At 41.0% G+C, this 69,900-nt stretch overlaps 7 protein-coding genes and 2 long non-coding RNA genes across 17 annotated transcripts in view; 2 read left to right on the top strand and 7 right to left on the bottom strand.

Moving 5' to 3' along the window:
- LOC148332758 (high affinity choline transporter 1-like) overlaps positions 1–10,805 on the bottom strand; it is a 19,689-nt gene extending 8,884 nt beyond the window's left edge. Inside the window, exons 1-4 of one of the 5 annotated variants that reach the window (XM_088303354.1) lie at positions 10,647–10,805; positions 6,265–6,425; positions 1,016–1,214; positions 820–933 (exon numbers count right to left, since the gene is read on the bottom strand). In XM_088303354.1, the coding sequence (XP_088159480.1) occupies positions 820–933; positions 1,016–1,199 (298 nt within the window). In that variant the 5' untranslated portion in view covers positions 1,200–1,214; positions 6,265–6,425; positions 10,647–10,805. Of the gene's footprint in view, positions 1–819; positions 934–1,015; positions 1,215–4,232; positions 4,314–6,264; positions 6,562–9,176; positions 9,281–10,646 lie in introns of those variants that run through there. The other 4 variants (XM_088303356.1, XM_088303355.1, XM_088303357.1 and 1 more) reach the window with 4 other exon arrangements.
- A 3,344-nt stretch (positions 10,806–14,149) lies between these two features.
- LOC148332757 (multidrug and toxin extrusion protein 1-like) lies at positions 14,150–16,650 on the bottom strand. Its single transcript, XM_088303412.1, has 7 exons — positions 16,629–16,650; positions 16,345–16,526; positions 15,682–15,790; positions 15,478–15,553; positions 14,571–14,640; positions 14,356–14,488; positions 14,150–14,268 (listed from the first exon to the last, which is right to left on the bottom strand). The coding sequence occupies exons 1-7, from the start codon at positions 16,648–16,650 to the stop codon at positions 14,150–14,152; spliced, it is 711 nt and encodes a 236-aa protein (XP_088159538.1).
- A 924-nt stretch (positions 16,651–17,574) lies between these two features.
- Positions 17,575–25,919, bottom strand: LOC148332756 (multidrug and toxin extrusion protein 1-like). Its single transcript, XM_088303132.1, has 16 exons — positions 25,672–25,919; positions 25,028–25,129; positions 24,809–24,877; positions 24,433–24,581; positions 23,530–23,572; positions 23,393–23,437; positions 23,222–23,319; positions 22,843–22,940; positions 22,235–22,416; positions 21,437–21,545; positions 20,745–20,820; positions 20,180–20,249; positions 19,968–20,100; positions 19,800–19,894; positions 19,658–19,718; positions 17,575–18,344 (listed from the first exon to the last, which is right to left on the bottom strand). The coding sequence occupies exons 1-16, from the start codon at positions 25,813–25,815 to the stop codon at positions 18,118–18,120; spliced, it is 1,701 nt and encodes a 566-aa protein (XP_088159258.1). The 5' UTR covers positions 25,816–25,919; the 3' UTR covers positions 17,575–18,117.
- LOC148332755 (RIB43A-like with coiled-coils protein 2) lies at positions 25,088–30,634 on the top strand. Its single transcript, XM_088303133.1, has 2 exons — positions 25,088–25,221; positions 29,509–30,634. The coding sequence occupies exon 2, from the start codon at positions 29,605–29,607 to the stop codon at positions 30,607–30,609; it is 1,005 nt and encodes a 334-aa protein (XP_088159259.1). The 5' UTR covers positions 25,088–25,221; positions 29,509–29,604; the 3' UTR covers positions 30,610–30,634.
- A 1,520-nt stretch (positions 30,635–32,154) lies between these two features.
- On the bottom strand, positions 32,155–38,010 carry LOC148332754 (coiled-coil domain-containing protein 40-like). The gene is given in 19 exon segments (XM_088303410.1): positions 32,155–32,466; positions 32,918–33,076; positions 33,145–33,333; positions 33,503–33,617; positions 33,699–33,790; positions 33,871–34,040; positions 34,171–34,384; positions 34,812–35,057; positions 35,137–35,319; positions 35,395–35,638; positions 35,836–35,957; positions 36,119–36,241; positions 36,329–36,486; positions 36,658–36,877; positions 37,009–37,092; positions 37,318–37,439; positions 37,639–37,722; positions 37,821–37,934; positions 37,989–38,010. Coding segments are annotated over 19 exon segments (2,925 nt in total). The 3' UTR covers positions 32,155–32,202.
- A 620-nt stretch (positions 38,011–38,630) lies between these two features.
- LOC148332753 (testis-expressed protein 2-like) lies at positions 38,631–54,762 on the bottom strand. 3 transcript variants are annotated; one of them, XM_088302852.1, is made up of 13 exons: positions 54,607–54,762; positions 53,999–54,090; positions 47,579–49,092; positions 47,288–47,488; positions 46,813–47,119; positions 46,481–46,704; positions 45,079–45,243; positions 43,279–43,378; positions 41,967–42,084; positions 41,320–41,433; positions 40,852–41,067; positions 40,602–40,722; positions 38,631–40,322 (listed from the first exon to the last, which is right to left on the bottom strand). In XM_088302852.1, the coding sequence occupies exons 3-13, from the start codon at positions 49,070–49,072 to the stop codon at positions 40,179–40,181; spliced, it is 3,204 nt and encodes a 1,067-aa protein (XP_088158978.1). In that variant the 5' UTR covers positions 49,073–49,092; positions 53,999–54,090; positions 54,607–54,762; the 3' UTR covers positions 38,631–40,178. The 3 variants fall into 3 exon arrangements, with proteins under 3 accessions (XP_088158978.1, XP_088158980.1, XP_088158979.1); XM_088302854.1 differs by having other exon boundaries at positions 41,320–41,427; XM_088302853.1 differs by lacking the exon at positions 54,607–54,762 and adding an exon at positions 54,259–54,417.
- A 976-nt stretch (positions 54,763–55,738) lies between these two features.
- LOC148332752 (myeloid-associated differentiation marker homolog) lies at positions 55,739–56,813 on the bottom strand. The gene has a single exon (XM_088303619.1). The coding sequence runs from the start codon at positions 56,633–56,635 to the stop codon at positions 55,739–55,741; it is 897 nt and encodes a 298-aa protein (XP_088159745.1). The 5' UTR covers positions 56,636–56,813.
- Positions 56,814–63,279: 6,466 nt separating this feature from the next.
- On the top strand, positions 63,280–66,485 carry LOC148332751 (uncharacterized). 3 transcript variants are annotated; one of them, XR_015844768.1, is made up of 4 exons: positions 63,282–64,352; positions 64,538–64,717; positions 64,844–64,946; positions 65,054–66,485. It is a non-coding gene; the product is annotated as an uncharacterized LOC148332751 (long non-coding RNA). The 3 variants fall into 3 exon arrangements; XR_015844767.1 differs by having other exon boundaries at positions 64,535–64,717; XR_015844766.1 differs by having other exon boundaries at positions 63,280–64,717.
- Positions 65,901–66,952, bottom strand: LOC148332750 (uncharacterized). Its single transcript, XR_015844769.1, has 2 exons — positions 66,594–66,952; positions 65,901–66,119 (listed from the first exon to the last, which is right to left on the bottom strand). It is a non-coding gene; the product is annotated as an uncharacterized LOC148332750 (long non-coding RNA).
- Positions 66,953–69,900: the final 2,948 nt, after the last annotated feature.

Below are 69,900 nucleotides of genomic sequence, written 5' to 3'. Positions count from 1 at the left end.
TCCCCGGAAAGCAGAAAACGGCACAGAGGCGGTTCGGAGGGAATGACGACGGGATATTTGGAGAGAAAGGAAAGCAAGTGTTGTCTCTTGATAGTAAAATCAGCTGAATACGGTGAGTCCACGTCGCCAAAAGCGGCCACGTTATATTTGCTGAATTCTCAAAACTTGTCAGACGATGTCGGCCATTGTGACATTGGCGCAGCGTGCTGGTCACGTCACCTGTTGCAAATGTTTACGTGTACGAGGAGCGCACGGCGATTAGAGGTCGCTTTGGTTCAAGTCGTCGCTTTGCACCTGTTGCCTCATATTACCATCCTAAACTGATTTCTCCTCGTCCTATTTTTAACCCGAGCGACACTTTTATCGTTTTGTGCTGTCGGAGAGCTGATGGTGGGGATATTGAGCATGTAAATGTATAAATATATTTTTTTTCCAAACATTGTATGCAGTCATTTGTGTTGATTTGTCATGAATTGTTTTTTATCATACTGCTACATGTCATGAAATGATGTTGACAAATGCAGAGGAGACCAACTTGACGTTTAGAGCCCCCCCCCCCTAAAAAAACCTTCCAGATCAAGTGGCATTTACGTAGGGGGAGTGCAACGGTTGCATAATGTACATCAGGGCACGCTCCTGCCAGCATCTAATTTTACTGTCATTTCCTGCCGCTTGCCGGTGTCACTTTCAAACCGTTTACACTTGTGTCATCTATCGTTTGGCCTAGCTAGAAAATCAGAAGACATTTGTTTAAAAACAGTGGAGGAAACCGTGTTTTCAATTCGTGGCTTCAGGATTTGTAAAAGGAATAGCACTCACCCAAGAAGAATGTAACAATATAAGGCACCGGCATGAGAGCCCACACTGCTCCTAATGTGGGATTGTATGTGGCCTCAGCAATACCCAAGATAAAACCTCCTCCTACCCATGTGGCTGCAAAGACAGTTTATTTTTTTAAAAAATATCATTCAGTTGTTCTTGTTTTCTTCCCGCAGATAAACTAGCAACATTTTACCTGTAAGAGTGAAGACGCCCACGAGCAAGTTGATGTTCCGTCCAGCAAGTAGAGTGATCTCCATTCCATCTCCGGAGCACTTTTTCTCCTCCTTCCTGGAACGCAAGGAAGCCCAGATGCCTGTTGCCAGGATCAGCACGTAGAAAAGTGCCATCACCACCAGACCAGGCACGTTCAAAGCCATGGTTAGCTATCGTCTCTGTTGAACAGGAAAGGTCGTATCAATAAAAAAATGCATGTATGTTCAACTCAAAGAACATGTCATTATTTTCAAAATATTATCTTGACAGGAGTATGGGGTAAGGTGAAGTCAGTCATGTCAAGTTGGAGATAAAATACTAAAAAAAAACAAAATTGTACATATTGGGCAAGCAAGGGGAAATATTTGAGGCAAAAGTGGTCATGAAAGGTCCATGGCCATTCTTACAAAATTGTTGTCCAACTATTTTGTGGTGGTAGGCCGGCCCAAGTTTTGACCCCCAAAACAGGAAGTGGACACAATTCAAAGGACATCAGTACATGAGATGAGTCTATGTACATTTCTTTTATGGTCATGTTCTGCATTCCATTTCAACCATATACGAAACCGTCATAGAGTGCCAAACTAACTCAGTGATCTATCAGAATTATCAGAGGGGAGAAGTGCCTTGGAATCAAAAGATATAGTCCCTGCCCAGTTAAAAAAAAATAGCAAAGATAAAATCCATGCATTGTAAGCCCAGACTCAAATTACAGCTGTCAAAAGAATGTATGGACATTCACTTGCAAATGGGGGGAGGAAATGTTTGTCAAGGGAAGGGGTTGAAAAATACAAGCCAAGAAGAGTATGGACGGTGTGTGTTTATGTGAAGGCATGGAAGGAATGGATGAGGGACTGGGATAGTTGCCAAAGTCAACAAATGCTTGAAAAACTCACTCAGATGACTTGTGTGATCTATAAGTGTATACGTGTACGCAGTATAGCGCACAGCTTTTATCATCGCACACATTGCAGAGTTGAAAACTGGCGTCGGGCACAAACATCCAAATTTGTTTAATTGCGTAATATTTCACAAATTGATATTCTTTGCCAGTACCCACGCAGGTGAGCCATTTTTACGAATTATTTTCCAATCTAAAGTGTTGATAATGCCAATGGCCGTTTTTCAAAACGGAGAACGACCTCAGAATAGATGACGGAAGGTTTTTCCTTAGAACACTTTTTTTTTTAACACTCTTGCTGCCTTCCATCCCGACTATGACGTATTTCCGTGTTATCGGCACTCAATGCATTTTGGGATATTTTCCTAGCGAAGTCTTCACAAGTATCCTACCGATGCATCATTGGTTTAAGCAAGCTCAGAACATCAACATCCGGGTACTTTTCTATGAGGTGGGCTTTTTGTACGATTTCGTTTCTTGTTTATGCGCCACCGGTTCTTCGAACATTCGCTTCGCCCAACAAGATCTTACTGGCGACCGGCATCATAAATTTGTGTCAAGTGCCAGAATTGATAGCGAGATCGGGTCTACTAAGTGTGGATCTCTCCAATGCAAGATCTCATGGTAGAGAGAAGAGATCTTGCAATGGAGAGATTACAACTCACTTGAAATTGCTCTACGTACACACACTAACACGTCTTGCCATCTGCATCATATGAGACGTATTCAATAACATGAGCTCCTACTTAGGAGTAAATATTAAATCAATTGGAAAGTAACCTTTGTAGAGCCAAGACACATTTTACATAGGAAAAACCATTCACAGATTTCACCCAAGCATGAATTTTGAAAAAATGATCGTGTCTCTATTTTGTCACAAATATAAAAAAGAAATACAGCTGACACACCATAATCAATCATTAATTGCCGTCTTTAAGTTAGATTTATCCATTTATACAAGTTGAGGCATTTGAACGGAAGAATAAACAAACCTGACAAGACGCAACATTGTTTTGCTAGAGTGTCTTATTTTACAAACGTGGTAAATGTGTGAAGGTTGTCACAAGTTGAATCTCATTCACGACCAGCCGAGTAAATAAAATGGATCGTTGACATCTTTGGCCGTCAATGGCAGTAGGTGAGATAATATTGAAAATGATGTTGGCACGCGTGCTTATCCAAATTCAAACAAGTGCACATTTAGTGGTTTGCACATGGTTGTTTATTTTCGAGAGGCCCCTCCTTGTATGTATGCAAGATATTTCGCATTGGAGTGAGACTGAGATTCCATCATGAGGATTGGAGCGATTTTGAAGTTGAGGGGGACTCCCCTTATGTCTCCCTCCCCTCACGACACACTTTTCGCACTCAGTGATTGTGCATCATTTCTCAGGGAGGCTGGCAATACTCATGTTACAGTCGTCTTGACATTCAAGACAGAAACGGATTGCTTTAAGAATCTAACGCAGGGCTTCCCGAGTCTGGTCCTCGACAGCCCCTCTCCACTCTGTTTTTACGCGCCTCTCCCCTCCAACACGACTGATTCAAATGACCAGCTCATGAGCAAGATTTTCAGAAGCTTGAACACGATCTTGAGATTCATGAGGACCGGACTTGGACACCACTGATCTAAAGTGATTCAGTTTCATTTCATTGGCCGTCCTGTGCACTCTTGGATCTTTAGCTTGTGTATAGATAATTTTTTTATATGTCTGGATTCAGTTTAGATAACTGCAATTTTCTCATCCGATAGCAAATCATGAAAACGTCTGAAAGGATGCCAAGTTAATGTTGAACGCACGTGCGTTACAGACAACTCCCAGCCAAGCTGCGAAACTGGGGTCAGTGAAGTGAAAGTGAAAAGTAGGAATGAGGGTCATTAATCATGCCTGTTGTCAGAATAATCCTTCAGCTCACGTGACTTGACTTCATGGCGTACTAACATGCATAAAATAAACTTTAAAAAATGTGTGTGGCTTGATAGTATGGATACGGTTCTCACTTTCTTTAACAAAAGTGGAAATGGCTTCCAAATGTTTGTAAAACAGCAACAAACGCCTCAACCATTCATTGTTCTTCCAATTCAAAGATCCATTTTTCTTCCGAATGTTGGCCGGCTGAAACATGACAGGTGAAAAATAAAAAACGGGCTCATGTTTTTTTTTTTCCTTCGACATACAGGAAACACTCAGCACTTATGGACACATACATTCAGCGGCAGTGTGGCCACTCTCACGTGTACTGCTCAGCCACACACAAGTGAGCTAAATAACACTTGATTGTATTAGCTCGGTACCTAAATTCCACTCGCATAGTCTGGCCGGGTTGTGGGTTGGCTCTCTGAATGTTTCTTTGACAGACAGAGATCACATCACTCCTGAAACGGGACAACAAATATGTACTCTTTCACACTTTCAATAGTAGTAAACGGTCACCCTAAACGGCATTTTCATATATATTGTTTGTGTATACAGTAGTGTCATATCCATGCTACGACTTTTGCAATTTAAGTTTTGAAAAAAAAAAAAAAAATGAAGGTTGAAACCAGGAATGTCCAAATTGGGTCCTGTCAGGCCGCTGTCCTGTTTTCCCAGCCCACTTGCTGCAACGCACCTGATTCTGACGATCAGGATCGTTATGAGGCTTCTTGAGAGCTTGCTGATTATTTAAATCTGGTGTCGTGCAGCAAGGAGAGATGGAAAACATGCAGGATAGCGGCCCTCGAGGACTGGCGTTTGACACCTATTTAACAGAGAAACAAAAATAAAAAATCTAGGGACAGTTTTTGTATGCTGGTCTAATCCTGGATTGAAAATCCCCTTTAAAATAAAAATTAACGGGGATGTCAACCCCCAAATTTTCTTGATAATATCAACGGCCAACCAAAACAAACCCTCCATTTTGCCAGAGATGTCAAATCCAGATCCTGTGGTTAGAGACATAATATGGCAGGGTTTATTGAAATGTTTCATTAAAATTGTCATTAATTCATTTTTTTCATTCATTCATTTAATATGCAATTAAACAAATATGATAAATGAATAAATGCACAAGAAAATAATTAAATAAAAGTTTAGTAAATTAATTTTAATTAATTAATTTAATACATTTTATTTTAATTCCATATTTAATCAATAAATGAAACATTTAATTAATTCCACTTTTATTTAATGGCACATTTATTTACTTATCTGATTTATTTAATTCGATATTAATTAAATGACTTAAATATTGAATTAATTAACGACAATTTTAATTAAACTTTTCATGGAGCTTTTATTTATTCAATTTGGGCATTTTCAGTCATCCATACCATGCAGGCCCACGAGTCACAACCAGTATGGGGGCTCGGACATATTTTATTTGTATTGTTGACAATGTATACATATTTGACTTCATCTAGTGACATTTGAATTTATTGCATCAAAAGGCTGAGCGTAACCTTCGGCAGCATTTGGCTGACAGACAGCTGGCACAGCATTTATTTATTGCCAGTGCAACTTGAGTCACTTTAGCCATGAGGACGCTCTCTGTCTAAATAAGCCATGTCCTCTGATGCAGGTGCAGAAGTGTGACTTGGCAAAGCCCGGTTATTACTATCTATGAATACCTTCCTCCCTTCCTGCCTCTCAGTACTTTTCCGCTGCTGCTATTTTACAAAGTGCCACACTCACCACATCTCCATCACCACGCCTGCGATCGTGTGGATTGGTTATTATAGAATAGAAATAGAAATCCCTTTATTGTCATTGTACTCAAGTGTGCAACGAGATTAGAGGTAGAGATTATGCGCGACTATGAGCACATGCAACCAAACTCCATGCAAAGCTTCATTCATTACGTTCACTTACGCTTATAAGAGAAAAAAAATGTATCCTTGCTCTAAAAGACTCTGAGCAGCGCATCTGTGTGCCTCAACACAAACATTGTAGCGACTACGTGGGTAAAAACTAGCCTTGAATACAATATTTGGACTGAAAACTTCTCTTGCATATCATTCATGTTAATAAATGTTTTGCCAAGTTTTTTGGAAAACATAACGCACTTCCCTCCAGTCTCAAACCACGTCAGTTTCCTGCTCGCTAAAATTAATCACAATCCCTGTGAGATACAATTCACAGAACAGAAAAACAGTACAGCATAGTGAGGCCCTCAAGAGTTATGTGGCCCCAACAGTATCACTCAAGTCTATTTAGAGCATTGCCACAACTTGAAAAGTAACGTCAAGCCAACAAGCATGCATACATTACATGGCCGTGTAAATGAGAGCAACATGAGAAATTGTCACCAACATCACATCGAAAAAGGAGAAGAAAAAAAATACTTACCCAAAACAGTGTGACCGAGAACGTCTCAGGCCTTTTTTGTGATGATGGGTAGATGGAAGAGAGAGATGCTATTCTTACGGGTCACAGAACACACCAGATGATTGAGTCCGTCCAAAGGGAGAGTGGGAAAAAAATGCACTCAACCGGAATGGAGTTGCACACTGCTCAGAAAGATCATAAAGAAATAAAAAATAATAAACACAAAAATTGTATCATGAAATTAATTTTGATTTAAGTGTTATAAAAAAAAAGTTGGCTAGTAGTAGTAGAGAGTCACTCATAAATCGGACTCAAGGACGGAGGATGGAACTCTCCAGAAGCGGCACCCTGGTCTTTCTTTTAAAGCTCTCCAGGGGGGGCGTGACCAAGTGGCCCAAGTGAAAAATGGTTGAAGGAGGGGGGGGTGTGGAGGGATACACGACCACTACTACCTGATTGGTGACTGGACCGAGGCCCCCTGTCTGCAGCCAATTAGCTGTGAGCACACATGTGAAGGCGATCCATATGGGGATGACTTGGTCCTGGAGTAACACTACATAGGACCTCGACCAGCTCATTAACCTTCTCTGTTCAACATTCTGCAATCAATGCTCGTCCCCCCTTTCACAATTGTATGTATATATATATTTATATATATATAATATGCTTCCCTCAAGGAATATAATTAACGACTTAGCTGAATGTCTCACCTACCTGCCGTGTTTCACAGTGACTAAAGAGCCAGCCTGACATATCACACCAAGATCCTCAAACACCACCCACACCATATTGGGGGGGGGGTGTCTTGTCCTCTCCCAGCCTGCCCATACTTTGTTGCCCCCGTTTCCGTTTGATTGGTGTGTACTGTGTGGCTGTGGGTGCCTCCTGGCCCAAGACTTCCACAAAGCCCTCCTTGTTTCTGTCCATATGGTTGAATGCATGAAGTATTGAGTAAATCACACGGGGAGAAGCTTAGCTGCTGCAGTCAAGAAAATAGTTCACCAAAGAAACTTGGAAAATTTCACCTCTTTCACTTTCAAGTCAATGATTTTTTTTATATCCGTTTGCACCACCTTATGTGATGTGTTTCACTTCTGAAGATGGAAAAAAAAAGGTAAGACTTTATAATAAGTTCGGACTAATAAGATTAAGTGAAGCATTTGTAAATGCTGAAGTCATCATTTCGGACTTCATTTGCATATAGTTTGCAAATACTTTCTTATAAAGTTTCACCTGTCATTATTTTGCAAGGTACCACCTACTTTCTTTTTCTGATATCCAACGACAGTATTCAATATGCCGTCGCACACGGAATGATTTTGCAGTTTTTAACCCTTTTCTGTCCCAGTATAGAGCAAGGTCACGCTCGGACGACATTGGTGTGAAAGAACAGTTTTAGATAGGGGCGACCCAAGATACACTGCATGTTTTCCATTTTGTCTTCTTGCTGGTGCAGTGATTACATGGTCCAAAATGATAATAGGTCTAACAATCACCAACCCAAAATATCGTCAAAAGCCAAGTCAATGAATGCACAACTAAACACTAACCCGATTCATTTGCGTCATCTGATCAAACTTTAAACAAACACTACGCACAACCGGGGAAAAATAACAGACAGTGGCCACCATCCTGGCACCACAGCTGACTGAGGTGAAACGCTCAAAGTTAACAATTTCCATGAAAAGAACATAATATTCAACTATAACGCTGAGAAACTCAGCAAACAAAGTCACTTGTGATGTGAAATAGGTTGTCCAAATTAAATACGCGTTACTATGTTGACCAAAGACTGTCCTTCTCAAATAGTGGGGGGGCACGGGTGCAATGCTGAAGGGGGGGGGGGGCAATGTTTTGCTCAAAGGCACCTCAACAGTAGCAAGGGGATAGATTAGCGTCGCACCAACAATGAATTGCCATTGTTACATTTTGCCTGGAACTGTGACTTTCCAACTTCATATTCAAAGTCGTCATAAGGACCTATTTGGAAAGGTCGGGGGGGGGGGGCTGGGGGCGGGAGTTTGATTGAGAACTAAAGGACTAATAAGGCAAAACAGGGAAGGCCGTGCCATAGAAGACCATGAACCAGGGAGCAGTCAACTCAAAATGTTTCTTTGCAATATATTCTATGCAACCCACTAGTCAAAAGACGGTATTCTGATTATTAATGCATTTGTGGAATAAAGCAGCAAAGTCCACACATTTGTGATTTAGAGTATTTGTTTGACTTATCATAGTTTTGGAATGTGGGAGGAACCCAGAGTACCCAGAGAAAATCCACACAGGTACGAGAGATCATGTAAACTCTTCACAGGAAGACCAGAGCATGCATTTAAATCCACATCTCAACTGCGTGAAAAAACTGTTTTCTGTGCTTGATTATATTTTTCTGGTACTCTTCACGGTACTGAGAACTAATTTATCTGACCACTTTTTATATTTACTTGGTACATTTTAACACTACTCTCTGCACTATTTACTTGGTTCATTTAAAAAAACGTGGCCCTTACACGTTTTGAATTGAACTACGGAAATAAACAACCACCTTTTATGTCCTGCTTTAACATGGGACGCAGTTTCTAAATAATCTTTTACTTTGGTATTTCCGCCGGTCAGTGTGTGGTTCCGTTTGTATTTTTACTAAACATTTCCGTCGTGACATTAACTTTTTCATTCGTATTGATAGGAGCAATTTACATTTCGATTTTACATTCAGATATAGTTAAAAATTTTGGTATTTCACTTTTAAATAAGTTTCGAACTGTAACGTTGCTGTTTTATTCCAAATCGCTCCGACTCGGCACTGAAGTCAAGCTTCCGGATGACGCTCATCGCATCCCAAACCGTCAGACTCCATGGCAACCGCAACTGGTAGTGCTTGTTCCCTTTTTCTTTTCTTTTTTTTTGGGGGGGGGGGTGTCAGTCATACTCACATTTCTGTTTATATTCCTTTATGGTGCGTTTCGAAACTGAGCGAAGTAGAATTTTGAAGTAGCTGATGAGCGAATCGACGTGACCTAATTCTGTCAGCTCCGAAAACGTGTGTCGCGTTTAACATAACGTTCAAGTGTGCATGCTCCTATTTTTCAACTTCGACATATGACGATTATGTTTTGTCGCAAACTTTGTATCACACAATCGTAAAGCGTCGTCCTTTCTTTCCCAGCAGCGCAAACGCGTCACTTTCGTCACACACAAACAACGCTGGGTTGGGGGTGGGGGTGGGGAAAGAAATATACACATGAGTTAAATAATATATCATTGTATATGAATATATTTTTAAATATTAAGTTGACCTTTATTTTTCCCTCTGCTTGTTTTGCTCTAATTTCTTATGATAAAAAGGAAGTGCCGAGTTTCTAGAAGATTTGATTCTAACGTTTTATGCATACATTTACACGGATGCATGGAAAGGAGAAACTTTTAATGACTAACATCTAGTCATATCATCTTATGGTTTCATCAGGTGATTGATAAATTGCCTTTTAGGTTGCAAGTAGAAAAGGAAAGCATTTTTGTCATTGCGTAGTACTTAAGATAAACTGAGCCCATTTATATCATGTGAAGGTTGCAAGGCAAATAATCTTAACATTTTACAGCATGACATTGAAAGACGAAATGACATACAGTCACATATTTTTTTTTTTTAGGCAGACTAAATAAATGTATTTATTCATGAAAAGGCATTCTGACAGAAACACCTTCCTCCAACTTTTATCAAGCAAAAGCGGCCATTTTATGTAAGATAAATCTCACAACACATCACCAAACAAAAATATTAAAATTAGCATTTTGTCTAAATTTACACAAAATAAGACTAGTGAAATCTGGGCCGTGTTAATTGAACTATATAAAAAGCAACAGGTCAAAATTATTCTAGACAATGAAACGCTCAGTCAATAAAATGTTTAAAAAGACAGTAAAACTCACACGTCGCTATCAACACAAGCATTGTGGCCGTATGACATCATCGGACTATAATCATGTCAACAAGATCAAGCAATTTCCGAGGCATGGCTTGTGTGCCTTTTTTGGGTTAAACATGTTTGTGACCTTTGATACTCCTCGAATGAAACAACAAAAACGGAGCGATCAATAAATACTGACAGCTCGTCACCGCCATCTTCAGACACTGAAGACCACCCCGTTGGGCCGATAATGTCACACACACGCTGGGTCAAAGTATTTTTTACTAATTTAGCGACATGACTACAACTTAACGATCCCTACGCGCTAAAGGCTACATGGAAAAGGTTACACAAAAAACTCAAACAAAGCATTTTGTTCAACACATTATGGCCGGTTCTAAGAATGTGCTGACAGACACGTCAATAAGAACGGCACAACTTGCTGGTCATCAACGCACACTGCTAAAAAAACTCTGCATAAAAAGGTAAACATACTTGGACTTTCTAGAATTTTGCTGGGCGGGCACAGCCTCCCTATGGCCCGCCCTTGTTGACGGGTACAGGTAGGAAGAATGCGAAAATACGCAAGGCAGATGTAAAAGCCGACCACCACAAGGAATATCACTGGAATAGTACTGGAATGCTTGACGATGGATATGGTGGAAGTTGCAGACTAAATAGACCAGCGAGTCGGGGGGGGGGGATAAAAAGGCACCGGTGATAAATATCAGGCCAGGGAGATCAGTCACAGCTGCAAGAGAAGCCTTGGAGCAAATTCAAGAATCAACACCTAATGAAGGAAATAGCTTAATGAGACATTGAGCAATCACAGCACGGCGAAGATTTGCTGAATTGAGGACGACCGGTTGATACATTGCAGCATATGTGTACTCCCTCAAAGCTGACCTCAGCTCACCAAATACTAATGCTTTTAACTAGTGATGGGTAGATGAGGCATCCTGTATCGTTTGGACACAGTGACACAATGTATTGACACTGTGTTGACACTGTTGCTGAATACTGACACCTGGTGGACTTGCAGGAAACATTTGACAGGGTCATCTGACACTGATCTGTCAAAGTAATTTTATCCAATTCCATTGATTAGCGACGTGATGTGTTTTTATATATCCTATTTCGTATTACTTTCCATCGCACTAATTATTCTCTTATCTAATTTATATATTTAACTGAATTATTGTTGTATTGCACTGGAGAGGGGAGCTCTCTAATCTCGTTGCACACTTGAGTACAATGACAAAGGGATTTCTAATTCTGATTAGGCATTTGCTTTCACATTATTTTTACATACACGCAATTTCATAAAAGAAATCTTTGATATTCGAGACGCAGTTGATAAATTAAGAGAACATCTGTCTGAATGCCCAAGTAAAAGTGTTGTGAATGACAATGGACTCATTGTAATTAAAGATTTTTATTCCAAAAAATGAGTTTCTCCAGCGTTTTGTTATTCAGTCTATTTCTTTTTTTGAGGCAATTTCCCCCGCCTTTGAGAAGATCCTCTCACAAGGCACTGAAGAGGCCGGTGTGCACAACGCCTGTGTGGCTAATATAAATCGCTGAGGGAACGTTGCCTCCATGGACTTCCAGTATAAGAGCGGGTCTTCCGTACGTGCAACGTGTCCTGCACCTCTGAGTGCGCATCAACAGTGACGTCTTCCATCTTGCGGATCTTTAACGCAAAGTAACGCGCCAATAACTCGATGCTTGTTTTGAGCGTCCATCCTGTTGACAGATGCGCTTCCTTATGAACACAGTTTGGCGCGCGACCGCTGTGTCGACACGATTCTGGCAGTGGTCACGTGACTTTCTCAAAGCAGTACGCGCACCGACACGGGGTTTGCCCTGGAAGCTCGGCGCGCGCATCGACGCCTCGGTGTCGTTGGACCCATCACTACTGTGAACTTATTGTTTGTGACACCGATCACAGTCACCGTTTCATAAAAGAACACAGAAAATTCTGTCATCACTTGCGGAATGTCAAAGTGGTCATTTTGATTGGCTGTTCGCATATCTCTCATATATATATATCTATAAATAAATGAAAAAGAAAAAAATTCTGTAGTCAGGTCAATTTTGACTTTATCATTACATACAGTATTTCTCCGTGTATTACACACATTTGTTTTGTGAAAATGATCAATTTATGTTCTACATTCCGAGATTATTCATTTACTGGACAAAATATCCGATCCGATAGTTATATTAAAAATTAAATCTCATTGAGAAAAATATTGATCAAAGGTAGTGATCTCCCACCGTAGAGTCAAAACAGTTCATATTATAGTCCACAATATATTTTTAAATATCTTCATTACAAGTTATCATTATTAGAATATTACTTTTTGACCAAGTATTATATTATATGGAATTTTTTTTTTTTTTTTAGTTTCAGATCTGTCAATTTTTGGGGGTGCTTAGATTTGCTTTTTGGGTGCTTGTACACTCCCATAAATGTGGTAAACAAGTCTATGCGAGAACAATTGTTATTGTGGCCAATTACTTTCATGCGGGAAATGGGAAGACGGACTTGTGATAATTTAAGAGAGGAGTAGGGAACTCCGAACACCTGATGCAAATAATCAGGATCGTTTCAGGCTTCTACAGATATTGTCGACTTGCTGATCGTTGGAATCGGGTGATTGGAGAAGGGAGAGAGCTAAAACAGGCAGGATATGGATCTCCAAGAACCAGAGTTCCCTACTCCTGATTTAAGAACATACAGGAGAATTGTATGCAATGAGAAGATGAATCGGGAAACTAACTGAAGATGTGCGCCAACATAAACTGGCAAATGTGAGTAGAGGAGGCAGAGAAGCAGGAAGGGAGAATAGGACATACAAAATGGAACGGTACACCTTAAGTTATAGGTGTTATTTATTATATATATTTCTAATGGATTTAATATTTAGATAATCAGAATAATTACAAATAGATGAGCATCACAATTTTATAAAGACGTTTTTATTTGCTTTGATTCATACATCAGCTTGTGCTGTTTTTCAATCTTCAATCAATTTACATTAGCTACTGTTACTCAACAAAACTACATTTACGACAAGATGTCTTTTTTTTCAAAATAACTCAAAATACAGTGTTTGATATGAATATGTTCAATAGATTTAAAACAACAAAAAAAGAAAACAAATCAAGTGTCACTTCGACTGTCTGACGACGCCCACCCCCATTTTCAGTCACTCTTCATGCAATCTCATTGGTCCCTTCAAAATGAATCATTAATCATGAGAAAAAGAACAAAGGTGCGAGATTATCAATACGAAATGAACACAATATAATTCACAGTTATTACAATCTACATATTAGAACTACTTTGATATCGGGATTTATGAAATTGAGTCTGATTGTGATAATTAGGAGTACGATACCATTTGGAACTTGGCTTTTGCACCGCGCTCCAGTCATCCAGTGTTCACCTAAAAACGGTCAGTTACAAAGCAAGCCAAGACTCACTTGACGGGTCGGAACAGGACCTGTCTGGCAATGATTCCGGCGGCTAAGATACCAACCATGCCGAGTAAAACCAAGCCACGTCGTAAAAGCAGCACTTTTAGTGTTGGAACATCATCGACGATGGCGTTTGCAGGTTCGTGCTGGTCGGGATTCTGTTGGTTGTCTGCAGCACTCTCAGACCCTGATCCAGGGACAATTAACAGGACCCGGTTGGTGTTTGAGACGAGAAATTAAATTTTAAAAAATGTTGATTCATAATAGATTAACAAAATAATCTCACAGTACAATATCATCATCTACCAATATTGTTATTATATAATATTATATAACCTCTGACAATATAAAGCAGGGCTGTCAAATTTAACTACAAAGTGGGCCGAAAAGTAAAACTTGATCAAAGCCATGGGCCAGCATTGAATTTTTTAAAAATAATACAAATGCATATTTTTATTGAACATTTTTAATATAATATAATTTTTAATATATTTATGAATGCAATACAGTGTTTAGTTTTTAAAGTGACTATTATCATTTTGAGCAGCCTTTGTCCAATCCAGCTTGTACAGATAAATGCTGAAGAAACAAGCCTGCAGTACCACACAGATGGTAAGACCGGTCCAAAGTCCTGTTCAAGAAACAACAGAAGCCAACGGAATCTCACGCGCCACTTTGAGATGATGGCAGCAAATCAAAGTCCAGATTGCCTTCTTACCTACGACGCCCAGAGGCGTTCCAAACAATAAAGACACACCGATGGGAAAGCTGATTACGTAGTGTCCAATCAAGTCGGACAGGGCGCCGACTTTTTGTCTTCCTGCTCCTCGAAAGACACCTCCACTCACACCCTGGGTGATAATTGCAGGACGGATGTTAATATTTAGCAATTTTCTCCCCCGTTAAAATGTCAGACGTGATTATTTTTCTCACCGCGATAGCGGCGGCAAGATGCATGAAGACAAAAACAACCATGACGTCGGCAGTCCTCTTCAAAATGTCCCTGAAAAAAAAAAATGTGATCAAATACAATGTTGATTTTCCAGTCAAAATGCACAAAATGTTTCATGCGCTCAACAACTTCCCACAATGAGAGCTCGAATGTTCTCATAAGAATTGGATGACAAAATATCGTAGCGATGGTGAAGCCGCATACTTTGCAGCATGAGTTGCGCAAAACTTTGTGAATAATTGTAGCGAACCGGTGAAGCTCTTCCTTGTTGCGTCTTTGTTCATTTATTGAACATATAAACAGACAACAGAAAATTAAGTAGGAAATTAAAAGACTGAAAGAAAAGAAGACATAAATGGTCCTCATAACGGTTCCAAAAGGGAGGAGGAAGAAAGAAACAATTATGTGGTCCTTGTTTCAAATAAATACGATAATAAGTCATTTTTTCCTTTAGTAAGTCTCAACAAGAAAAGAAACGGGGAAAACATCAACATATAAACCTAATAACTGCACGTATGCGTCGACATAAATGCAGAAAGTACACAAGGACACGCTCTCGGGACATTTGCTTATTGTTTGACTTTATTCTCGTGATTAATATTTCCTCGCATTAAACGCAATCCAACACATTCCAAAATGATGCCATTTGGGTAATGAACTGATTCAAACTTTCTTTTTGTGTTTTACTTGTGAACCATTTTTTTTGAAGAGTGCAAGTGATTCACTCCTTTTTTTTTTTTTTAGTTTGAAAACAGGAAGAGTATTTATTTGTTGCGTGGGTATGGATGCGGCCGTGAAAGCACGCGCAACCGCGCCAGCCTCAAACCACAGACATCACAAGGACGTTACAATATCAAATACAGGTGTAATAACATTGTAATAACTCACGGGTCTGTGGTGAAAATGTAGCCGATAACATTCCTGGATAACGTGAGGTTCACTCCAACGACACAAGCCACAACAGCTGCAAAAGGACACAATTTGAAACATTTTACGAACATATTTCCGGCAATACAAGCTTTGAGAATTCTCAACATCTCGAACTTCAATTTGTATCCAGCACAGTCGGCCGTCGATGGGAAAGTTTCGTACCTGTGCAGATGATGGAAACTTTGCAAGACAAATTGGCCTTCTCACTGTGTCCTGCACAGAGACCATTCCCGACTTGAACACTCGCCGCTGCAGCCATTCCGTTGGGAAACTGGAAAAGTCAAATGTATACAAGCGCTTGGGAGTCATGCAGAATTTCAGGAAATTCCATCACGTCAATCAGAGTGGCCAACACGACGCTCGTAACATGCGTGCGACTCTTTGGAAGTTCTACTTTGGCTTGCAGCTCTGTCTGTCCATTATTATGATTGTTTTTCTTTTTTTAATATTATTATTTATTTTCTGTGAAACCTGATTTTGTGATCTTGTAAATGGGAGTTGGCATTGTGTTGCACTGATGAATCAGAAAAACTGCCGAGTATGCTTGTTCTCTTGTCATTTCTGCACATCACATGACGTAGCCTCCTCTATTCTCCGAACTTAGTTGTCAGTGACTCAAATCGCGATTCTGATGTCACAGAGTTGCATCACAAATGAACTGAAGCCAAACCTAAAAATGATTCTGGAGAACATTTGAGTCTCCTGTGTAAACAAGAATACAAAAAAAATCATCTATGAAATGATACCGTATGTCCCGACATTGTGAGACGCTGCCGTTGGTCAAGTTGGCCACCACTGACTGAACATAAATTCTACTTGCGTTACCATGAAAGCCACAACAGTCAGCTGATACATCACAGATTGGGCTCCCAGCTCAACTCCACTAATGATGCCGGCAAGGAATACTCCGATTTCAAAAGCCCACCACTCGAGACAAAACATGAGCATGCTCGGCAAGGCCAGCTTGACGAAGGGTCCCCACTCTTGGAGACAATCGCGTGAACAGCCTGCGGGTCAAAAATGAAAAACAAAAACAAATATGCGTCTTAATGAGGCGCAAAGTGTGACTCGAAATCATTTATTTTGAGCCTTGAAAAAATCGTGGCCACCTCCATCGTTGAAATTGACCATCTGTGTATCGAGTTACCGATCATAAACCGTTTAGTTAAAAACTAAACGACTTTAATCTCAGAATTCTGAGATTAAAGTCAGAATGCTGAGATTAAAGTCAGAATCCTTCCAATCTTTTTTTTTTTCTCATTCATGGCCCTAATCCTCTTCCGTAAATACGGATGGCGGGTGGCGAGTGAGGATATTTTGAGACTCTCAGTGGCCTGCTCATTGACTGCATGGGTGCATTCAAGCTAAACGTGTGCGGCTTCAAACAATTAAAAACGTGCTTAATGTAACAACGTCATCATTTCACTTGTGGCTTGGAAGATTGGCATTTACAGCTAAAAAGTCTGTGAAAAGAATAAAAGTAGCTCATGAAACAGCGACTCAGACAGTAATCGAGCTTATTGTGCTTGTAAATTAACTCATTTTAGGATTTACAAACTAAGTATGAAAGAAAAAAACAAATCATCTTCAAATAATATGAATATTTTGACAAATTCTGCTTTTTTTATTATTTTCCAAACAAGATCAAAAAGACTTTGGGGCTTGTTTTCGAGATTTTTGCAAATGCAGCATACACGTGTGTGACACGTGCGCTCCTCGCTCGAATTCACGTGACATCACAGAAAAGTAGCTTTTAGATTTCTTGATAATAATTAGTCAGAAGGAAAGTTAGTTAGTGACACGTAGCCGAACTCGTGGCTTTCAACGTGACACAGGTGCATGCAGAGTGAGAAAACACCAGCACTATTATTTTGTGTTTGAGTACATAATATTTACTTTTAACTTGTTCAAATGTGTCATTTATATATTCATGCGGTTGATTATAGCGTGGAAAAATACACCACAACTAAAAGAAAAGTATTTCCAATCGTCACATTTATGACAGCATCAATACGAATCTGGACTTTATTGAAGAAAAATATCAAGACAACAATATTTTAGTTCTCAAAATACAATGTTTCAAAATATTGTGCACAACAGGTTGTCAAAAATGGAAAATGTCCGTCATATCTGTAATACACGATATAGAAAGCATCAGGAAAAAAAGTAAAGAAAAAGGATTTATTATCAATTACATCTTTGTACCTCCCTCTCATTTGAACAAATTGCGTTTGGAAGCATTCTGCCGTCCTCCCTCACAGAGGTTGGTTGTCTTTTCTTACCCGGTCGGCATTTATGCATACGTTTTTGTTGAAGCCCCGCCCCCCTTGCAGGTTCTCACTTACACCTGTCACCGCATGGCTTATAAGTCACTGTTCTCACAATCATTGGCCCGTTAATACGTCAATCATGAAACATTTGAAAAGCACAAAGGTGATCAATTAACATGACTGAACGGAGCTTCTTGGGAGCGTTCTGATCCTGATGATTTCGTCAAGACATAAAGAGATCACTTAATATTACAAGCAAGCAAAAAGAAACCACTATCGGCTCCTCCAGTGTTCACGTGATGACTCACTTACAAAGCGAGGGAAAGAATCATTTCAGCACTTTGACAAGGAAGTGACTGGCTAAGATTCCAGCCACAAAGATGACAAGCAAGACAAGTAAAACCAAGCCACGGTGTAGAACCAGCTGCTTGACCGTGAGAACATTGCCCACTACGGTGGTCGCAGTTTCATGCTGGTTTGGAATCTGTTGGTTCTCCGCTACGCTCTCACACTTGGATGCAGGGGCAGGAACGGGCGCCCGGTTGCTGTTTGAGTCTATAAATTGAACATTACCATTTTAGTTTTAAAAAAAGAACGAACAGAAAAATATGTATAATTTACTATTTGTTTAACTTAATTCTGTTTTTTTGAGTTGACTACCTTTTTGACTGTCTTTATATATATATATATATATATATATATATATATATATATATATACAGTGAACCCTCGCTACTTCGCGGTTCACCTTTCGCGGGTTCAGTGCTTCGCGGGTCTAAAAAATATTCGGGGGCATTGTAGTTTCGCCGAGCGGCACGACGGGGCGCTGGAGAGGTTAGACGGCCGGCGTGCGCCGAAGAAGAGCGTGGGCGAAGAGGAGAGTGGACGAAGAAGAGCACGTTCCCCCGGGCACGATTTGGGGCGACATTTCGCGCGGTTCGGACCGTACCAGAGCTCCGGCCAGCGTGCGTGGCAGTTAAGCCGAAGAGGAGCACCTTCCGCCCGGGCACGGGCGGTGTCAAGCGGCCCCTAAGTTTAACCGAATGGAAGCTCCGGAGGAGGAGGGCGGGCGTGTGTCACAGTTAAGCCGAAGAGGAGCACCTCTTCCGCCCGGGCACAAGCGGAGCGCGAGGCTGTCAGTTATGAATGAATAAATGAATAAATAAATAAATGAAGAATGCCACCTTTCATTTCACAGGGCACACCGGACGGCGTACCAGCAGGTAAAAGTCGAAGTAATTAAATAAATGCAAAAAGAAGTAATTGAATAAATACAAAAATAATGGCTGGGGAATAAAAAAATAATAAGTTTTAATAATAATTTTTTTTTTTTGTTATAACATGAATTTCACTCTCTCTCTCTCTCTACCCGTATATATATATATGTATATATATATATATATATATTTTTTTTTTTTTTAAGCATTTTTGAAGGTGCGCCGCTACTTTGCACTTTTTTTTTTTTAAGCATTTTTGAAGGTGCGCCGCTACTTCGCGGATTTTCAGTTTTCGCGGGTGGTCTCGGTCCCCATTAACCGCGATAACCGAGGGTTCACTGTATATATATTTTATACATTGATTCATATTTCTGATACTAAATAAATTGTGACAAGAATGCTGTCATTTATGTGTGGAAAGATTTTTTTTTCTTCTCACCACTGAGAATTATTTTAATGGAACGTCATTCAAGCATTTTATTTTGAACCGAAGAATTCAGAAATATCACAAGATTGCTGTGATTGGATTTTTTTTTTAAATTCTTTCTTGTCCACAGAATGTGCAAGAAGTTTTTACATGATGCTAAATTGTGACATTAATATTGCTGGCTTGGTGAGATTCCCAAGGCTCGTTTGTACACGTGGACTTACCTGACTTGCAATCTTCCATCACCAACGTGTCTTCAAAGGTGACCCCGGCTCTAATTTTTGCCTGATGAAAAAAAATGTTGAAAGCCGTGAAAATGGAAATCACTCATGTGACGTGAAATTTTCAGGGAATTCAGTTCCACACCTCTTCAGTAGCCTTTTTCCAATCAAGCTTGAATAAATATATGAGTAAGAAAACCGCCTGCATGAACACACAGATGGTGAGTCCTGTCCAAAGACCTGTTCAAGAAACAACAGCAGCGTTCTTGAATCTCGTTTGACGCATTTTGATGGCACAACATACAAGTCTTACCCACGATGCCCATTTTTGCCGCAAAGGTCAAGGCCACGCCAATGGGAAAGCCAATGAAGTAGTGTCCCACCAGGTTACAGAGAGCGCCGACCTTTTGTTTTCCAACCCCTCGGATGACACCTCCACACACCCCCTGCGGTGATTGTTGCAAAGCTCAGTTCACACGTTTTCCAAAAACGTCAGATGTCATTTGTTTGTTTGTTTTTTCTCACCGCGACAGCATCAGAAAGATGCAAGAAGACGAAAACAATCATGACATCAGAAACCCTTTCCAAAATGTCCCTGAAGGTTATGAAACACAAAAATGATGAGTAAAATCATAGCATGGATGGACCTGGACACCCTTTTGTTATCGTCCCTCCATCTTGCGTCCTTTTAAAGCGCTACCCTCCTTGCATTTCACTCGTCTACCCCCCCCCCCCCCCAAAAATAAAAAAAACAAGCCTTCATGCATGACGAGAGGCTGACAGCAGGCTTCATCATTCATAAACATTATTTAAAGCTCATTTCCTATTCACGTCCACTTACCGTAATTTTCCAGACACCAAAAGCAACAAAATCTTGCCATAAAAACTCTAGACGGATAGCTGCAGGTCTCCACGTAATTGAAAGTGGTATAATATAGAATATATTTATATTATGTGACGCTTTTTACCCCCAAAAGACGCTAAAGCTATCGTTACAGAGCGTACTGGAACACCTCTCAAACTCTGAGTTTGACTCACAAGTCAAAAAAAAAAAAAACTTCCCATAATCCATCGTCATGATATAACTCACAGCTCTGCGGTGAAAATGTAGCCAATTACTCTCCTGGAAATGGTTAAGCTCGCGCCAACAAAACAGGCCACGATGACTGCAAAGGGAAAGAGACACAAACAGTAAGACGCGTTCAAAGTCATCGAAAAGATGAAAACAACTGTTCAAAAGGGGCTTGCAAATTGTGAAGATGCAGAGTGACAATTGCGATTTACATGGACCACATTTCTTCAATACGATCAGAGTTCGGATTGAAATTATGATTGGACGCACAGTTTTCATAGACACGAAAAAATATTGTTCGGAATGCGACGTGTACAAGAAGCATTTTTATTCCGATCAGGCTTTTAATCGGAATAAATGTTTGAATCAGGCTTTTAAATATGTGAATAAACGTAGCTAATGTCGCTGATCAAATGTCTTTGCTCTTCTGATTTCTTCATCAGTCAGACAGTTAGCCAAATTTGAAAATACGTTACTTTTGCTGGTCAAGTCCCAACAGTTACATTATTTTTTTTTGCAATTTGGAGAGACAAAAATCAAGATATGAAGGTCTAGCCATGGTTTGCACCAAAGCAATCAATGCCTCCATTCAAAATTTAATAATAACATTTAATAATCATTTACTGCCATTGACGGCTAAAGACGTCAAAGATCCTTTTTTTTTAATTTTTTTTACTCGGCTGGTAGTGAATGAATTAAAGATCTCTTACATGCAAAGATGATGGAAACTTTGTAAGACAGTTTGGCTTGCTCAATGTTTCCGGCACCAAGAGCATTTCCTACTCGAACGCTTACGGCAGCAGAAATTCCCAGCGGGAACTGCAAAGGTAGAAGGCATAAAAACACTTAGGAGTCATTCAGAAATTCCAGGAAATCAAAACTTTTTAGATCAGGGTGTGGCCAACACACGCTTCATGAGATGCACGCAACTCTTTGACGGCCCCGGTGCGGCTCACAGCTCTTCTGTCAGCCAGTCCATTTGCTTTTTGCCATCTTCTCAAATATTATTTAATTTATGACACACAACTGATAAAAAAAGTCAGTTTTATCGTATTTTACGGACTATAAGCCATTACTTTTTTTCCCCAAATTTTGAACCACGCGGCTAATACAACAACGTGGCAATTCTGTGGATTTTTTCACCACTAGGGGCGCTCTATAGTTCAGAAAATACGCTAAATAAAGTCTTTTTTTTTTTTAAGCGTTGCCGCGGCTTATATGCCGGTGCAAAATATAGTATATACTTTACCGCGAGTGCTTATAACACCACATTTCTGTGCTGCATTTGAAAGATTCAAAACATTATTTCACGACTTTAATCAAGTATTAAAAAAAGAAGAAAGATGACAGCGAACGTGGCAAGCAAATTGAATTGCAGGTAGCTTGGGCATGTGTATTCATTGTGTCCAAAAGCGTTACGGTGGTTTCGCAGGCATCCGTTTTGTTTTGGTTTTATGACGCTGAACAAGTTGGCCACCCCTGATTGGTGTGAATTCTTTTTCAGTTACCATGTAAGCCACAACTGTGAGCTGATATACAACGGACTGGGCTCCCAGCTCGGTTTCACTAATTATACCAGCAATGAATCCTCCCACTTCAAAGAGCCACCACTCCAGACAAAGCATGAGCATGCTCGGGATGGCCAGCTTGACAAACGGTCCCCACTCTTGCAAGCAGTCCAGAGACCAACCTGGGGATCAAACATCTGTCGGTCAGGACAGTTTTTTTTAAAAAACGTCAACACGTAAATCTTACGAGGTTGATTGTTGTGTTCTCATCATCAAGCAAAATTGAGAGTTGCCAAAGTACTCCAATGAACACATCCGGAATGTGATCACTGAATATATGTGCACGTTTTTAAGCCAAATAATACGTAACTTGTCGTGCTTCTTGATAGGCAAATAATGAAACTGAGAGTCGTGACCTCTCACCTGTCACATTGTTTAGTTAGAGAATGTAACCCATTTTGTTGAAACATTACACGTTTGGACTTTCACCACAAAGGTAGCGCAACTTCAAATGAAAGCGTGCAAGTGAAGAAGGAAAAGGAATCGTAAAGAAAGACTCATCATTCCTTCCTCGTCAGGTTTAGGGTGAGCGGGAGAGAGAAACTGACCTCCCCATGTGGCCTTGTGCAAACCCCTCCCGGTAATATAAACAAATAAGACCACCGCCAACACGTACTGGGAGATCGAATTCGCCGCAGCCGAGCCACTTGAACAAAGACAAAGACGACATGATTTTCAACAAAGCAAAAAGCTCCAGGAAATGCGTTTCAGGTGGCCAAAGAACTAGAAACTTCTTTTATTGACCTGGATTTTCTGAATAAACGATAAATGAAATATTAGCAACAAAGGAAATCGGTTCAATTGTGTCATCCTTAGAATCAAAATGTATCGAGTACAGCAACGACAAAAAAAAAAAAAAAAGCGAAATAATTAAATAAATAATTAAATAAATCAACCTAAAAAAAATTCTGATTCCGGAAAACTTACGCAACTCCCAAATGCAGACGATGAAGGAAGACATAATTGATAACTGCATTTAAAACGTTTCCAACGGCACCCGTTATGACCTGAGGCCAAATAATTCCCTGCAAAAAAAAATAAATATTATATGTATATTATGAACGTTCATATCAATGTTATTGTGTTTGTACCCGGAACCTGATTTTGAAGATATCTCCCTTGCAGCTGGTACATAAATGCCGCCTGAGGGAGGAAATCACAAATTGACGTGATAGACGCACACGGTGTATTTTAAGTCTCGTAGCTCATGCACACCGAAGCAAACGTGATCTCACCGGAAGAGCAGGCATGACGATCTTCACATAAAGTTGTGACAGGCTGTGGAACACGCAAATATAAATTTGCATTAAATAATATACTTGAACATATTATTATCCTGTACATTACAGAATACGATATACCGTATTTTCCGGACTATAAGATGCTACTTTTTCCTCAATTTTGAACCAAGCGGCTAATACAACAGTGCGGCTTTTCTGTGGGGTTTTCTTTCACCACTAGGGGGCGCTCTATAGTTCAGAAAATACGCAAAAAAAATCTAAAAAAATTTTTTTTCTCTCGGGTCGGTTTTGTTTTAATAAATAAAGTTGTTGCCGTGTTAAAAGGCACTCTTTTAACAATCTGTTGAGGTACCTTTATGTGCATTCACAGTATTAAAATAATTTTGTACATGCAGTAAACGACTTGATTTTTTTCAACATAGAAAACTGCGGCTTATAGCCTGGTGCGGCCTGTATATATATATATTTTTTTTTTTTTTAGCGTTGCTGTGGCTTATATTCGGGCGTGCCTTATAATCCTGATAATACAGTAGTTTAACCTGGAAAAATATTTTGCTCATTTTATTAATTTGCATTTCTGGAAAATATTAGATAATTTCCAAATGGTGGTTTTATGGATGATACTTCCACAAGTACTATGACAATAACAACAAACCAAAAACTACTACTACTACTAATAATAATAATTATCCATGGGTTATCCAGGCCGCTTCTCCTCAAGAGGGTCGCGGGCAAGCTGGAGCCTATCCCAGCTGTCTTCAGGCAGTAGGCGGGGTACGCCCTTGGCTGGTTGCCAACCAATTGCAGTTTTATTTGTATTGTTATTACCCTTCGTAATTAGTATGATTGATTATTATTGTAATATAACCAAAGATCGAGAACAGCGACTTTGAATACCTGGCAACCTCGAGGCTCTGTTTGGCTACGATTAGAAGAGGTTCGGTGTTTATGAGAACAGCCCAGCAGGGGAAACAAGCCAGCAGAAGAATCAGAACCCCCCTCTGAAGGATCACTCCGACACGCTTCAGGTTTCCGCTCCCATAGGTCTACACAAAGGCAGAATCAAATAAGCAGTGTTAGGAAACACCAAAATCACACCAGTAATTACAGTTTGGAGAGATGAAATGTAAACTAACGTGATACAAAAGATTATTGTTCAACTGTTTGGAGTTGGACCCCAGATCGTCTGAGGCTGAGAGCCCAGTCCGTGGTTCTGTTTCAATATCAATCCTATCAAATGAGGTAGAAGTGCAGCCTTTGCAGAGGACACTACCTGAGATATGAGGGTGTCACAAGTTAATGATAATCCAGTCCCAATGGAAATACCGGTCACATTAACCACCTGCAAAGAGAAATGGTAGTGGAACACGTAGATTTAGAACAAAATGTTGCCAATTTTCCACCCCTGAGCAGCAAAAAACGACCACAATGTTGGTTTGGTTTTCGTGGACAGAACTTTATCAATCACAGACAATTGAGAAAAAGTACTTACTGCAATTGATAATGAAACAGCTGCGAGTTCAGTTTTTCCCAGATGACCACAGAACACCATGCTGACGACACTGATCATGAAGATCATCATCTGGGAAATGATCTGGAGTAGGAAAACAAAGGACGGAACAATTCACCCACTACATTGATGATTGATTTATATTTCTACTCTCGTTCGACATCCATCTGTGCTCGGTAAGTTAAATATTTCGATTTAAAACATAATCAGTCGATGAATCGATACTAGGAAATAACACAATGGATTCAAGTGTGGCAGACGTTGTATGGATTCGTGGGACTCACCTCAGTGTATGTTGAAGCTTTTTAAGATGCTACCAGACCCCGTAAAGCGTAAATGGATAGATGTATGGAATTTAGTTTCATCATGCAAATCCACCCAATTCCAACCATCTCAGCGGCGTGGCCATTTTACATATTAGTAGTTAAATGTAGTATTGTGACAAAAGGATACTATTGTAAATTGGAATTTTGTATATGGTATTATAGTTGATGTATAGATAGGTATGATGAGCACGCTGCTATACTAGTAACATAAATATATGGGATAGGAATATATACATTTATAATACTCGGCGTCTCGAGAAGAAAACCGGGTGGTGCATTCACGGCATCTGGTCATCTTACCACCGGTCCCGCGAGTTTGAGAAGTTGAATGAGTTCAGTGCGGTAGTTGAGCGGGATGCAACCGCCGATGCGTCTTAAACACGAGTCGCCTGAAGCCGTCTCGTGTGCCTCGGAATATTTCATCGTCTTCTCATCGACTTCCATGCTGATAGAGGGAGCGAGATCTTCTCGAGATTTATTTGAAGCGTCTCATGGCCTTCGGTGTGAATGACTCGCACTCGCGGCGGTCATTGAGAGTGGGAGAAGGGGACAACATTCGTTTATAAATGAAACTTAACTTTGAGTGTGGCTGACATATTCGCTCTTCCCTCCGCCCCCCTGAGAACACCCCCCCCCCATCTGCGCAGGTTAACTGCTTGTAGGTGTTTGACGCACGTGGAGGGTGCGTTCACGGCCTGTCGTACAACTGGCATCGATAGTCTATGCGTCAATGCGTCTGCTATAACAGAATGTAATGTTTATTTAGATAATCTTATACAGTATACGACAAATAGATGACCTTGACTTACTCAATAAGCAGGAGCAGTCACTGAGGAAAATACATATTCTTTCGGTGTAATCAATCGAGCGTGATTGATTGATTTATTGAACATATATCAAACATCATTAGAACTGGAAGTAAACTAAAAAATAAATAAAATCAAATAAATCAATACATATCTTAGTTCAAAACAGTTTATATGTTCAAAGGGAGTCAGAAGAAGTGATTGAATTGAAGAGAAATATTTCAAAGCGGCATAAATATGAAATAAGCCTTTTATTATTCAGTTCATTTACTGCCACATAGTTCACTCTGTGGACATATAACTCCAGTACCATTGTTTGTCTTTTTATACATATAAAGGTTGCCATTAAATATTCCTTCAGGAAGAAAGGGGTGAAATGGACTGCAACAAAGTATTTTGCGTCCAAGGGCTGTTAAGGATCACTGAAGCTTTTCATACAATGACGCTCTAGTGTCTGATTTTTAGTTAATGTAAAACTGTCTGCAAAACGTTGTGCAAACAAAAAAACACAGAAACTACTCTAACAACACAAATGTTGCCTATAAAGTTGAGCCCGGTCAAAATGTGTATCAAGAGAGCATATCGTGAAACAACGTTAGGGGAAAAAAAAGCACCAATACAGCATCTGGACACGTTTACATTTAGCATCTGTCTAGGGTTCATTTAATGTAAGTAGTAACCAAAAGACATCATTGATTGACAATAATTGTAAACTGACTTGTAACCAAATCCAAAAGGAGAAGGGAGATCCTTATTGTTGTCCTGATGCTTAGAAAGTTCTCGGCGCTTAGAGAATGTAGTGTGAAGTTGACCGAATGGAAACGAATAAACCAGCTCTTTGATTTGTCCTAAAATACTCTACATCAATTATACATAAATAAGCATATGTAAAAGTGAAGAAAAGTTGTTGGAAGAGGCAGCAGCCAGTGGCGGGGAGTCAGGGCCAGCAAGGCCTTTTCTGCTAATCTTTTGGCTACTCTGCTTCCAGTACTGTATATGGATGTTTGTTTTTATTTCTGTTCCGATCAGATTTCAACCTTCGTGTTGTCATTTTAATATACAATCTGCCCTGGAACTTCACAATTAGTAGCGCTGGCCAATTCGCAATGGGTCAGATTTCAAGACAGCCCTGTGATTGGTTGGTTAGTCAAGTCAAGTCAAGTCAATTTTATTTGTATAGCCCTTAATCACAGACAGTCTCAAAGGGCTTTACATAGCCACAATCGACATCCCCGATCTTAACCCCCAGGAGGGCAAGGAAAAACTCACAAAACCTCATTAGGGTTAGAGCAAACATGTTAGCAGCAATCTGCTCACGTTATTTCATTCATCATTTTGTGTATCTAAATTGGAATTTGAAATATAAATGTAGTAGTAGTAGTAACTGTGAGAAAAGTACAATCACAAAATAAAAATGAAAGTGCTGGACAAAATCCTGAGTAGGCATAACATTTATTCTGCATCCTTGGATAATATGAAAGGGCAATAAATTTTTTTTTTTTATTTATTTACATCACTTTTCAGTGTAGTCTTTGTCATCAGTTAGTGGCAATGTCTTCCTGCAATGATTTATTCAGGATGCACAAACTGTCGAGTTCTTTTCATTCTATTCAATTATGTTAATACATTTTTCTAAATGATTAAATAATTATGTGAATACATTTTTATCTAAAGTACAATGGTTTGGAGCTGTTTTTCTTCATTAAAATTTACATTAGAATTCACATTTTGTTTTTTTTGGGTGTTTTTTTGGGGGGGGATTTGTTTGTGCAGTCGTGTATTATGTAATATATACGTATTATGTACATGTAGCAGACTGAAGATGGACGCTCGGCTACATACATACATATATATACATACATATATATATGGATATATATATACATACACATATATATACATATACATATATATATATATATATAGCACACTTCAGATGACGTGAGGAATAAAAAAAACAAACAAACAATGTTGTTATTTCTATGATGTAATCCTTTGTGCTTACTTGTGATGATGTATTACTTTGACAACTTTATGATGACATAACTTGTAATAGTATGCGATGGATGAGTTCAGCAGGGTGGTTCGGCGCACGTAAGGCTTTGTCAAAGGCTGATGTCAAGCCTTTACTCAGCACGGTGATCGAGAATTTCCTTGAGTTTGGAGGTGATGTGATGACTTTTTGTGGTTGATCAAGTAGAATACATTAGTGAGTACAAAAGCAAGGGGTGGAAGGAAGATAGTAATTTGAGGTGGATGAAATATAGTTAGAATAATTATATTAAGGACATTCCAGGATCAAGTGCATGCTTTTTTTTTTTTCTTAACATGATGGGAGACTATGGCAACGGTGTTGCCTAAGGTAAGACAAAAACAGGTGATGGAGTACCAAAGATGGCATTATCGTTATCAACTTCAATGTTTAAAAAATGTTTGTCAGAATGCCGTTTTCAAATCAGTAAGTGAAATCCGGTTCAATATATAATATATATAATATATAATACAGTGGAACCTCGGTTCTCGACCATAATCCGTTCCAGAACCCTGTTCGAAAAGCGAATTGTTCGAACACCGAAACCATTCCTTTGCTGCTTGCACTGACTTTCTTTGGAGGCATGATTAGGGGCTAAAACACTTCGTACACCTATAAAAAACGCGAGAGCAAAACGCAGCACGTCCGCACGCGACAACAGTTGGTCACAAAGAGAGCAAGAGAGCGATCTACACCCGTACGCCGCTCAGCATCCCACCCTCGCGTACGCACTCACGCGTCATACCGGCGTTCGAACTCCGATGTTTGTTCGAACTGCGAAGCAAGAATTTCTCTATTTTTTTGTTCGGACTCCGATTTGTTCGAACTCGGAGTCGTTCGAGAACCGAGGTTCCACTGTATAGTATTCGAATTTTATACACACTGGACTTGACCCGGTTAGGGACGATTACAAGGATGGACAAAAACCCACTTCTGTCCTTGCTTAGTTTGTCTTTAAAAATAAATAAATAAAAACCTTCCCACCCTCCACCCCCAAAACGAGCGTCCGTCCGGGACGAACCTTTCCAGAATGCACATCTCCGCCAATTTCACGTTTAAACCATTTTGAGAAACGGGCCCATGTTCAAATTATTCATTTTTAACTGGCCCATTCTTTTTTCTACAGTTCAGGAATATTACCCGTTCTTTGAATATAAAGTTGCACGCTCAAGGTATTGCGGCACAAAAGTGGCTTCTACTCATATTTGTCAGTGACATGAATACATTAAAAAAAATTTTGAACAATTTGGGGCTCAAGTGTATAAAACATTGGTGTATGTTTTTTCTTTTGTGTTTCAGGACCCGAACTAACAGGAATCTAGTGGACTGCCCGTCAGTGTGTTGCTCAAGCCGTCGAAACAAATTTGAGCCCGGACTGCACATTGGTCCGCCATCATGTGGAATGGCTCTCGCTTTGAGCTGGCAAGTATCGAGAGGCGTCGCAACAATGAGCGAGAAAGAAAAGAGCGAATTTTCGACGACAAACTGAGAACCATCGGCATTGACAAGGTCGGCCTTGAAAAGCAGCTGGATGACAAGAAGAAATGGCGAGACGCGGAAAAACTGGAACAGGACACCTTCGAGGCCCAATTCCTACATGATAGCAAGCAAGCGTACCTTCTCCAAGTCAAAGAAGATAAGGAGAGATATACAAAGGAGAAGACCAATTTTCTGGAGCAGTACGAGCGCGCCATTCAGGAGAAGTTGAACCGGGATGACTCCGAAGAACCCGTCGAGCACATGATGCCTCCCGGAATGGCCGGTGAGGACCCGAACAGCGAAAGCCGAGTGTTCCGGCAGAAAGAGCAACTGAGGGAATGGCTGCTCCAGCAACAGACGGAGCAAGCCGAGGAGAAAGAACGCCAGAGGATGAAAAGGTTGGACGACGACAATTTCAGAGTTCACATCGACAACGTAGCCATGAAACTGGAGAATACCGAGATGGAAAGGAGGAAAGAAAACGCCGTGCAAATGAACGAGTTCAATCAGGCCATGGCCGAAGAGCGGCAACGGTACGAACGGGAACTCAAAGACGACCCCAGAGAGATCCGGCCGACTCAGTTGGGGGTACCGGGTATTTTCCACAGCTACGACAGGAGGCCGCGCCCCGAGAGCTCTCAGCAAATGATCAAGTTCTGGAACCTTCAAGTTGAGGAGAAAATGATGACAAAGTTAGAGGGGATAAAAGAGAAGCAACAATACGCTCGTTGGTGCGCCAACACGGCACGTACGGCGATGATCCTCCAGAGGCAGCAGGAACGGCAGAAGAAGGAGTTGCGGCAAGAGCTGGACCACAACAACACCACCACGGCCGAAGATGACAGACGCACCAGGCCTGACATCAAAAGAGGACGCATCGATGAAAGTTTCTTTGCTAAATTTAACACCTGCAGTCGCTAAAAACATCTCCACAAATTGCAATGAACAAAAGGGAGCAATGTTGGCCATCAATTATTAGATTTGATTAATTTCACACGGATTTAAACCTTCAAAATTGCCGCAAATAAAACTACTCAACAGCTCATTTTCATCACGAATGCTGGCGCAATACAGCTTTTACCGTGCGTTGCAATTTATAAGCATGAAGTTACCGAAATAAAAAAAAATAAAAAATCACCTGAACCTAACCGTTAATTCATAAATATTACAGTGTAAAATATTGCAATATTGTAAATATATTATTTTGAAAAGCTGAAAAAGACGGGTAAATTCTGAATCAGTGTAAAAAAAAAAATCATTTAGAAAAGTTGACTTGCATTTCTATAAATCATCGTTTACTGTGAGCCATAATTGTACCACAAACAAAATACTTTTGACGGCATTTCCAATGCATGCAAATATTCAAACGTTGACGACGACGACAAAGAATGACTGGCACGCAGTCCAGTGTAAAACGAAGAACATCTGATTCCGATGACTGTTTGACTGTACGGCAAAGCTCAGAGGGGGTCTGCGTTGGTGAGAGCTTGGTGCTTCGTAGCCCGCTGGGCTGTCGTAAGAACTAGCACGAGAAGGTTTTCGTAGCCAAAACGGCTGCTTTGGCGCAGACCAAAAAGCAATTTTCTATCTTTATCTTTTCAAATGCTTTGGCAAAGGATTATGTGGAATTTTTTTATGTTGATCAACATGTATGAGAATGTTCTCTGCTGAATTGTCTCAGCCAACATTTTGGCATTACTTCATCGCAAATATCTTTTTAGATCAACCAACGATAATCAATTTTTCTGAAATAAGTCATTGTATGAGAAGATATTCTTTGTCACGTGGATGAGAATTTGTGGCCCCAAAGTCAGGAACGTCGGATGTAGGACTGTATGTTCATATTTATACTTTAGTTTTTGTTTTCTTTGTGCGTTGCAGTGCTGTCTCTTCCTTTCTGTATGACAATGAGATGATTTGTCAACAAATTACCGGATAAAGCAGGAATGTGAATCTTGTCTACTGTCGCAATCGATCTTCCAAACTACATTCTACTATAAGTAGGGATGCACAGAAGTGGTGCGCTGGTGCGCATGAGCACGGCAAATTACAAAACAACTTTATTTATATAGCGCATTTCACAACAGCTGGAGCTGTAATAAAACTTTCCATATGGTGGAATATTGAGAGGGAAATAAGAATAACAATTAAAACACATACAGTAGATACAAGAAAAACAGCAGAACAGCGCGAGGGGGCTTGCCTAACATTCAATGGGAGCTCATTCCACAGGGAAGGACCGGCAACAGAAAAGGCCCGACCCCCCCCCCCCCCCGTGAGGCTGCGCTTAGTCCTCAGCACCTCTTTGCCCAGACGTGCCACAAACTTTAAAGTTAATCCACAAGGTCAGTGAGTCAGGAAAAAAAATGAGCACCAAAACAACGACCTCTAGAGCTCATGTGTGGACCGCTCCACCCCTGACTATAAGGCCGTGGTCCAAATTTTATTTACCCATGGCTGCAACTTTTCAAATGTTACCTGTAGTGTCTCTGTATGTCTTTAGACGTTTGCTTGTCACTCACGTGTTGCTTCCTGTTCCGGGAGACTGCGCGTGCCTGCCGCCAAAGTGAAAAAGAGACGAGAGAGAGCTGCTCTGTGATCGGGGAACTCCTCACACACACGGCGGATAACGGCGCTGACGGCCAGCAAGCGCTCATTTAGGCTTTGTGTGGCAGCTTCCACCGATTGGCAAGATGAGGAAGACGGTCGATACTTTCCGTCAGTCACCTCTTGGAGTTTCTTAGCCTTGCTTTGGAATTCCATCAGGTGAGCTTGGTCCTAGGCCAAGATAGGGGAATAAAATCAAATCACGGGATAGAAATGTGGTCTACATGATGAGAAATTATATTTATAAATAATGATGATCTTGTGTCAAGTTATTCAAAAATGGCCTTTTTTTAGTTTTGTTGAACAGCTTTTTTGTTGTCTGAAGGGCAACGGGACTAATTGTACCTGCTGCCATCTAGTGGAAGACAACTATTATTTTCTAGAAAAAAATAAAGCTTAATAATAATTTCAAATGACACATAAATGGAAATAATTTATTTTATTTATTTATATTTTATTTTATAGAATTTGCAATAACACAAATTGCTAAGATTTCTCGGACTTGGGACCAGCAGAGGCCCGATGCTGAACCCGCACGGTCTAAATGAAAGAGGGCCGCTTGTACTTTGTACCTGACGACACTAACAGAGGAAAATATCATTTATTGTATGCTGCACCCTACCCGGCCTTTGGCATCCTGGATTTTTGCGAGATCCGTCTCAAGGGCACCGCTGGTACCAGAGAGGTCCATCAGCTGCTGCTTTTGATGGGCAACAATGTTGCTCACATTCACCCCGCTCTCCTGCAGTTCTTTGATGTCCTGCTCCAACTCTTTGACCAACTTAAGAACATTCGTTCAGGTTATTAAACAACATAATGTATATCGACAAAAATAAATAAATCAATCACCTTTTGTGTTTCTTTAATTTTGCGCCGCGAGCCATCGTTGATGAGATTAAGCTCGCCTTTCGTAATTTGTTTTTTACTGCTTCGGGCCAGGGCGTCATTGCGCTCGATGATGTTTCCTCTCCTTTCCACGACGACGACACTCTCCCTCACAAGTTGCTCCCGTTGCTTCATCAGCTGGTTGAGCTGCCGCTGTTAAGTACAGGAAAACACGTTTTGTTTACGCAGGAGGGAAAAAAAAAAATCAAAGATAAAAAGAAAGCATTAATAGGTTGACTTCACCATGATGTCATATTTATATTGTGCTAGATTTTAGTAACGATCATCACTCAAACGTTTCCTGGAGAACCAGCACATGTACCTCCATACGGTGAATGTCCTCCTTGGTAATCTGGATGTCTCCTTGACCCTCTTCCACAACTAAACGCGTCTCTTTCATAAGGTGAGTCTTCTTTTCCCACAGCATGATGTGCCGCCTGTCACATGACACAAAACGGATGTTGACGTGCACGGGTGACTAACTTGCTTAGTCAATTCAATTTGAGCAAACGACTGACTCAGCCTCCACCAAATTGCTGAGAAGTTTCTCTTTTTCCGCCTGCGTCTTCTCCAGTTTCAACTCCATCTCTATCGACTCGCGCTCCGACTCCTGAAACGTGACAAAGCGTTAACATTGAGCGACGCCGCGTGAACGAGAACAAGACGGGCGACAAAGAGAAATGGCTATGCCTTGAGTTTGCGAAGGAAGTCCGTCTCCATCTCGGCGTTCTCCTGCTCCAGTGCGTGGCGCAGCTGCGCGTTCTTGCTCACGAGAGTGTTGAGCTTCAGCAAATCTCTTTGAAGCATCTTATTGGTCTTCTCCACCTCATTCTCCTCACGACGCATGACTTCAAGCTGGCCTGGTGCGGGTGAAGTGAGCATCGTAACTCATGAATTACATTTTGCAAATTGCAAATCGGGTCTTATTTGTAAAAATAATATAGAAATAATAATAAAATAAATAAAAATACAAACAAATCTGGAACGTACGCTCCAGAAAAATCTTCTTCTGACAGGTCACAGTGTGCTTTGCCTGAAGCTTGTTATATTCCTTGTTGTGTGCTTGAATCTCCAGGGTCAGTCCGACAAGTGTTCCCTGAAGCTTCAGCCACAGCTGCTGATCAATCTTGATTTTTTCGGATAATTCCTCAATCTGAGTCTTTATCGCCCCAACCTTAATTTGCAGAGGACTGAGGTCTTCATGCTGAGAAAACGGGCACACACACACACATTTCAAATTGTGATATTTGGGGAAAAAAAAGTCATTGACATGTTCGATTCATACAAGCGATATTACCTACTATATGTTGTTTTTTTCTTTTTTTTTTTTTTTTAAACAACAAATTGTATTAGAAAAAGACTTAACACAGATCCATGTTTGTACGGAGAATTTTTTTTTCATCTCAATGTGTTTCAATTGGGTCCATTATACGTAATTTTTGTCAATTTGTGCACTGGACCGGTTCCACAAAGTTGTTTATAAAGACTGGATAGATTTGGTCCATCTTTTGATGAAGTCGCTGATCGGCTCCAAAATCCTGATCAAGTAAAGTTTATTTGAAATAAGAAGTACTGGAAAGTAGTGACATCACACATGTTATGATACAATTATTCTAATCAGGTTTCCTCACCCCAGTGCGGGCTGCGATGAGATCCTTTTTTTTGTTGTAGTTAGCGATCGCGCTCTGTTTCTGTGTGATGAGCGCATCATTGGAAGAACTGGCAGCTTGATTCGATGCGACCACTTTGTTGTATTTTGTGATTTCCTCATCGAGCTTCTTCTGAGATCGGGCCAAGTTTTCCAGTTTCTCATCGATCACGTTACTTTCCAACTTAGCGGCCATGATCTCGCTCTCCAAATGCCACAGCTGATACACCTAATGGGACCCAAATAAGTTTCAACCGGAACATTCAAATGCAGCCATGCCAAACTTTTTTTTTTTTTTTAAAGTTTACCTTCTCTTTCTTGAGTGAGGCTTTCTTATTGGTAAGTCGCTGGTAATACTGAGCAGCCTTGTGGTCCATGAGCTTCTGCAGCATTTGAGTCGTGATCAAGTTCTCCAACTCCAGGTGCTTATCTTTGTTTTTCTCCAGCTTCCGTCTCTGATCGGTCACGTCAGCTTGAAGAGTGTTGTCCTCCTACCAAAAAAAAAAATCATATTCATTCTCTATAAAATCTGACAGTAGCTGCCTCCTGAGAAGCCTTTGGTCAACCTTTGTGAGTTCGGCGAGTGTCCGCTCTGTCTGCTTCAGAGTACGGAGGTAGATGCAGTATTGGGCTAGCAGAGTTTCTTCCTGGGTCTGCTTTTGCGTGATCATCTTTTTGGAGACATCGCAGTCCAGCTGGGCGCAGTTAAGCAGCATGGTTAAAGTCTCACTTTCCTCCTGCAGCTCTGAGATGGATTTCTTAATGCCTTCAATCTCGCTGTCCAGCACAATCACTTGATGCTCAGCCATGCTGCGGAAAACAGAAGTACCGGGAACTGAAACACTCACTGATGCTTTTTGGTTTTTTTTTAAATCCCCCTTTAAAACTCATTTACTGCCATTGATGGCTAAAGACGTGAAAGATTTTTTTTTTTTTTTTTACTCAGCTGATAGTGAATGAGTTAAGGGAATTCTTCGTTAATAAGGATGTCAATGTAGAATTGTCACCGAATAGCTTCCTGCATAGCCCTGAAGTCTTCATCTCGTTTCCTCAAATCCACCAGGTGCCTGTTCCACTGCTGTAAAAGCTGCTTCTGTGACATCGCCAGAGACATCATTTGCATTTCCGCCTGAACAGGAATGTAAACACACATGCACGCCAAAAATGTCAAACAAAGGCCGATCAAAACGGTTTGTGGGACATCAGCACATCCGCAAGACTATCGCTTGTTTTAACGACAATCTGTGGACGTGGTATTTCACAAGTGTAAATCTGTTGTGCTGTTCATACCTCAGAAAGCGCCTCCTTGGTTGCCTCTGTTGTCTCCGCCTGCGCTTTGGTCTGGACCTCATACATATCTTTCTGTTGCGTCACTCTCTCCAAGCCCTTGGTGAGGCGCTCCACATACACGTCCTGATGGCGCAGTCGGAAAAAGTCAATCAGTCAAAACGGATCGTGGATGGAACAGATTTTTGTATATTGCGATTAAATCTCGTTCACCTGTTTGAGTTTCTGCTCTTCGACTTGGGACTTCTTAGCTGCCGTTTTACGTGTGACGTTCTTCATGGCTTTCACGTTCGAATGCAGTTCTTCACCGATTTCTTGCGTGAAGTTGAGGTGGGAGTTCAGTTTGTCTAGCTCTGTTTGTAGGTTGGATACTATTGATAAAAAAAAAAAAAAACACACGTGGTGATTGTCTGGTTGGCACGTTGGCTTCCAAGCCGAGTTTTTTTTTTTTTTTTTTTCCAATCCAATTCAGCGATGAATTGAGGGAGAAAAAAAAATCTTTAGCTGCAGCACTATTAAGTATACGAGATAAATAATGTCACCGTAGGCCCTGGTCTTGTTGCACTGGCTGGTGGTGCTGGACTGGCAAGACTTTACTGTCTCAAGTTGATCTTGGACCTGTCGATATTTTCCTTCAGCCAAGACCTTGGTCTGTTGTTGGCCATCTAATCTTGTCTGCAGTCGTTTGAGTCTCTCCTGTTCCCTGAACAACTGCACGTATATTTCCTCCGTTTGGCTCGCCTCGGCCTTCTCAATTCCCACCTGCACAGGGAACAGAAGGCACGCACACCAAAGTTTATAAATATCTAATGAGTGATGCAGGGAATGTTGACAGTAAGTGCATGTGAACTGCGCAATATCTCCTCCGCATAAAAAGTCAAATCAAATCCAACCTCTTCCCTTAGATCCAGTTTCAGCCGCTCCAGCTCCTTGATGAGTTGATTCTTCAGTGCAGCTTGCTTTTTTGCTACCAGAGGCTGAAAACAAGTCGAAAAATGAAATCTGAATCAGTCTGGTCACATATGCAAGATTTTATGTGAGGTTGGGAAACACTGTGACATTAAAATGCAGAATGTGCAACCACCGTACCTCCCTAAACATCAATTAAACAATTGAATTTTTTTATTATGTAAAGGGACCTTTCAATGAAATCTAAAATGAAATGAATCCACATTTGTGAAACTATCGAAGGAGCTACAAACATGTTCAGCATCAAGAACAATGAGTTCGTCCTCATCCTCCATCAGTGGTTCTTCTTCCTCCATGTCCTCTGATGAGTTTGCAAAGTGGGTTGGTGACCCAACCTGGGACAAATTGTAGTGCTCTGCTGCACAGAAAAAAATATTACACGTTATTGTTTGGTTTTTTTTAATAAAAGACTATAATGAAGAGTGACACAAAAGTCAATTTTGCTCATTAGTAGCCCGTATACCGAGCTCTATTTTAAAGTAGCTCACATTTAAGAACATTGATTTTCTTTGCAAAAAATCTTACAATATATGAGACATTTTATAAAAACAGACCAATCTGTCTGGTTGTAGCAGGTTCTCCATCAGCACTAGTGTTGTCAGCCTGAGACTGTGGGCCCACATCAACAGATTTTGATCCTGGCTGCTGTCAGAACAATGACGATTTAAAGTTCTCGTGATCTGAATGGAATGGTTGAAACTTTCAAACCGTTTTCTTGTCGGTTCCACACATTTACCTGATGAGGGGACATATTTGCTCTAACGTCGTTCACTTCTTGTTCATTGCCAGCAAGCATCTCGGTTTGTTCTTCTTCTCCCTCCTCCCCGACTGCAAATTGCTCTTCGTTTCTCTGCATCGAGAATAATAAAGCAATAAAACCACAACATTAGCTACGTTAACATACCATAGTTCTCTAAACACGGCATCTTATATAACGGCTGGTTCGTACCAGTAACAAGTGCAGTTTTGCTAGCTTGGGGAAGTACGTTCAAAACGACTTCATTTGGTTTTAATTAAAGCGAGAAGTAACAACCTGACGCACAATTCATTCTAATATTGAACAATTTGACTCGTGTATTTAGTATTAATTGATGACTTACCCCCGTAAACTCAGACTTACTAGATTTGCACTTCCACAGCACTGCCACAGAGCACAAACCGTTGCTAGGCAACGCCAAACTTCCGCTGCAAGAAGAGCATGAGGCAAATCGAGAAACAACAAAATGCTGTGCTGTGGCATTGGCAAGATGGGAAGACGCAAAAACAAGGATGCGTGCTGACCTACAGAAGTCTGAAAGGGACAAAATTAAATAAATAAATACAGAATGACATGTTTGATTAATGCACCAATAAATAAACAAAAATCTCATTCATTAAGTGAGGAATTAAACATACCAGTGTCATTAATTAAATTACCAATCACTATATGTAAAATAATATAAGCATTTCTGCATTTCATTCATTATTTCATGGTGCAGTGTTGCAGTGTTTCACAAATGTATTTTAGTGGGTGAGCGGCACTTAAGAGAACACAAGCAACGACTAATTTTTGCAATTTATTAAAACCTCACATCTCCATTCAAACCTTAATGTTGAGGGTCAAAAACAATTCAATGAAAAAAATTATCGATTGAGATTTATTTAGCTCCATAAATAAGGCAGATACACAATCACTGAATTTGGCCTTAAAAATTGCACATCCATTTTAACAGGTCAGTAATAATTCACAGATACAAATAGTCGCGGATCTTCATATACCCTCAAAATTGTGATTCGATTCATTCCAAAGTAGACAAAAAAGCCACCTCATGGGAAAACACTTAACAAAAAGCTACTAAGGCATACGGGTAAACAATCACATCCAAGAAACTATTGTGTTGCAGCCCATTAGTATACTTACAGTAAAGAAAAAAATAATTTCTGTAAACAATGATAGATGTTTTGTAGCAATTGCAACGGATGCGTGTACCTTTTAGCAGAGAGGACTAGCACTTTATAAAGCTAGTACTTTGGTATGACATCTATTTTTGTTTCCAAAAAGGTAACCTATAAGCCTTTACATTCTTGGCAAGTGAGGCTTAGCTCCAGAGTACTTTCGTATCATCAAATTAACGGTCAAACTTTAACGACAAGTTGACAAATGGGAACTTGAGCTCTGCAAGCATCGCCTTTCACGTTAACTTGGTGAATTTACTTCCAACGCTCGCTAGGTTGCAAAGATAATGACGTCCCATAATTATTGAGACAGACATTGTACATTGTTTTATCACAAGAATGTGAAAAGGAAAACGTCATCGTGCAGCCGCTTGCATACCTCGATTAAAAAAAAGTTACGCGGTTCATTGCATCATGAAGAACAAAAAGCACCCACGCATACATTCAATAGAGCTGTTAAACGACAAACCTCTCAGTAGACTTTTAGACGGCTTGCACATCATTCATTAGTCAACGCAGCATTTATATCATTGCACTTGAAAGTATGGAATGTACACGGTAAAAATTGTAATGTTCCGCCCTCGAGCATTATTTCCAGATGGACGTGGATAAAGGGCATTATTGGCATGAGAATTGGCTTTCAGGTTGTAGTCACAGCACAAACGAATACTGTTAGTGAACACCTGATCAACAACAATCGGAGCTTTTACCTGCTTACATTTGAGTCAACCTTCCACCCCTGACACGTCCGCTCGCTTTCTGTGGCCTCAATTGTCGGATTTTTTAATTTTTTTCGCAGGCCTTAAGACATCTGGTGAATGCTTCTATATTTGGAGCGCATTAACGAGATCAGACATTGCACTCAAAGAGCCCAAAGCAAGTCATTCTTTCACTAATACGTTCCTTCTTCCATGGAAATCCTTCAAAGACAAGCTAGAAAACGGAGCAGCACATATATTCGCTTTAGTGACAGAATTTGTGAAACTATCTTGTTCGTTTGCATTTTGTGTTGGTTGGGTGATGAGGACACAGTGAGGGCATATAACATCCCTGTCCGCAATTTCTCTCCTTTGGCCCCAACTTCCATTTCGCGTGATCTGTATTGTTTTGGGCAAATACTGTATCGTAAACAGGCCTTTTTTTTTTTTTTTTTTTGTGGCTAGCTGGTGCTGTCCCTCTCCGGGTGGGATGGCGGTTGGTCCACCGCAGACCAAACCAAAGGACCAGCAGCAGTTCGTTGGTCCATGGCTGAGTGCATGATAGTCAGCCACACATCGTCCATGTTTGGCATGACAAAGATTTTCTGAAATAAACAGAGAAAGATCATTGACTCAAATTCATTCATAGCTGGAAACAATTCTGTGATAAAAAACAAAACAGTTCCAACGTCACAACTATTCAAATATATCGAATGAAGTCTAGCACAAAGTCCTCTTTCACACGCACCCCTCCCTCTCTAAGGTCACGCTGTCGTCAGCCGCATTATAAGACTTTATATCTATTTACGAGAAAATTCAAGACTTTTGGAACGTCTTATGGTGGTGGAAATATGATATGGCCATGCCATACGACGCATCAGTACCTGAAGCTCCTGCTCCAGTTTTTTCTCGATCCAGTCAGTGACGTGAGCCAGAGTGACTTCTCTTTCTCCCAGTTTAGGTCTTGCCTTCAGTTCCAACAGAGGAGGCTTCCTGAAGCCATACCTGAAAAACATATTCCCAAGCGTCGAAGGAAAAAAAACAGTTTACATTTACTCTATCAAGAGGCCAGATAACTGACTGCACTTTTACATTTGAAGTGGCTGGCATTCATTTCACAGGTCTTGAACATACCAAATCCGGTCCGTGGGCGGGGGAGGTATGTTGACAGCAAGAGTCCCTTGGAGTTTCTGCAACTCCACTGTTAGAAGGAGAGGGGTGTTCGATACCTCCTCCATCTTCTTTTTGATGAACTCTGTCTCTGTTGCTTTCTGGAAGTATTTGGACTTGGTGATTTTGTCGACAAAGCGCATGATTTTGCTGGGTTTGTGCCCTCCAACAAAAGTATATCTAGATAAAAAAAAAATTAAAATCAGGAGAAGATTTTAAAATCTTAATGTGTTTACTCATTCAATTATGCTGGCACATACAAACGCCAACTTCAATGAAGTTGGGACGTTGTGTGAAACAAAAAAACAACGCACAATTTGCTCATTCTTTTCACCGATATTTAATTGAATACACATTTTTTTTTCTGTAAACATCCATTCATTTTTAATGTGACGCCTCCAACATGTTCTCAACATGTTCCACGCTCCTCACCCTTCTGCTCCAGGGACTTCGTTCGATTGCTCAATGGCATCTTCTTCATCCGATGAGCCTGCACTGGAAGACTCCTCATCACTGTCAGCCAGGCAGTAAGTTCGAGGTCTGGCTCTGTCACAAAAGCAACAGACAAACAAAGCAATTAGTGCAGGCCCCCTTATTCACAAATCACATCGACACATGATGTGCGCAACTCATAACGTACTTCAGTGCGTTACTTCAAACAATTTCCCGGCATGTTGTAAACGAATATGGTAGTTGTTGATCAACTTAGTCTATTTATTCCACTACATTTCTGAAAAGGGGGTTCTTGAGAATAAAACAACGCCCCTCAGAAATAATGCCGTTGCACTTATTACACTTACGCATCTAAAATGCCAGAGGCCAAACTAGAGAGGCATAGAATGTTGAAGGCGGTCAATCAGGACTTACCAACAACAGAAATGAATCCATTTAACAGCAGCAGAAAGTAGAAAGGAAGAAGAGAAGGAGTAGGAAAAAAAATTAAGAAAAACAGGTGAGGTTGGCTCAAATGAAAAGAAGCCTTTTCCATGATATGCAGAAGGAAAGCCCATAAAATCCAACACAACCGAGGCTCTTTTTGTCTTTTTCAATTAGTGATGATTATCGTTTGGATTCTTTACCCATCTTCCCCCAAACGGAGGCTTTCTCCTTCCTTGCCGAGGCGAATCAGGTTCATCTTAGTTTCAAGGGTCATCAGGAAGGAACCACTGTAGGAAATGTCCAGGTCAAACCACATACCTGCGGAGGGAGGGATTCAAATGAGAGGCGGAACATTTCGGAAGTGGTCTGATTTGTTTCACTGACGGACGAAAATCCACTCCCGTCAGTGCTTTGTCCGTCATTTTGAAAAAGTGTCCCATCATTCGTCAATCGTCAGCAAAAGGGACGTCGGCTGAGTTACAATCAAGAACATGTTTTTCTTTCTTTGTATTTATGCATCTCAATTGGACAGTATTGAAGTCGTTGTTGCATGTGCAGTGAACATTTCTTGGTTACCCACTAGAGGGCAGCAAATGTACGCAGCAGATCAAAGTCAAACATGGATAGAGTGTGTGTGTGTGTGGGGGGGGGGGGGGGGGGGTAGAAAACAACCTGTGTCACTTTCAAACATTCATCAAACAGGTGGTAGGTGCGGCATAACCCACAGATCGCATGCACTCGAACCTTACAAAGCATATGACGATGAAACAATAAGTGTATCTCATAAATCCATCACTCAAAGCTTCATTCAGGCCAGCAGGTAACTTTAGCTCCGTTGCTCACGGTTAAAGTGCAAGCTTGTTAACAATGTTAGACCGAAAGAAAGCACCACGTTGAGTCAATATGGACTAGAATTAAAGCGTGTCGTGGAAATAAAGACATTTCCAGGTGGAAACTGCTACCAAAATGTTGTTGATTTGTTTGGCCATTCACGCATGTCCTAAATGGAATGCTCTACCAATCCACAACTTCCCTCAAAGGGCCTGTTTGTTGCAAACGGATGTTATGCAATCTGCATGGGAAAAGTAAGGTTAGGCAAAGGCTACAAATGCCGTCTTTGTTTGGAAGCAAACATTTGACAATGAGGGGCAAAGTGACCAGAACGGCGTGCACGCCAACTGGTCCAAAATGCTGCCGCTCGCCTTGGAACTGGAGCCCGGACGAGGGAGCATGTAACGCCCAAGCTTGGCTTCTCTTTACTGGCTCCAGTGCACTTCAGAGTTCATGTTAAGAAACTTGTGTTTGTCATGACATCTTTAAATGGCCTCGCCCCAAAAGTACTTCTCTGAGTTCCTCCACCCCGACGCACCTGCCCGCGGCAGTTCTCGCCACCCGAGTTAAATTAAGAACTAACGGTTGCTAATCACATTGCGTAATCGATGGAATAAATCGATATGATAACTGATTCTAGAGATTTGTTAGCAACAGCCGCAAATCTTTTCTGGCGCTTACCTTTGTAGTCGATGGAAGGACTGGACGCTCCGAGGATTCTCGGTGTGGCCACACCCATGTCGAGTTCTGTCAGGGTTAGCTCATTCATGAAATATGGCAACTGGAAAAGAGAAGAAGTCAACAACAACGGATATCAAAAAGTATAGACACCAATTCCAATAAAGTTGGGAGCTTGTGTAAAACGCATTTAAAAACAGCATGCTATGATTTTCAAACCCATTGACATTTTCAATTGAAGCTACTACAAAGACATATTTAATGTTCAAACTGATGAGTTATTTTTTGCAAATATTCTCGTCTTTTGAATGCAACGCGACGAGAAAAAGTTCCAAAACTGCGGATACAGAAGCAGCAAAAGATTGGGAGAGTTGAGGAAAGCTATATATCAAATAATAGAAATAAATAAATAAATAACACCTGCCAGTTCACAGGCAGGCAGGTGAATTGGATACAGATTCGTGTTATGATGGGCATAAAAGGAGCATCCATAAAGGCTCAGTGGTTCACAAGGATGTACTCGGCATGAGCCAAAAGTCCAACATTTCTCAGCAAGCAAGGCATTCAGAGGATTTCATCATCTACGATGAATAAGATCATCAAAAGATTTAGAGGATCTGGAGAAAACACTGCACTTAGTGTCAAGGCAAAAAAAAAAAAAACACCACAGAAAGCTTGTGACCTTTGATCCCTCAGGCGGCACGGCATAAAAACTGGCATCATTGTGTCAAGGATATTGCCATGTGTGCTCACAAGCACTGAAGAAAAGCGCTATCAGGTAACACAGTTTGCTGCTACATCTACAAATGCATCAGAGGCCGACGAATACAAAGTGGAAAAATGTGCTGTGGTCTGACGAGTCCACATTCATCCAATTGCTTTGGAAATCGTTGACGTCGTCTCCTCCAGATTGTTGCCAGTGCACAAGTTCCAAAGCGAGCATATTTTATGGTATGGGCGTGCGCGCCCATGGCATGGGTAACTTGCACTTTGGTGAAGTTGACATTCATGCTGAACAGTATTTCCAAGTTTTTTTCAGGGATTTCAGCAAGAAAATGTCAAGCTGCATTTTGCAGATCCGTCAAAAGAAAATGTGTAGCATGTTTATGAAGCGCACAATACAACAAGAGACCTTTGAAGGCGTGCATCAAGCAATACTGTCAAAGAATTCCACTCATAAACCTTGAAAAGTGAGTGTCCTTTGCTCCCAAATGCTTGTTTGAGTGTTGTTCGGAAAGCAAAGATGATGTAACATAGTGGTAAACATTTTTGGAACCTGTTAAAAGGTCTCAAAAAAGCGTGATCATTTTGAACATTAAATATCTAGTCTTTGTTGTGCATTCAATTGAATATAGGTTGAAAAGGATTTGCAAATCAAATATTCCATTTTTATTTGTTTAATATAACGTCTCAACTTCATTGGAATTGAGGTTTGTGTATACCACAGACAAAGACAGGACACAGCAACAAACCTTGTTTGTACATGTCAGTCCCTTGTGGAAATGTCTGCGCGCAAACATTTTCCAGCGTGACACAGACTACAACGTTAACATCCTTATGGTTCAAAATGATTTGGAACGATTATAGAGTCGAGTCTACAACTACCGTAGGTTATTATCAAACAAATGCCTAGAAGAAAGGAACCAAACCATATATTTAAAAAAATTCAAATTAAAACGCAACTGACTGAATCCTTTGCGTGTCTCGTTTGTACCCTTCAAAAGATGCCAAATGACTTTTTGCACACTTTCTTTACACTTTTAAAAGGAAATAGAATATACAAATGGGCCTCAATCGTCTCACCCGTATCTTGCTGAGTTTCATTTGAATCTTCTTGGAGACAACTTGAGCCCAGTAAGGCTCCCGCAGAAAATCCCAGAAGAGTCGGCCCACAGCTGCATTCACCCAGGAAACAGGATCCTCCCCCTCCTCCTTGAGCGGTTCCTGCGCTGAGGTGGGGCTCTGAAGCTATAGAAACAGTACGTTGACAACACACACACAAGTAAGGATAATGAAGAGCTCATGATTCCACTACACCAGTGCTCAACCGCTTTTCGGCAATGTGCCCCCTTGCGAAATAATTTTTTGAAGTCAAGTACCTCCTAATCAGCGCAAAACATTTTTTGGATGGAAAACCAATCAAGATAAAACAGAGCGCAATGCATCAGTGCCTGATTTGAACAACATAACTGATGATGCAGAAAACGTTTATTTAGGGGCAGTGATCAAATAAAGCAAATTTGTTGTTACAGTCGCGTGCATGTGTCTTTTTTAAAATCCTGATCAAAAATATCCATGGCCTGGAACATTTGGCCTGATAATATTCACTCATGTTGACACACACAGGTTTAAATGGCTAGTAAGTGCAAGTTCTCACGCCACACCCGGGAACTCTTTGATTGTAATTAGTGTAGAAATATTCAAAGCGACAGTACACTTCATCAAGGGCAGCACTGGCTTTGCTGGATACCGAGTCACGAGCAAAGCTTAAGAATCGTTAAAGGGTCATTGACATAATAGAAATCAGGAAAAGGATATTGAAAAGTTTGAAAACGCCAATTGCTATGTGGGAAATGAGTAGTTTTGAAAAATTCAACTTACAAAAAGCTCTCGGACGCATTGGGTTCAAATTTTGGAGATTCATTTTTCAGAGGTCGACCTGAGCAGAAGTCGAGATATCCACAAATTCTGGTGCCGATTGATGGCCGTTTTTGGACATTATGTACGATGTCTGTACAATGATTGTTTTTGGCGACAAATTATGTCCGGTTCCTCGATACGAGAGAGGCTATATTGATTGATAACTAGAAAAGGGTCTTTTAAGAGCGGTTTTCGATTTCTCCAGAAAAAATTGATAAAATCGAAAATGCAAGCTAATATTTTCCTGAGCAAAATACACAGTAAGAATTATTGAGTGAAAAATGGGCCGTCCTGGCTGGATGAATCCTTTGAAAAGATTAAAGAAATGTATTTTGCCTGATCACTTTTTCTCTTTGTTTAAATCGTACACAAGTTCCGCCAGGGGGTGTAAATTTACAAGCCTAACCGTATATATTCTGCTCCTGTGACATGTCATCGTCGCTTAAATAATTGTAACATATTTAATAGATACCAAAAGAAAAAGGTAACTAATGTGTCATCTAACAAGGAACGATGTATTGACTTCTTTTTGAAATGGACAATGACAGGATGAAATATGTGACACCTTCTTTTCAGCTGCGGGGCTGCTCTGCGGACACTGGAGCTCCGAGCCGGTTGCTGGGGATTTGAGCGCGATGGGTTTTGTCAGCAATGAAGCCATGTAGACGCTGTAGTCCAGCAGCTGGCTTTTGGCACTGCCGGCTGTTGGGGAATCTTTTGTCCTGGACTGCGATGCCAGCGTTTCATCCAGACTGCTGCGGCTACTGCTGCGACTAGGAGAGCTCAGAGCTGTGGGAAATAATTGAAAGAACAGGCTGAGGAACAGACACTTTTCAATCTGTTATTCAAATGCACATCCACAAATCGGTTATTATAAATCATCAGTAGTATGCTCACCACTTTTGGAGCTTGCGGGACTTGCAGTTTTCTTCAAATCCACCTTAAGCAAAGAAGCTGACATAAACCTTTGGAACCACTCCTCCTTCTCCCTCCCAGTCCTTCCAAACAGATAGAGAGTCAGATCTCTACTGGAGGTCATTGACCGGGCGGGCTCTTGGCTTGCCCCTGTCCCCGCGTCTCTGTTCTCACTGGTGTCACCTTCCACCTTAGATATGAAATCATCCTGTTTGCCGAGCTCGATGCAGATGGGATATTTTTTGTTCCATATCCGTTTCCTGGCCAGGCTCTGAGGCAATAGGTGCACCTGGAAAATAGTTGGGAGGAAATTTTAGAGTTGCTGTGTTCAGGTCAAATTGATCACGAAAGGCCTGCTCTAAAACAGCCGTGATTAGTGTTGTGTGTGTGCGTGTGTGTGTGTGAGAAAGCACGTGTGTGGTTTTTAAAGGCGGAAACAAGTCATTCAACCACATACTTTGCTGTTTGTTAGATCGTAGATCTTCTGGCTGATGTAGGTGACATCTGGCTTTGGTTCGTTGTGTGTGGCACGTCGAGCAATATTGTGGTTTGGTTTGGACAGACGGATGATGGAGCCCTCCAAGCGGACAAACACAGAGTGTGTCAATGTGGCATGGTAGCTTTCTGGGTCGTAGCTTGTTATTTCATTCATCCAGCCCTGAAGAGGAAGAACATTTTACAGGATTTAAGTTTTGACAAGGACCGGAATGAGCTTTCAATAAATACATACAAATACATTTCCACTGACCTTAAATATTTCTGGTTCTTTAATGTCTAACTGTGCGAGGTTCCACAATTTTCCATGTTTTTTGGAATATCTGAAGGGCCTGTCAAGTTTGGGTCCAGTCAGCCACACAACTCCTATTGCCACAAAGAATCCCAACGCCACTCCGAGCAGAACTCCTCTGACATGCTCCGGCAAAGGTAATATAAAACAGCCGTAGACCAGAATAGTAAGGATGAAAAGGGTATAGAGAGGAACACTCGGCGGGGGCTCAGCATCTTCAGATTCATTCTCGACGCAAGGTTCGGTCGTGCCGCTCAACGGCACGTGAGGCTGTCTATCAGTTTTGCTCCCAACATCAATATCGGTGTCGGTAGCACAAGAGTCAAAGTCCTCGCTGTACAAAATGAAAAAGTCCTCATCCTCCTGTTTTGCAAGAGCAGACATGGAGCACTTGTCCAAAGATATCGGGAATGAGGATGATTTGTTGGTGCTCTTCGTGTCAGAAGGGGCCACGTGAGAGTCAGCGGGACCAGAGGTTCCACTATTTGGACTTTCACCCTCCAAATCACTGGCCTCCTCCTCTTTGATGCAGTCGTTGTTGTTGCTCTCAAGGTGGCCATTGACAGAATTCAGATTGGAGAGTTCGGATGCGCTGGCAGACAGGGCCTTCGGTCGACTCGCGCCGCTGCTGCTGCTCTTTTCGTCCATCATCTTACTCAGGAGTTGAAGCGGTTCATAGATGGCCTCAGAGAGACGCCGTTTCGTGTCTTCGATTCGCGCTTCAACCTCAGAGACTTTGAAGAAGCTGCGGTTATCCGGTGAGAGGAGTGGTGGCGAAGGGGCCGTTTTGGGATCGCCGGCCGCTGACGTCGTCGTATTGTGCATCCTGGACTGGGTGAATTGTTTGAAGAGCTGCAGATTAAGGCGGGACTCTGAAAGGCGATACGGTGACGAGTCCTGAGATGTGTCAGACGATAAGGATTTAACCAGAGATTTCATGATATGCTTGTGCCGTGTGGTGGGGGCGGTCACGGAAGAGACGCCGTCTTTAGACTCAATATCAGAGGAAAAAGATTTCACCATCGTTAGAAAGGACTTGTCAGTGGACGGAAAGCTCAACGATTTAGTGGGTGATGAATTGGAACTTGTGCCTTTTTGCCCAGCAAGATGTGGCAATGAAGTTGTGTGCGAAGTAGAAAGTGGCGAAAGTCGGAGCGATTGAGGTGTGGGAGCCACGTCAACGGAAGGGTCCGATTGCTGTGCTTGAAACATCTCCACACTCGCCTCAACTCCGGTCACAACATTTAATTCGTCTTGAGTGGTTGATGTGGAGCAGACCGATGTGGTGTACAGCTCTTCCTCCTCCTCCTCTTCCTCCTTCCCAAGAGCGGAGAAGTGGATTGTGAGGGTCTCATTTGACTCCGATCGATGGACATGGAGCTTAGCGGCCAAAGCAGGTGGCTGTTTGTCCGTGGAGTAAGTGCTTTCTGCATGGCTAGGATGCCGGCTAGTCATCGCAGTACTCCAACTTTAGTCTGACAGGAAGAAAATGGCAACACCGGTTAGTGCGTGCGGAAATAATATAAAAAAAAAAAAAAATCACCAGTCATTGTAAAACCGCTTTAAGAATAAATAAAGGTATAGCGATTCCTCGTGCACATTCTCCAATTGATTTGACGTACACCAGAAGTGGCCAACGTGGTGCCTTCGGGGGAACCTTTGTACTGCACCCAGAAGATTTTATTTGTGTGTAACCACAAGCGCCCAAATTAGATGAGTCGTCCTCAATGTGATTGTTTCTCCCGATAGTGATTAATGGTAAACTTTAGTTTGCATAATTGAAATAAACAAAAGTGCTAGAAATAAAGCCACAAATGAGTGAGGTTGTTGTGATATAATGCTGTCTTAGGATGTGATCGGTCGCCTCATCAGAAGTGAGGATGAACGCAGCTTTTACAAGATTGTGATGTATTAATAACAAAAGAAATTTGTTGGAATAAACGACACAGAACACATCCCAGCGAGTGAGGCTTGAGACGGCATAACATTGTGGCACATTGTCTGCAATATCTTCCTTGACAATTTGACATGCCCTTTAAATGACAACCAGAAGTAATCAAACCAGCACGATGTGGACTACAAACAGTATTTTTATTCAAAGAAATGGTCATACTTTCTTGGTTTTTGCTTTAAGATGCAGGCCATTCAACTAAAAGACAGAATTTTGTATCGCAGCCTTTGTGCCATCTCACAATATCATCAACAGACTGAATATGTCTGACTTGCTGCTTTGAACATCATATACGTACGACTTCACAAGCAGAAGTTAATGAGAGACTACAGCGTGTTCTGACTTGTATCCACATTTCGGTTACGGTATGTCATTAAACTTCATCCTAAACCAAGAAAATCCCTTCGACAGTGAAATATTTAACGAGCATCGTGGGGTTAACATTTTGGCAAAACATTGTAGACAAGCAAAAATGAAAACATCTTTATATCACTTTGTTTTATTTCCCTTTCATATCACGACTGCGCACACATGACCATGTCCAATCGACCTTAACAAAACATCATTGTTGTCAGGGCAATGTAATTGGGCAAAGCATTTCTTAGTTAAGCCAGAGTGACAAAGAGCCACATTGTTATTAAATGAATGCGCAATTCATCAGAGACTAAAATGGTTATGCCATTGTTTGGAAAAAAAATAATCTGTAGCTCATGGTGAATGACTCTGGTCAAAATTCTTATCAGGGTGCCTTGGATTTTATAAGAGATAGCTGCACTATCGTTCTGGGCACAAACTGAACCAGTAAAGGTGTTCACGGATGCTCAGGCCTTTGACTTTATCCAAACAGAAAGGTTAACTTAACTCCGTGAGCGTGGACATACGGACTGTGTGGAGGATGCAACATGCTGCTGACGTGACACCGGCGCCGACCACAGACCACAAGTGTGAGAAAAAAAATCAAAGAAAGTCTTAGCAAAGAAAGTCTCTGACTAATGTTGACGTTGATTTGTTTCACATGGATTGTATTGTTTTTGTTTTTAGTTTCTAATTCCACGCAAATCGGAACTCATCAATAAAACGCATGAAATTACAGTCACCTCCTTAGCCAGGCATTAAAACAGGTGAGAAATACATGAGCCCTGTAGGAGGGTCTGGAGACCTGCTCCCCAGAAGAAAATCTGGAATATTTCCTATTTAAAAGCGTCAATCGAGCGGTTTATTTGATTCTGGGCTCTAGATTGCAACCAATTAACACAAGGTTTCGACTGAAAAAAATGTATACAGTGTACACGCACAACCAGCCGAAATCTCCTCGACTCTAACGACGACATTTTTTCTAAATATTGAGACTCGGGGTCAAAATTTGCACGAGTGTCACACGACTCGAGGTTAGCCCAGTAAATCCCAAGACGTGTGAAAATAAGATAAAATAAATAAACAAAAGCGAAAAGGGTGATGCTTATTTAAGGCTTTAATGTATGCTATGATTATGCGATTGTCTTTTTAAAAATAAAACATGATTTCAATCTTAATCAAAATAATAATTAGTTTTTCAATAATCGCCCAGCCACTTCTGACAACTTGCCTTTATGTTCTCTCCACAGAGACGTTACATACAGCATAAAATGTAAGACCCAGATATTAAAATTCAAGATTTTTTCGAGTATTATGTCCGAATTCATAAATACACTGCTTTTAACACTTTTTAAAATTCAATTTGCAAAAAGTCCCAAGGCATTCATTTGAATGCTTGCATAATTCAGCTCATAACTGAAACAAAAAGAGCCTTGTGCCTGATGTACAAAAACTATAAATGATCACGAGTACACAGCGTTACGAGATAAAATTATAGGTATTTTATTCTCAAAAAGACAACATAAGCTATCTTTATTTCAGATGGTCAAAGCCTCGCCAGAGCCCGAATTGTGAAAACATTCAACAAACAAGAAGGAAAAACAAACCCAAGAAAAAGAAAACTGCCGCAACCAGTTTTACTGCATTTCAAGAAGTAGCGACGCAGCTGTTTGCCTTTCAAACAGACCGCGTGCCAACTCCCGCATCACTGAACGCTTCGCTAATTTGACCATTACCAGCAGAAGAGTAGACACTTTGCGCCGGGCCCATCAGACACTTATTTTCAACTCACTTTCATTGACAGAACTGACAATAGAGACCCGACTCAATCAACCTTTTGTCCACGCCATCGGCTGCAAAGCCTCGAGAAAGCAAACTTGGACATTTCTCCTCATCTCACCTGCGCCTCATAACATTCGCCAAACACCTCACCCTTTCTTGAAGGCGTTTCTTTTCTTTTTTTTTCTTTTTAAGATGACACTCAAGTTTTTATTTATAACAACACAAAAGATGGCACTCGACATAATGGTGCTGTCTGATCTGTCACACGGAAACAAATACAATAGCAAGCAACAAAGTCACGTCGTCCTTATTGAATTATTGCAACATACAGTATACGAACACTGAAATAACTTGAAAGTGACAAAGAGGAGCATATGTCTGACACGATTTGGATCGGGGCTCGGAAAAGGCCACTTCATGATAACCCGCAGCCATTCTTTGTTTTTTGTTTTTGTGTGTTTATACTGTCGAAGCCACGATCAATGTTTTATGTCTGAGCACAAGTTTTCTGATACTGGGCAGCAAATATTTTTTCGGGCGGATTTTCTTCTTCTTTACGCTTGTATCCTGCACCGATTCATTAAAAGCCGTCAAGATAAGGCTTCAATCCATTTTGGTTTGAGACGACGGGAAAACAAAGTGGAAAATTAATGACATGATATTACTATCCACATGTGTTAAGGGTTGATTTTCTTTTTTTGCCACCCATATGTAATGCACACCAAATTAGAAGGCGTACTGTTTTTTTTCTTGAGAAAACTCAAGGATTTTATGCGCGTCTTAATACGGAAAATGTAGTAGTCGTCTGCTTTATTTCACTTTATGATTTAGCACCGACCATCATCCCTCTGAGACACACTTGGCTCCAAGTTGGAGGTCGAAGCTTCTCGCAGCCGTACCATGGCAGGCGGTCCAACAGCACATGAAGGCGCAACACAACAAGCGCCCCACGGCCGTATTATTCCCGTCAAGGGACAACAGTCCTCCGATATTGCCAACGACAACAAACAAGGCTGGTGCAGACATGCTGCCCGTAAAGACGCAAAATGACAAACACCGATAGTCTCTCACGAATGTCACAGCCAAAAATACAATCGACAGGTCCACGTGAAGTCCAGCTCACATCGAAATGAGAAAAAAACCTTGGGAAAATTACAAATTAAAAGAGAAACAGCAGCGAAGCTCTTCGAACAGGCTGCCAAATCAAAAAGCGCCAATCAAGCTTTTCAAAGAAAATGAAACCGAACATAATTAATTATGGAATTCAAAAATCACCACAAAGCAGGATGTGATTTGTCTTTTTAAAAATTGGCTTCAATTTTGTGTTTGACAAACATCACTGTTTCAGGTCGGTGGTAGAAGTTCGAAATAAGCGTCAACACTCTAAATACTGACTTTGCACATTTATTTTTGCAATAGATGTTTTAAAAGAAAAACTAATTGAGGGGGGAATATTTTCTTAAAAATGCTGAGGCAGCAAAGTTAGTCAAACACAAAATTTTAGGCACTGGCAACTGTTTTTGGCTCCAGCTGTTTTGCATGATGTTGGTCATTGTGTACGCTATCTTCGGAAAAACGGTGCTCAATCAATAATCATCATGTGGCTTTGTTTATATTTGACATAGCCTACAGTATCAGCCAAACGTAGCTCGGGTTGTCCGCGTAGAAGGTGTCAGTACAACTTGTATCAGAGAACTTGTGTTGGGAGAAGTAGAAAGCAGGTGGTTGAAGGATAGGCTGAGTTTCTAGAGAGCAATCTTGCAAAGCGAGTTACTAGCTTTTAATAAACCAGCAAAACCTCTTTTTGTATTGACTTTAACAATCCACATTTAAAACGCGGGTTCCGAGGAAAACCTTGTCTCTATTTGAAAACTTGTATGCAAAATAAGTTTCTCCTCTGATTAGACCCAGAGATCGGCAACTTTCTACATATTTGAGTAATTGCCTCGAGGCGATGTTTCGGGAGAGCTAATTTGATTACATTTCCAAATGTTTTATGCACATCATTCAAGCATATGATTTCCATGTGACGAAAGTTGTACTTTTTTTAATAATCCTTTACAGTCTGTGTATTAGGAATGAACATATTTTGTACTTTGTCCCCAAATGCGTTTGGATTCTTTGAGAAATCTTATTTGTGTATTTTTATGCATTTGATTTGACTCTGTTTACTACTATATTACTTTGTCCTCTTCTCTCTTCTCTGTCTGGCTGGACTTTGTCCTCGCATAAGGTCATTTGTAGCTCAGGAAACCGATCGATAATGAGTTCACATTTACTGGCAAAGTGCTTACCTTGTCTTCTCAGTGCCATTCAATGCAGCAGGGGACGTACATCTGCCCACTGCAGAGTCAGATTTCACATGTTCATGACACTCGGGCGACTTCTGTCAAAATAGCACAAAAAAAATCTATGTGAAAAACACAAAATACACACCTAGGCAGGGGAAGTCCTGTTTTGAGGATTTAACTACTGAAGAGTAAAAGCCACAAATGTGGTTGATGTTGTCAGCAAGCAGATTGCAAACAGTAAACGGAGTGGCGGCGATTATTACTTATTACTCGTGTTCCAAATCGAAGGAGAAGTAAATGCCTGAGTTGGAATTGTGGTTCAAAATGTCTTCTCGAAATCTTGACACATATCAGTCAACGCTCACGTAACAGACGTAATCCAAGATTGTAATACTACCCACGTCAATGGAGTCTTCCCAAACTCTCCAACGGTGACGTTAGACAATACATACACGAAAGAGAAAGTAGTTAGCTTGCGACAACTTCAACCTCAGTGTTGGCAAGTCCACGTTAGTCGAAGGTTTCCTCGCCACTGGTGCTAAAACAGGCTTGATCAAAATAAAACAAACAAAAACACACACTCAAAAAAAAACAAACAAACAATAGCTTACCTTGGACATCCAACTTCATTTTTCTCACAAACGCCAAACAAAACTGACTGTCATGAGAAGACTCCAATTTCATTCCGCATAACAATGATAGGTGTAAATGCGCGTCATCAGTTGTCCAACTGTTCTCCGTCTACTTACTTAGCCTGTTGACAAGTGACTCAATTCCTTATAGAAAAAAAAATCATTTTTTAAAAGCCAAACTAGTCAAGCAGAGAGTATCGATCACAGCCGCGCCGTGCGCTCTAGTAGTTTCGAGCGATGTTTTCGACGACCTACTATCGAGTCTAGAACAGATGAGGCAGATGTGAAGGAAAACAATGCGCCGTTGGAAATTGCATCACAAATACAATAAACGTTACAGTGTAGAATTGCATATTTTGTCCCATCGATAGACAAAGGATCAATAATCAATATTTTAAATAACATGGCCACAAAGTGAACATTTATATTGTTTTTAAAGTCAATTGAGGTAAATATTAATCAGTTTTGTTGCGTGTTAAACTCAATAAATACTATAACACAAATAATAATATTGATAAAATATGCATATTTTTTTTTTAATCCAGCTCAAACCTGATGTTTGGAAAGACGCATTACATTTTTAATTTCAATGGAAATGTTGCCATCTAGTGTAATGATTTGGTAGTAGGCCTACACGCAAAAAAAACCCTTTTCTTTCCCGGTCTTTTTTCCCCATTAAAATTGATAAATAGATAGATAGCAAGCATGCCGCACCGATAATACTATTAAAACGTAGAATATATTAAACAGAGCTTCAATACCAGTCTTTTTTTTTTAAATACAAGAATAAGGAAATGAAATAAGATGCATGGGGTAAGGTGCGCAGTGAAATTTTTATAGAAGGAAAGTTTAGCCCTTGTGGCATTAAATACAAACATTTTAAATGCAAACACAATCTTAAGATATACTAAATACAATTAAAAGTGAGTATAGTCAGTGGTTTTGTATGTTTGTGATTTATTTGCATGATGCGACCATTTTTGCATTTCCAAGAGCAGAACTTCGATGAAGATCATAACATTACATTAATTGTTTACCAATACAGCAGTTCAACATTTTTAACACTCATAAAAACACATTTTACCACTCACAATTAAGATAAAGGATTCATTCATGTGTGACTCCTGTCATACAAAATTTTAATAGAGAATGTAAGGTCCACGCTATAAGATAACAGCATGATAAAAGCAACCACTGTCTCCATTATAACCAGCTCCAAACTTTTGTAGGCACCGTTTTTGAGCTGTAGTATCTTGTGGAAACAAATGACTGTAACTACCATGTACAGCAGCAGTCCAATAACAGTAAAAACAACCATTAATTGATCAAAAGGGAGATGGCACTGCCCTGCAAATTCACCCAATATTACACCCAATGTAACAAGAGACATGAGGATACAGACACCATTAGATGTTCCAGAAACCCACAATTGCCAATGATGTAATCCATTGGGCAGGCTATGATCTGCCTCCACAAACAGAGGAATCATCTGAAAAGCACCCCACAGTTGTACAATCTTGAGAAGACCAGGTAGGCTGCCCATGAAACCTCTTTGCTCCGGGTTTTGGGAGCATATGACGTAGGATTCCGAGATATAGGCCAGGAAAGTGAAGCCTGATGTCATGGCGGCTGCTACAGGACGTGGCAAGGCCTTTTGGCGCTCCATGATGAGCCACGGAAAATATACGGAGGCACTGAGACACATGAGTGACCCCAAAACTGCCACAGTCACAGTCAGGTTTTTCCACGACACTGGAAGGAGGTTGTGAAACTGGATGGTGCTCAGAACGTTGATCAGAAGCGTAAGCGTGAAGAAGGAGCACCAGGTCAATACGCAGAAGATCCGAATGGTGGGGAGGTGTTGAAGATGCAGCAGATTCTGAGTTAGTTCTGACGATTCGAGTGCAGTCACCAGACTGAATGTCGTACAACTGGATAACACCTCGCACGACCTCGCCAAAAAAAGAGGACTTGCAAAGTCTCGAGCCTCGAGTACAATCGCAGGCATTGCAACAAAGCCAAATTGAGATCCGCAACAGCTAAGAGTCACTGTTTCTTTAGTAGCGTAAAAATAAAAGGTGGGTGTTCACTCCAAAACTATTAGTCCAATTAAATTCCTGAGAAAAAAAAGTCCCAAGAATTAACAAAATCAAATGTAGAAAAAGTTCAGCTAAATATATAATGGCCTTTTGTTCACGCTTGTCCTTTGACCAAAAATTTACATCATATATATATATTGTGCATGGCAGTCTGTCAAAAATAAGCCTCGCCTACTTCCTTTTTGAGGTTTCGGCAGCGCGCACAAGTCTCACGAAAGGAAGGTGCACATAGCCACAATAAAAGTAAATGCAAACAAAGTTATCTTCCAACACCTCTTGCTTCTCACAAAATACTGCAGTTTTTTTTCGGAGCCGCTAGTAATAAACTATGATGACCACAGCTTCTTTATGAACGCAATAAAAAGCACCTTGCCACTACGGCTGTGAACATAATCAGCCATGAAATATCATATCCACAACTAGTCTATAAAGATCTTTACATGCTGAATTTTAGGACGAACAGGACTATGTGTCACGTCGAAAGAATTTTACCAATAACATAACAAACGAAGGGTGGGAAAAAAAGAACGACATTAGCGCCCCGCTGTGGTCATTTTATATACTACAGGCTGTATTGCTACAGCGGGTGTTGGAAATGGAAATTGGAGCTCTATGCCCGTGAGAACTCAACCAAGCAAGATCACTACTCATAGTGTTACTATTATTGATAATATATACACAATATATATATATTATATATGTATTTACAATTTGTGAAAAAATATGTAGAAAATTGTGAAAGAAAAAATACTATTCAGATCAAATTAGAAAAGCCTAAGAGGCCTTCAGAGGAACTCTAAACACAGAAACCCTGGAAGGCTTTGAAGACAGTGGTGAGAGGGACTCAGAGGGAAGAACAAGAGGCCTCACTGGTTGAGTTATATATTGATCTACTGTTAATTGTACATTTATACTGTATTGATTACTGTGTGTAAACAGCGAAGCAATTAAATGGAAGTTCTGGATAAGGTTCAGCCTCTCTTCTACTCACGCTCCCCTCGCTTGCACTCAAACAATGACGTCTTTAACGACATTAGTCACGCTTGCCCAATTTTTCAAAAGAGGTCATCTTCAACTTCTTCAACTTGACAATCCCCCTGCTGGTGCGTCTTATCCACACCCTATTCATTTCTCCTTCCATGGCCAATAGAAGAAAAGAGACAGAGATGAGGGGGATTTGCCTCACACTTGGTCGCTGTTTTATGTGGACCATATGAGAAAAGCGAGAAGAAAGGAAGAATGTTTTTTTTTTTTTGGTGCGACTTGGCAAAGAAAGCCCACTTGAGGAGCAGTGGGTCTTAGAGCCGGATGAGTTGTTTGGAGAAGCTCTCTCCAGCCAAAAAGGAGGATTAGCGCTGTGCAGGTTCCCATAGAACCAAGGAGAGGTGGAGCGAGCTTATGAGGTTCACCACACCCCTGCATCATGGCAACGAGAGAGAGAGAGAGAGAGAGAATACATTACAAATTTCATTCTTCACTGAGTGTAAATATTTGATTTCTACGTACGCGGTACTTAAGGAGTCGGAAGAAAACCCACTTCCGGCCGTGCTCAATCCATCCTTGTGACAAAACTTCGCATCCTGAGTCCTCCACCCCAAAAATGGCCATCCATTCAGGGTGGACTGTTCCGTCCCAGTCATGAAACGCCCCATCTTTGGAAATAACAATTCCTGAAACATGGACAGACCAAACTTTTTAAATGAATTCACAGGGAACCCAATACGCATTAATTCTCGCCTTATTACTTGATGCATAACCACACTCATTCATGCAATAACTGTGAGCGATGCAGATGAGGTCTACAAAACTGCAAGACCTTTAATACCCTTCTTTTGTTCTTATCAATTCCTCTCAAGACAATGGCTCGATAGGCAACAATAGTTTGAAATCTTGCCGTTCATGCCATGCTCACGTGGTCTTCATGGCAAACGTAGTGCTGATTACTTCGGCATATCAGGAGCACTGCGCAAACATTGGTGACAGATTTACTGTATGCAATGTCAAGGTCAGACATGGGAACCAGCTGTCAAGTGGGGAAAGGTTTCAAGCAGTCAGCAGTGCTCTTCAGTCATGTCTGCGCCAAATATGCTGGCATGATTGTAAAACTTAACTGCGGCTTTACAGCTACACGGCGAGCCTATAACACCTGTCACATGCACACGTGGACAAAGTTGTGGGTACTCCTCTTTTGGCGAAAGAATAAGAGTTATATTGTAAGAAGGAACATAAATAGCAGTATCAATAAATAAAGATCTTATGAAAACTAACCAAATAAAATGAGAACTTGCTTTTGATTTTGAACAAACCTCACTACCCTTAAATTAATATTTTGTTGGACAACTTCCACTGAGACTATTGCACCTCTCAACAGGTGTTTTGGCCCACGCTTCATATTTCTCAAATTTATGTTATTTAAAAGATTTTGAATAAGTTCATATTTCCTCGTAAATAATTTTATTACTCTCGATTGCTTGGTGTAAGATGTTAAAACTTTGTGGTAAAAGTGTGAGAGTAAGACATCTTCTTTAAGTGGATCGTTTTCAAATCCGTTGATGTTAGCGCATCTGTTTCATTAGTGGATCTTTGACGTATTTCACCTCAGAAGAAAATCAGAAGATATCGACAGGTCTGTCGTCTACGAAAGTACAATTTCTTATGCAACGTATTTCATTCCAAATGTTAGTCCTGTATTACAGAATGGCTGAACAGACTTCGTCGAAGTAGATCAAGGCCATCAAGTCACCCTGAATTTTAGTCACAGTCACGAGGGCGCACACGCATTTGGAGCACCTTCTGCACAGAGCAACGTTTCAGATGATGCTCGCTCTTGTTTCCTCCTTTGTCACTCCTCCAGCCCTCCCACCTGCAGCTGCCCCCTCACTCACTCGAATCCACTGGTGGAATTTCACTCGACAACTGATCAAAGACCAGTCGCACGTCGCCAGGTGCGGCTGTAGCTTCAACCATTGACAACCGTCGAACCCCCCCACCGGTACGCCCCCCCCCCCCCTCTCCTTATTTTTTTCCACGACAAACACGGAGGAAAACCAAAACAAAGCAAGGCAAACTGCTGTTTGTGTTTCAGTCAGTTTGTTCCTGTTTCAACCCCCTCCATTATTTTCAAGCCTTTATTCTTTTTTTCCCCCCCAGCAGAGGAAAGTAAGAATTCTTTCGCTCGTTCTTTTTGACTGTGATCTTTGTTACCTTGTCCGCGGTCCCCCCGTCAGCACTCTGTGTGGTGGCCAGTTTGAGGAGTTCTCTGACAGTAAATTACAACACTGTTGAGACTGCCGACCAGCAGGAGTTGTGGAACAGAGAGAGCACGCACGGCAGGGATTTGGCTTTATTAAGACTCTACTGCCAATGACGGGCACAACAACTCAGCATCCTTGTTTGCGCAAGTGAATGCAGCACAAAGACTGTGTCTTCTCTAAACCTATAGGTGGTCTGCAAGTGAAAACACATCAGCTCTAATAAGTATCTCATGTCTTTGAGTGGCCCGTACTTGTTGAGAGTGTCAATGTATTCTGGTGATATATGAGAACGCTACTGTTACATGGTGATATTGACAAAGCCTGACTCCAATGACGTTGGGACGTTGTGTAAAATGTCAATTAAAAACACAATGCGATTTGCAAATCCATCCTGCAGTTAGGAATATCTGATTTTATTTTGGGTTGTTTTCATAAGCCCAATTTTTTTTGCATCTTCACCATAGAAGATTTTGCATTCTATGTTGTGGTTGTTTTTGTGCCCTCCAAACAAAGTTGGGTGGAGTGCGTCCAAATAAGCCACACAAATCTATGTTCACACAGACTTGCAAGTAATGCAATACAGGAAATGGCTCATTAAAGGAGATATTGTGCTTTGATCGCTTCACTTAGTTTTGCACATCTGGAGCAAACAATAAGGTAATTGTCGTAAACGTCATTCTTGGTCGTTTGACGACATTTCAGCACATTTTGAGTGCCGTATTTTCCGGACTATAAGCAACTATTTTTTTCCTCGATTTTGAACCATATAGCTAATTTTTTCCTCCACCACTAGGGGCGCTCTATAGTTCAGAAAATACGCCAAATAAATCTTGATTTTTTTTTCTCTTTTGGGTCTGTTCTGTTTTAATTAGCAAAGTTGTTGCCGTGAAAGGCAATGTTTTAGGCATCTGTTGCTGTACCTTTATGTGCATTCACAGTACAAAATCGTTCTGTACATGCAGTAAACAACTAATTTTTTTCAACATAGAAAACTGCAGCCTATAGCCTGGTGCGGCTTGTATATCTTTTTTTTTTCCAAAGAAAGAGTTGCTGCAGCTTATATGCAGGTGCGCTTTCTAGTCCAGAAAATACGGTGTATACTTTAAAGAGTTTGATGCCTATCGCTGTGTGTTATATTAGCGACCAGAAGTTAGCACACCCAAATGTGGAAATGTGAATGCAAAAAAAAAATGGGACCAAAGTAGTCTTTCTGACTGTTAAATTGGATGTGCATGTGACAAATTTCAAAGGCTATCCAAAAATAAAAAGGCTAAGAAGGAAGAAAGGATTGGGGGGGGGGGATACATTAAATGCACCGGTTCCCTTTCAATGGGCTTTCAATGGCTTTTAATGGGAGGTAAGTTCAAAGTGGCACAAGACTCCCACTGCTACCTTAGATAAGTGTGTGTGCGTGTTCGCATATTGGTAGGACAAGTCATTTTAGTTGTATTGTAGGAGCAACAAATCATTCCCTTTCCTTCACTCAAAATCTTCACATTACCGCCAATGTTCGCTGATATGTGCCCTGTGACTGATTGGATGAGTGCTACACTATTTTTTGTAAAATTTCTTGTTAAAAAAAAATCTTGTAACTAATAGAGCCCATTTCCCTCATCCATTACTTTGGTGATCTCCCCTTTTCAACCTTCTGTTCCCATTGTGTTCCGTTTCCTCCACACCAAGCTCCTCTCCGGCGTTTCTTCTGCTTCGCATTGCGCTCGTTTTGGTGAACAAAATGATATCTTCGGCAAGGTTGCAAAGCGAACGGGCTCCGGATCTCCGTAACAGCCAGCCAAGCAGCCATGCCCCACGGTGAAAGCCCGGCATCAAAGCCGCACATCTCCTCCTTTTTCTTTGCCTCCCTCCCTTTTCTCTGTCTCGTTTTCCACGGTGGCACTCGCAGACCTGCGTGAAGTTGGCCCCCCATTTGTTGCAAAAATAGGTGGAAATAGTTTGTTTCGTTTGTGCTGCGTTTGTGCCCGTTTGTGCTGTTAAAATTTTCGTTTGTGCTGCTTCGGTTCGAAAGATATTACACTTTGTTTTATTTCGAGTGTGACGTCACCCAGCCCCCCATTTTCATCCGATTGACTTGGGAATGGTGCCATTCGTTTGTGCTACGTTTGTGCCCGTTTGTGCTGTTAAAATTTTCGTTTGTGCTGCTTCCGTTCCAGAGATATTACACTTTTTAATTTCGAGTGGTGACGTCACCCAGCCCCCCATTTTCATCCGATTGACTTGGGAATGGTGCCATTCGTTTGTGCTGCGTTTGTGCCCGTTTGTGCTGTTAAAATTTTCGTTTGTGCTGCTCCGGTTCGAAAGATATTACACTTTTTAATTTCGAGTGGTGACGTCACCCAGCCCCCCATTTTCATCCGATTGACTTGGGAATGGTGCCATTCGTTTGTGCTGCGTTTGTGCCCGTTTGTGCTGTTAAAATTTTCGTTTGTGCTGCTCCGGTTCGAAAGATATTACACTTTTTAATTTCGAGTGGTGACGTCACCCAGCCCCCCATTTTCATCCGATTGACTTGGGAATGGTGCCATTCGTTTGTGCTGCGTTTGTGCCCGTTTGTGCTGTTAAAATTTTCGTTTGTGCTGCTCCGGTTCGAAAGATATTACACTTTTTAATTTCGAGTGGTGACGTCACCCAGCCCCCCATTTTCATCCGATTGACTTGGGAATGGTGCCATTCGTTTGTGCTGCGTTTGTGCCCGTTTGTGCTGTTAAAATTTTCGTTTGTGCTGCTCCGGTTCGAAAGATATTACACTTTTTAATTTCGAGTGGTGACGTCACCCAGCCCCCCATTTTCATCCGATTGACTTGGGAATGGTGCCATTCGTTTGTGCTGCGTTTGTGCCCGTTTGTGCTGTTAAAATTTTCGTTTGTGCTGCTCCGGTTCGAAAGATATTACACTTTTTAATTTCGAGTGGTGACGTCACCCAGCCCCCCATTTTCATCCGATTGACTTGGGAATGGTGCCATTCGTTTGTGCTGCGTTTGTGCCCGTTTGTGCTTTAAAATTTTCGTTTGTGCTGCTCCGGTTCGAAAGATATTACACTTTTTAATTTCGAGTGGTGACGTCACCCAGCCCCCCATTTTCATCCGATTGACTTGGGAATGGTGCCATTCGTTTGTGCTACGTTTGTGCCCGTTTGTGCTGTTAAAATTTTCGTTTGTGCTGCTTCCGTTCCAGAGATATTACACTTTTTAATTTCGAGTGGTGACGTCACCCAGCCCCCCATTTTCATCCGATTGACTTGGGAATGGTGCCATTCGTTTGTGCTGCGTTTGTGCCCGTTTGTGCTGTTAAAATTTTCGTTTGTGCTGCTCCGGTTCGAAAGATATTACACTTTTTAATTTCGAGTGGTGACGTCACCCAGCCCCCCATTTTCATCCGATTGACTTGGGAATGGTGCCATTCGTTTGTGCTGCGTTTGTGCCCGTTTGTGCTGTTAAAATTTTCGTTTGTGCTGCTCCGGTTCGAAAGATATTACACGTTTTAATTCACGCGGTGACGTCACAAACAGGAACGCGCCAGCGTCAGTTTGTTTTGTTTTGCTGTCGAACAAGGAGCTCGGTATCGCGCTACCGCGTTCAGTCAATCACTTGAATCACTCGTATTTGTTATTAATTCCAGGTTATAAACTAGTTCCTGGAATGAACCGATGTTTTGTATGTTTTTGCGCATTTTACATTCTTCATGATCCTGGAAAGCAACTGTTGCCGGACGAACTTCAGGTAAACATGTCAAACTCACTGTTGTAGCTTTTTTGCTAGCATACAGTAATCTTAAAACCTTCCTGTTTTCACTGCTGTAAATTACTTTAAATTCGGTCTTATTTCTTTTAATAGTGTTGTTCTACTGCTCATTCATTTATTTCATCAGTAGTCATTAAAGCTATGTGATTATTTCTTAAAATTATAGTAGACGTGAGGCTGAAACATATCCGTTGAACTTTTTGAAATAAAAACAACTTAAAGACACCCCTCGATGAAGCATTCCCTCATTTGAGAACAACTGAATTAATATAAAAACAGTCCGTGTGTAATTGATGAGAGCCTGCAGAGAAACCTTGGGTGAAACGATAGCTTTATGTGTAAAGAAAACAGCAACAAACAAAACCCCAAACTATTTACATTTCAACAATTAAGCAATCACTGCTTTGTGAAGCTCTTTGTCTTTTCTGATGCTGCTTTCACTCTACTTTCCAGGTCATTGTGCATCTCCCAGTCAAAAGCAGCCCTCCTGCAATATGCCACATAATGTCCAAGAGAATCCTCTTCGAGATGATATGACTGCTCTAAAAGTAAACTGTCAGCATCAGACTTCTGGGAATTTCCAGCAGGGCAACTTCTGTTCAACTCATACCTAGGTCGGTGTCAATCCACTAAGCCTCTCCATTTCTCAACTTCAGTAGTATGAATACTGTAGCAACATCAGACTCATCACAGAGGTCAACATAATTTTTTAATATATTTTTTCCTCAGTATGAGAAGTAGTAGAGGCATCGTCAGGTCTTAAGACATGACCTACATCAGCTTTTTTGTTTTGCAGCAGAAATCCACGTTTCCCTCAATGAAGGCATGACGACGAGCAACGAAACGGTCAACATGAATGAGAAGACTTTCATGCTTGAAAAGCCCTTTTTTAGGTTGTTGAACTCTGCTTCAACAGCTGCCAAACTTGCAGTGATGCTGGTACTTCGGAAGAGAGGGACCACTACGCCTGACCAGAGTGGTAAGTAACTTCCCAGTCTGATGATGTGGGGAATAATCTCAGGGAGGAAGTGGGTGTTATCCCTGTCTCCCTCAGCCATGGCAAGTGACCTGATCTCCTCACATATTTCTGTCACCCACTGTCAAGCGTTAGTCTGGATCTGCTGCTGATGCTCCTCGACGGGTTCCTGTGCCTGAACCTCTGTGTCTGGCATGCTGATACAGTCTTCTTGTGCTATTTGTGTTTTCAGGTATGGTGGCACATAGAAGTTATTTTGCATGTTCCACACATTGTGACTTAAGTAGTTGTGCTAAATCTCAGAAAAAATCTTTTTACACAATGTCTTTTATTTTTCAGGCGGTCCCACTGGGAGATCATATTGTTGCAGTGTGCAACGTCTACCCTGACAAAACATGGCAGGTTTTCATGCTTAAAGCACTCATTGATGTAGGTCTTCAAATCGGGGTGAGCGGTAAAAGCTTTGGCCAGAGATCCAAGAATGGCAAGAGAAAAAGCACTCACTGCTTCTATTGGGGACGGACGGGGCACCTGCATGAATCAATTTTTTTCAGCCACTGTGTGATAGCACATACGCCATGCTTTTCTGACATCTGTACCAATGTCTTGTACACATAGTTGTTTGACTCCAGTAGTGACAGAAAAATGTGTCCAGTCCAATGTCTTTAATGCTACCACTGCGAGGTGCACTGTACATAAATACATAGATGTCCTCATTTGTGACGCAAACTTACATCTTTCTCTGCAGTGATGCACATTTCAGCAACCTTACACGCGCAAGGTCGACGATTGTGTCCATTTGGACAAGCGGCTGGATGAATTCTAAATGACCTAAAATAATTTCTTATTGAAAAACAGTAGCAACACAATACAAGTTCTTAAGGCCCAAAACAGCACAATCGACAGACTAGTTCAACCAAAAAGCGGATGTTTTTACAGCAAAAATTAAAGTTAGAAAAGTTGTGGGGACTTGCTGGCTTATGCCACTAGAAATTGAAACAGGCATTATCAATAAAACTGAATTGTTATTCGCATTCCTGTCTTTATAGACTCATCACTAGTGGTCATGTCTGTCGAAGTAATTTTAATTGAAAAAAAAAAAAAAAATCAGGCTTTGCTTTTTAATTGTATGCGGTTCAACAGAAAGAAGAAAACCAACTCATGAAACAGGCGTCGACAAAGATGATGGTGCCTTTCCTTATTTTAATACTATATTTTGTTGCAAAACATGCTGGCAATCAGGACAAATTTTGGTAACTTTCACTGGACTTCTGCACCTGTCAGCAGGAAAACATCCCGATTTGAAGAGCTACATTAGCAGTCATATCATCTCGAAGAGGATTCTCTTGGACATTATGTGGCATATTGCAGGAGGGCTGCTTTTGACTGGGAGATGCACAATGACCTGGAAAGTAGAGTGAAAGCAGCATCAGAAAAGACAAAGAGCTTCACAAAGCAGTGATTGCTTAATTGTTGAAATGTAAATAGTTTGGGGTTTTGTTTGTTGCTGTTTTCTTTACACATAAAGCTATCGTTTCACCCAAGGTTTCTCTGCAGGCTCTCATCAATTACACACGGACTGTTTTTATATTAATTCAGTTGTTCTCAAATGAGGGAATGCTTCATCGAGGGGTGTCTTTAAGTTGTTTTTATTTCAAAAAGTTCAACGGATATGTTTCAGCCTCACGTCTACTATAATTTTAAGAAATAATCACATAGCTTTAATGACTACTGATGAAATAAATGAATGAGCAGTAGAACAACACTATTAAAAGAAATAAGACCGAATTTAAAGTAATTTACAGCAGTGAAAACAGGAAGGTTTTAAGATTACTGTATGCTAGCAAAAAAGCTACAACAGTGAGTTTGACATGTTTACCTGAAGTTCGTCCGGCAACAGTTGCTTTCCAGGATCATGAAGAATGTAAAATGCGCAAAAACATACAAAACATCGGTTCATTCCAGGAACTAGTTTATAACCTGGAATTAATAACAAATACGAGTGATTCAAGTGATTGACTGAACGCGGTAGCGCGATACCGAGCTCCTTGTTCGACAGCAAAACAAAACAAACTGACGCTGGCGCGTTCCTGTTTGTGACGTCACCGCGTGAATTAAAACGTGTAATATCTTTCGAACCGGAGCAGCACAAACGAAAATTTTAACAGCACAAACGGGCACAAACGCAGCACAAACGAATGGCACCATTCCCAAGTCAATCGGATGAAAATGGGGGGCTGGGTGACGTCACCACTCGAAATTAAAAAGTGTAATATCTTTCGAACCGGAGCAGCACAAACGAAAATTTTAACAGCACAAACGGGCACAAACGCAGCACAAACGAATGGCACCATTCCCAAGTCAATCGGATGAAAATGGGGGGCTGGGTGACGTCACCACTCGAAATTAAAAAGTGTAATATCTTTCGAACCGGAGCAGCACAAACGAAAATTTTAACAGCACAAACGGGCACAAACGCAGCACAAACGAATGGCACCATTCCCAAGTCAATCGGATGAAAATGGGGGGCTGGGTGACGTCACCACTCGAAATTAAAAAGTGTAATATCTCTGGAACGGAAGCAGCACAAACGAAAATTTTAACAGCACAAACGGGCACAAACGTAGCACAAACGAATGGCACCATTCCCAAGTCAATCGGATGAAAATGGGGGGCTGGGTGACGTCACACTCGAAATAAAACAAAGTGTAATATCTTTCGAACCGAAGCAGCACAAACGAAAATTTTAACAGCACAAACGGGCACAAACGCAGCACAAACGAAACAAACTATTTCCACCTATTTTTGCAACAAATGGGGGGCCAACTTCACGCAGGTCACTCGCAGCAGATGAGAATGTTTAAACTTCACATATCAGCCTCATTACGAAGCCTCAAAGCCTCGCGTTGATTCTAAAGGCACTCATTTGAATTTTTAATCACACGTATGTATGACTGCTGCACTCAGCAACTATCTCGACGCAAGTGTGCACATCCACACCCTAACGCTCTCATCTCTGCTCCTTCAGCTCTTTCAAAAGTGTTCTGCCTCTGAAGTTGCCAACTTCAAACTTCCTCTCAGAAGAAGTCTCAGCTAATATTGTTCCAGCGTGTTTGAATTTGCAGCGACAAGCGCGGGCACACGCAGTTCATACTCAATTGTGTTCGGAGAATTGATGCTTGTGGAGAGGGGAAGGGGGGGGGGGTCAGGGGGCTGGGAGGGTCGCAGTGATTGACTTAACAGTAGCATTTGATTGCACAGCCAAGGTGTTACTATTCGGCGTTACTCTTCTCTTTGATGTCAAATATGTAGTTGGAGGATAGAAAATATGAAACATTCTATATACAGTAACACAGCACTCACTTGCCCGAGCGGATAAAGTGTTGCTATGTCGGGCCTCCTCACGCTCAGTTACCATGTGCGTACAAAGTCCTGGATAAGCTACAGAGACTTTGTCACTCAAGCAATAACAGGGAGAAAGAATCCTTCAGATCTTCCTGCAAGAAATACACCTTTGAATCTGAATTTCCTTGCAGAGAAAAGGGCTTTGAAAATCTAATGCATAAACATTATCTCCTTTCCTCCCGCCCCTCTACTTCTTGCTCTCTCCATTCCCTCCCAACACCTATAAGCGCACAAGCTTCTGAGCGACTTTGGAAGAACTTCCCTTTTTCACAGTCCTCAGTAACTTAAATAAGAGGCGGTTGGGGATTTGGATATTGTTCTGTCTCATCAAACGCAGAGATGTGCGCCGAAGCCCCCTTGCCTATTCTCTTGCTGTCTGTCAACACCCAGTCTTGAAGAAAGATGCTTCTCCTCAAGACTGATGTACTTTCATTTGATATGCCCCACCCACACCTCAGCCCACCCACCATAGCTTTCCTGCTAGGGGAGTTTGACATTTTTTTTTTTAAGGCACACGCTGGCTCAAGGGAGTACTAACAAGGATATTTGCACTGGTTCAGTAAGCTAGCTATCAGATTTAACAGAAAAACGCAACATATTTAAACGGAAAAAATGCTATCAAACCACAATATAATGCTGTTTAAACTTTTGCCTCCGTGGTTCAACAACAATATATATGTATATATTTTCCTTTTTTCTTATTTTGATTTATAGTCATTATTTTCTGTTGCCATGGTTGCCATCTCATTGTGGTCGGATAATTTGTGTGACTCAATGACCCTAAGAGCAATCTCAGCATGAGCTTTCTTTTATTTATTTATTGATTGATTTATTTGTTGGTTTGTATCAAATGGAGAAAACATACGGTAAATAAAAGTAAGTTCTCATGTGTGGACAAAAAAAAGTATGTACCATAAGAAACCACAGAAGCAAAGCATCATGAGAAAGTTACCCAGTAGTCAACTAGTCCCGAGAAATGAAAGACTCACTTCCATATATAGTGTACACGTTCGAAAAGGAATAGAGCGACTCTTAGGAGGGACACGCAAGCTGAACAGGTCGTCAAACTGCAAACAGTCCTGTCCAACGGAGAAAACACTTAAACACGCTGCCGTTCACATTTCTCCCGTCTCCCTCATGCATGCTTGCTAAGAAGCGGCCCTTAAACCGTCTCACAATCAGCAGCTCCAGTCATACTCGTGACTTTGACCTAGAAAGACGGGTTTTTTTTGGCATCATTAGCCTTTAGCAGGCTGTTTCCTCTATTAGGGATCAGAGTGTTGACAACTGACAGTTCTGGCCTCTTGTAGAATAAACATCAGCTCAATTTCACCGGATCTTAACGAAAAGCTTCATGACAGAAAAATCAAAGCGGGATCGTATTTATAGAAGCCCATGATGAGAATTCCTCTCTTTGGAACTTCATTCAGTAAATGTGACGCTATAGCTTGTACCCACTGGCTCTGGCCGACTACCCAACTCACATAATCTTTTTCTCCTCTCTTAAATAAAACTGCTTGCCCCCCCCATCAACTCCCTCCCTCTCCTCTGTCTTGCACCTGCTGCTGTGAACAGCAGGAGCCCAGTGTGTGTTTCTGTTCATCCCTTGCTTTTTTTTTTTTTTTTCCTATTGCTCTCACCACTCCATTCGTCCATGCCGTTCTTTCATGTGTGCTCTGCTGTCAAGCCCAGCTGGATCAGCCCCGTCAGTGTAGACATACACAGTCTTTGTTGGTTTGAAACAAGCAGCGATCGAGAGACCCTTTTGTCTCGGTCAGATT

The sequence above is a fragment of the Idiotropiscis lumnitzeri genome, chromosome 8, assembly GCF_059441095.1.
Source record: "Idiotropiscis lumnitzeri isolate Australia: NSW breed Sydney's pygmy pipehorse chromosome 8, RoL_Ilum_1.0, whole genome shotgun sequence".
NCBI classification, from domain to species: Eukaryota; Metazoa; Chordata; class Actinopteri; order Syngnathiformes; family Syngnathidae; genus Idiotropiscis; species Idiotropiscis lumnitzeri.
The sequence above is the reverse complement of the archived record's forward strand: the minus strand, read 5'-3'. Positions and strand labels throughout refer to the sequence as shown.

Bases quoted from the DNA above. Each gene is read 5' to 3' on its own strand.
- LOC148332757 (XM_088303412.1), bottom strand. From the start codon at position 16,650: ATGGTCAATTTCAACGATGGAG. The intron at 14,641-15,477 runs GTGAGTTATTAC...TTTTTTTTTCAG, and splicing joins TACATTTTCACCACAGACCC to GGACATTTTGAAGAGGACTG. The intron at 14,269-14,355 runs GTAAGAAGGCAA...TTTCTTGAACAG, and splicing joins AACGCCTCTGGGCGTCGTAG to GACTTTGGACCGGTCTTACC.
- LOC148332756 (XM_088303132.1), bottom strand. From the start codon at position 25,815: ATGGAAGTCGATGAGAAGACGATGAAATATTCCGAGGCACACGAGACG. The intron at 25,130-25,671 runs GTAAGATGACCA...TTCCTACTCCAG, and splicing joins TCAAACTCGCGGGACCGGTG to ATCATTTCCCAGATGATGAT. The intron at 22,941-23,221 runs GTAAGTTTTCCG...TCTTTGTTCAAG, and splicing joins CGTCTGCATTTGGGAGTTGC to TGGCTCGGCTGCGGCGAATT.
- LOC148332755 (XM_088303133.1), top strand. From the start codon at position 29,605: ATGTGGAATGGCTCTCGCTTTGAGCTGGCAAGTATCGAGAGGCGTCGC.
- LOC148332753 (XM_088302852.1), bottom strand. From the start codon at position 49,072: ATGACTAGCCGGCATCCTAGCCATGCAGAAAGCACTTACTCCACGGAC. The intron at 47,489-47,578 runs GTCAGTGGAAAT...CTTCCTCTTCAG, and splicing joins AAGAACCAGAAATATTTAAG to GGCTGGATGAATGAAATAAC. The intron at 43,379-45,078 runs GTGAGACGATTG...TCTCTTTTCCAG, and splicing joins TGAAACTCAGCAAGATACGG to TTGCCATATTTCATGAATGA.
- LOC148332752 (XM_088303619.1), bottom strand. From the start codon at position 56,635: ATGCCTGCGATTGTACTCGAGGCTCGAGACTTTGCAAGTCCTCTTTTT.